The 72,089-nt window shown below is 43.0% G+C and overlaps 3 protein-coding genes across 3 annotated transcripts; 2 read left to right on the top strand and 1 right to left on the bottom strand.

Moving 5' to 3' along the window:
• Nucleotides 1–6,724: 6,724 nt before the first annotated feature.
• LOC121642124 (G2/M phase-specific E3 ubiquitin-protein ligase-like) lies at nucleotides 6,725–14,494 on the bottom strand. The gene is made up of 4 exons (XM_041988618.1): nucleotides 14,234–14,494; nucleotides 13,926–14,080; nucleotides 7,145–7,383; nucleotides 6,725–6,975 (listed from the first exon to the last, which is right to left on the bottom strand). The coding sequence occupies exons 1-4, from the start codon at nucleotides 14,492–14,494 to the stop codon at nucleotides 6,725–6,727; spliced, it is 906 nt and encodes a 301-aa protein (XP_041844552.1).
• An 8,562-nt stretch (nucleotides 14,495–23,056) lies between these two features.
• calhm6 (calcium homeostasis modulator family member 6) lies at nucleotides 23,057–27,126 on the top strand. The gene is made up of 2 exons (XM_041988192.1): nucleotides 23,057–23,638; nucleotides 26,074–27,126. The coding sequence occupies exons 1-2, from the start codon at nucleotides 23,099–23,101 to the stop codon at nucleotides 26,446–26,448; spliced, it is 915 nt and encodes a 304-aa protein (XP_041844126.1). The 5' UTR covers nucleotides 23,057–23,098; the 3' UTR covers nucleotides 26,449–27,126.
• An 11,073-nt stretch (nucleotides 27,127–38,199) lies between these two features.
• On the top strand, nucleotides 38,200–57,251 carry calhm5.1 (calcium homeostasis modulator family member 5, tandem duplicate 1). The gene is made up of 2 exons (XM_041988191.1): nucleotides 38,200–38,899; nucleotides 56,105–57,251. The coding sequence occupies exons 1-2, from the start codon at nucleotides 38,357–38,359 to the stop codon at nucleotides 56,492–56,494; spliced, it is 933 nt and encodes a 310-aa protein (XP_041844125.1). The 5' UTR covers nucleotides 38,200–38,356; the 3' UTR covers nucleotides 56,495–57,251.
• Nucleotides 57,252–72,089: the final 14,838 nt, after the last annotated feature.

Raw genomic sequence — 72,089 nt, 5'->3', positions numbered from 1 at the left:
CATGACATTCCAGCGCTCATTAACTTTACGTGGAAATGAGGGTATTAGTCCAGAAAACTGGGGATTTTTTTTTTGTTTTGAGGGCGCTCGTGCGCCCCCAAATAGACTGCGTCCTGAGCGGTCGCCCACCTTGCCCATAGCAAAAACCGTCCCTGGATGGGATCACCACTGGCTGCACAATCTCCACATTTGTCTGCACTGAGATACATTGAGAACAGAACTGAGCCCTGCCCTAGACTGTATGGCAAGCCGTTTGAGCATTTATTCCATATCCTTGATATCAAACATCAGTTTCCTATACTAGTTTGCATTATGCACAAACTAGTTAACATGTGCTCACATTTTATGGGTATTTTTAATAGACTAGTGGAACTCAAAATCTGACAAGTAACGATTTTTCAACAACTAGTGACACGTTGTTCAACTAGTTACAACAGAAGCTGTACTAGTAAAACAAAGCTCCATACATGCACCTTAAAAAAACAAACTAGTTGCCTTTTTTACGCACTAGTGGCCCCATGAGCTGAACTATTTACTTTGTGTGCCATACTTGTTAACTAGTGAGATACAAAAACTCTTAACATGTGCACAGGTCAAGAAAAAAATTTTGTTTACTTGTTAACTACTAACTTATAATTTCCTGGGATAGTTAACTAGTGAGCATGACAATGCCTACTAGTTAACAAGTAGAGGCATAAGTGCTTACTTGTCAACTAGTAGATGTTAAAATGTTTACTAGTTAACTAGATAAAGCCTATTTGGTCTAGCTAGTTATTTGTTGTGACAAAAATGCTTACTTGTTAACTAGTAAATCCAAAATGTCTACTTGTTAGACAAGCTAAATAAAAATCTAACATTACTAGTCAACTAGACAGGTCCAACATGTTTACTAGTTATCTAGTTAAAGCATGGTTTGATCTTACTAGTTATTTGAATGTACCATAAATGCTTACTAGTTGACAAGTAAAGATCTAAGCTGTCACTAGTTACACTAGTTGCACTGAATGCTAATCAGGAGGCGGGAAGAAGTGTAAGCAGAATGATCTGATTGGATCTCCAGCTGGAGCTCCACCCAGTGGATATTTAACCCGTTAAAGCCCGACACATTTTCACTGTGTTTGCAGAGGAAAGTCTGACAGAGCATGTAGAACAAAAAAAACGTTATTTTATTCAGCACAGCCAAATAAAACATGTTACATGGTTTTTGGCTTTAAAAGAGTTACTGTTGTCTTGTTATTTTTAGTTGTTTTTAACACTGAAACACAAAGACGTTTTATCGTTTTCTGATATAAGCAGAAAAAACACAACAGCTCACCATCTGTGAAAGTTTCCCTTTGTTCCTTTTTAACTTTTCAAAACACATGTTGTCAATGAAAATATCTAGAAAGGAAATAATGATAGTCTAATTCAAAGTAAGAACAGAAATAACAATAACCACATACTACTTACAAAGTTTGTGAAGTAATGATGGCTTGCTGTGCTTTTTTGTTCATAATGTACAACAAAGACTGTGTTCACATCATTTAAATTTCTAATGACAAATCTACAAATTTGCTGCAGAAAAAGCTGTTTTACTGGAGATGTTTATTGGTGTTGTCTTTTAGTAGGACTTTTACTCTGCTACCTGCAGTGTTGCCCCTTAATTCATCATTACCTGAAAACATACTGTATCCACTTACAAACAGTATTAATGGTCTTCAATTAGCTGGTTTGGTCACTTTAAAATGTATTTCAGACTTTATATTTACCTATTAATTTATTCATTAATTTTGTCAAACATAATTAGCAGGAACTATCATGTGACAATCCAAATCTTTAAACCCTTTTTCTTAAAATGAATTCTTTTCTCATGCTATATATCAAAAGTTCAGTTTTACTTACACACATAAAACTTTCTAGTTTTAATTTATTGTCTATATTCTAGTAGCTTTTGGAAAGGAGCTTGGTCATTTCTCACTCACAATGTGATTAATAACTAAAAAAAAAAAGATGGTAACATGTTATGTTTGTGTTGCTGTTTTCTCTGTAAAACAGAATAAACATAAATTAGACTAACACTGACAAAAAAAAAACAAAAAAAAAAAACCTTTGACTCTAGCATGTTAACAAGAAATAAAATCTTTGAACCTGACCATCTCTGGTGTTTAGATTTCTGTACTAGAAAAATATTAGCAAAGTAATACCATCCATGCATACATCCATCCACAGGGATGATGGGGCTATCACTAGCCCAGCTGTCACTGAGCAAGAGATTCACCCTTAACAGATCACCAGGAAAAGGCAAAGTAATATCTTATTTAACAAAACATAAAAAAGGAAAAAAAAAAAAAAAAAAAACTGCAAAATTCACATCATTCTGATGGATCAAGATATTTTTTTTGATAGATTTATATTTTGGTTTTGTGAATACTGTTGATTTTGCATTTTTATACTACCAAAAAAGTTTATCAAACACATGTTTGGTATCCTTTTCTTTCCTAACATATTAGTCCCAAAATGTAGAAAATCATCAGATCTGAATTAAAAATAAATGTACTACTTATTACAATAAAAATAACCAAACATAATTTTATTTTGTTTAGTTAAATAGCAAAAATTACTAATATAGAGAGAAATGCAACACTGGTCCATCATATCTCTAGTTTAACAAAAAACTGAAAAAAAAATGTTTCATATTTGAACTTTGTTGTGCAGCTGAGAGCAGCTTCAAGGTGACCAATTTTTCTTTTTTTTGATTTCTTTTTTTTCCTTATTCTTCACTGTAAAGATGCCACGTGATCTGATCAACCCGGCCATGATCACAGACCTTTGCAGGGTTCAACTGTGTGTTTCGACGTGATGTTCCAATCCGGACAGGCTGTTGTTCTTTATTATGATGTCTAAGCAATATGTTATCAAACATATTGCTTCAGTCTTGACCAACTGTTAAAAGCAGGTTCTCAGAAAACTGTTAAATAATTGTGTTTTGACCAATCAAAACACTTGTTACGGCAACATACGTCATTCAACTGCAGTCCTCAAGTAACATTAGTGAAGTTTTTGTCATGTTTTTGTGTGTCTGAGTTTGCAGGTCAGGGTGAGCAGGTTACCATGGGGACTGAGGGCGGTGTCTGGAGCCACAATTGCTGCCACCTGCAGCTCATCAGCAGGCTCGTTATCTGGCTCTTCTCCCTGCTATTTAGGGGCAAGCAGGAGCTCCAGCCATCGCCAGATTGTCACTGCGTGGTAACCAGGCCTCATTCTAAGTTTTACCTTGTGCCTTGTTCTCAGTAAAACTTATCTTGTCGTCTTTATTCCTCAGCCTTAGACCGTGTTTCCTTGGATCACCACAGCACCTTGGATAAGGACTGTCCCCATGCCAAGCCGACTGCTTGCCTGCTCGCCCTGCCTGCAACCAAACTCATTCCACCTCCACCAGAAACCATCTCCTGGCTTACTCCTCCACCGTCAGTCTTCCTCTGGACTACAGTAAGCCGCTGCCATTGCAGACAAAACCCAGCACCCTCTCAGACCCACATTAATGCTCTGCCCTCTCATAGGACGTGCTTCCCGGACCTGGACCAAGCCATTAACATTCATTATAAATAAACATTGTTTGCATCTCCCTCGCCTCACTGAGTGTTCTGCATTTGGGTCCACTTCTTTGTACCGCAGTCCCCGATCGTGTCAGTTTTAACATTTTACTAGTTTACAAGTGAATAATTCACTTTAATTTAAACTAGTATACTAGTAACACTAGTGCAACTAGTCACACTAGTATGACTAGTAACACCAGTGCAGTTTCACATTTCATGCACTTGTTCATCAAGAGGTGGGAATAGCGGAGTTCAAGGAAGCGGAGTTTTTGCAGCAAGTGTTTTTCTTAAGTTGAAGGCAGACATGGCTGATGCCGTACTGAGACACATTAGAAGATGTTGTACTGCAATTGAAAGAGCATATATTCAAGGTTCTGCGGGTCGAAGAGAATTGCACGCCATAGACACTTCTATCGCAAATTTGAGAAGAGTCGAGGAAAGTATTAGCTCTGAAGTTGCGCGCAATTTATTTCAAAGTCTCGTGGACCTCCGATCTTTTATTAATGAGTCATCAGCACCTGTCAGTTTCCACAGAGCACATCGTTTGCATTCAGGTAAAAAGTTGTATGAACTATATGTTATGCTCGTATTATACTTGCTACTATTATTTGTTGTTATAGATTTTAGGTTTTCATTTTCTTTCTTTTCCTCGTGGTGACCATTCATCCTAGGGACTATGCATGCTAGGTCTGAGAGGTTATTGTCATGGTGACCGCCCTTTGTTAAGCCTTCAAAGTTTATGCTAAGAAAAACAAAAAGCCAGAGAAGAATGTTTCTTTGCATTTCTTCTTTTCCTTCAGACAATAATAATATGAAACGCTATTTTTTTTAAGCAAATGGTTTTAGCTGACAGTTAATGATATAGTATCAATAGTAAAATGGTACAAATTTGAAACTGGAACTGAATAACAAACACTTAGAAATGGCTCAATCAAGTTTGTTGTAGTTTCCACAAATTTGTAGTAAAATTAATTATAAAGTAATTTTCAAATGTGCTCTATCCAATGTTAGAGTGGCTTGTTAAAAGGTGTGTGTGGGGGGGCTTCACTACATTCCTATGGTGTGGACCCCATCCTGCCCTAATCTGTACAGTTTTTGTGGAGACGTTTTCTATGGTCAATGGGCAGAGTGGTTTCAAGTGTGAATGCAAAAGTTAACTGTCATATCACAACATAGATACGATACGATAGAGATGAAATTAATTTATTGTTGGTATCTTAATATTTCATAACTGACTCATTTGCCTATTGCAGGACGACGAGGGAGACCCCATCTTGAGATAACAAGGGAGCAAATTGAGCTGCTTCTTAATCGAGGTTTTACAGTCAGAGCCATGGCAAGGATGCTTGGCTGTTCTTCCTCATATCTACATAAAAAAATGAGGTCTTTTCAGATTTCAGCAAGAAAGAGATTCACTTCCATTAGTGATGCAAACTTAGAAGATCACGTAAGGAGACTCCACAACCAGTTTCCAAGATCAGGTTCTGAAGTGAGAATGTTACAGCATTTTTATTTTTATTTTACTCTATGCAAGCTGTACTTTAATCTTACAGAAATGTTCTATCAATCTATCCTTTCAGATGATGAGAGCATATCTCCACACTGAAGGGATAGTAGTAACAAGAAGAAGAGTTAGAGAGACCCTTACACGCATTGACCCAGCTGCTGCTGCTCAAAGATGGAGCCAGGCTGTGGCCAGGAGGACATATTATGTGCCATTTCCCAATAGTTTATGGCACATTGATGGTCATATGCGTCTCATTCGGTAATCACACCTTTTTTTGCATACTAACAGGAGTATACACTAAAGGTTCATTCATATTTTTTTTTCTGATAGAATTCCTTATTCAGAATTAATGTTGTACTTTTATGAAAAAAATTATGAGTTTACAAATAATCTTTTATTCTTTTTAATGTTTAAAATTTTTACAGGTGGGGATTTGTGACACATGCTGGGATTGATGGGAATTCCAGACTAGTAACTTACCTCAACTGTAGCACAGACAACACAGCTCATACAGTGTTGACTCAGTTTGTTCGAGCAACCTGTATGTATGGATTACCTGCCAGAGTCAGATCGGATCATGGAGGGGAAAACACCCTGGTTGCTCTTTTAATGAACTTGCTGCAAGGACAAGGACATCCAAGGCACATTGCAGGCCAGTCTGTACACAACCAGCGCATTGAACGTCTTTGGAGAGATGTTTTCCAACAGGTTGTGAATTACTTCTATGGGGTTTTCTACTCATTTGAAGATGAACAAATACTCAACCCAGACAATTTAATTCAGAAAATGGCCATTCAAATAGTTTATAAGCCAGAAATTCAGAAGAAACTTGACTTGTTCAAACATGCTTGGAACAATCATAAAATCAGATCAGAAAACAACCGTACACCAATACAAATTTGGACAGAGGGCATGCTAGCCAACAGTGAACAGGAGTGAGCAGCTATAAACAACATCTTTGGAAATGATCCATACACCGAAGAAAATCTGGAAGCTGCGCTGGAAAGACATGGCATACAGCTGACTCAGTTACAGGCAAACAATGATGATTTGGAACGAGCTGTCATTGTGGTGCAACCTATCAACCTAAGTGCTGAACAACTGCAGGCACTTCAAAATGCAATGGAAGGGACAACAGAGTTGAAGGACAAGTATCTGGTGTGTGCTCGAGAGATCCAAAATATTCTTCAGACAATACAACACACTTAATGTGCTAAACTGTGGACTGAAGCAGTCTAAACTCAAAACAAATGCACACAAAATTCTATCTCTTATTGTATGTGTAACTGTTTCATTTTTCAATGAGAAACAAACAACTGGAAGAACAGGAGTAAATTTGTTTATCAAATGTTCTGACTATTTAAAAAAAAAATTAATAAAATTTAAGTTTTAACTGGTCAATGTTCCAACAAGTAAAGATTGAATGTTTGGATTAAACTCCCTCATATTCAAAGTAGTTTGTTTGTAAACAGAAAATGAAACTAAGTGAAACAAGGATGCCAAACTGTTTCAGGGGAGAAAATCATTGTTTTAGAAATAATTTAAGAGAACTTAATGTAAGTGAACATATTTGGTTGATTCAGTCTGTTTGTGTGATAATTAAATAATAACAGTGCCAAAATGCAAGCGGAGGATGAAAGGATTAAACTTTTCCAAATCCCAAGGATTCCTTTATGGCCATTGAAAGCATCTGGTGTAGATCCTCTTCCTGTGTGACACCCCGTGGCAAGTATATTGTCATACTGCAGGTTGAAGCATACGGCAAACGGTGCTGGCCTGCCTCCTGTTCAAAGAAGTCAATGCACGGTTTACTTGGAAAGCCAAGGGCAGGGACTTCATCTGCTCCAGTGATGAAAATGAGGAGATCTTCAAATCTTAAATTGGTCACTTTGTCTGCAAGAAAAAAGCAGAACTGAGATTTTCACTTAATTTAATTCTTAATATGTAAATGTCTAGTTTTGCATTCAAGACCACATTGTTTCATGCCAGACACAGATTAGAAGTTTTAAATCAAGGACATCTATGACTGACTTTACTGTAAACTTGGACCAAAATGATCTACCTTCAATCATGTTCAGGACCATCTCCCAGCAGTAGATGGTGTCCTCCTCTGCTTCACGATGATTGCTCCCTCTCCTGCTGTAGCTGAAAGTAAAGATGGCTTTGAAGGCCGCCTTTGACAGAGGTTCTTGCATGTTTGTGAACAACGGTAGGAAGGCAATCCAGTTGCTTCTCACCAGGTCCCACAGCTTTCCAAATGCATTCATTCCATCAGTGAATTGATTGATCATCTTGGCTGTTCTAAAAAAAAAAAATAATAATAATATAATTAAATAAATAAATAAGAAATTTGGGACCACTACTATAAGACATATTTTGGGTGTCAATTTCTTAGATTGTCAATAACTTTTAAAATGACATAAAAATCTATGTTTTTACAATGTGATTTCAAAGATTTTTTAGCATGTTGTGCAGTGGGGCATTACATAACAATGAAAAAAGGGAACAAATGACAAAAGATGGGAAGTCATCATTAATTGGTAGTCAGACTGCTGTGAGTCCAGCTGGACCCAGGTGCTGTAATGTAGTGGTAGAGGCAGTGCATATAATTTTTTTTTTTTGTCATTTTGTTTAAATACATCAATTGATCAATATCAACTTGGGCATAAATGCACGCAGCTTATTCAGTACTTGGTTGTGCCAAAGAGCTGGACAAATCTTTCTAACTCATTCGTTGAGTAGAAGAGTTAAGCTAAGTGCAGAAATGCTCCATAAACAACTGAGCTTGCTCCTTTTTTTGTTTTTTATTACCCTGTCCTGTCCAGCATCCTAACATACAGAACGGTGGTCTGTGTGCCATATTTTGCTTGACAGATTTGCTCTACCAAGGGAGACATGTTATATACATGGCTGCCCTTGATATTTTTATTATTTTTATTGTAATCTTATTTTCTATGGTCTTTATATGTCAGTGCCGAACCTGACAGGGAGATAGAAGAAGAGGGAAAAAAGGGAGAAAAGGACAGGATTAAAATGTGGAAATAACAGTTGTCTAGGCTGCCTAAAACTCACCCCAAAAAAACAATATAAACTACCACAGTACTACATGATACATAAAGAAAATAGGATAATGATGATATGAAAAACTACAGTAGCCATCAAACGTACCTGCAGAGAAACGTACCAACACACAAACATCAGCAACATCAAGTCAGAAGCAGAGGGAGAGACGAGCATGTTCATGAGCATGAACGTGTGAACGTTCGTGTGTGGCCATGCAACAAGGAAGAAATGTATGCTTGCAAGGGGGCCGTGATCATGCCGCACCCCAAAGCATCAGCGGGGTACGGGGGGAGCCCAAAGCCCCAAAGGCTCAGCAGGTCCACAGAGCACCAAGCCCAGGACAGCCAAAGCAGACAGAGCAGGGGCCCACTCAGACCGGAGCCTGATATGGGAATATCTAATTTGTGTCCTAAAATGACCATCTGTATACTATTGGTGTTATATAACTGCTTGTTCCCAAGTGACCACCTGCATGTTATATTATTCTGCTTGTTTTGGGAACTGTGTAACTGCCTATCTTTGGAAGGGTGAGAAAAGGGTGTCTTGTAAATATGTTTACAAGACAGGATCTCAGGACTCATCCTCGCCTGTGGGAAAGGACCGGCCATCCTCTCTCTCATGCGATGTTGTGTTTTTTCTAAATAAGTATAAAGACGGGGAAATCCCACATCTCGGTAGAGTCTGCTGCGGGTTACGTATACGAACGCCCAGCCGGGGTTTTCTAAGCCACTCTACCGGGATTGTTGGCTCTCCAGTCCGTGTCAAAGGTAGGGCAAGCTATGCTATGCTATGCTTATAAGGCTGAACCCATTGAGATGTAATGATGAGTGTCATGAGCTGCGGGGAATAAACCTGACACATTTATTCTAGCACTCTGACTTTGTGTGTTTCATCTGCCGACCACCACGAACCTCTAAAAATCACACATTACATTATTGGCGTCACGAACAGGATTAATAAATTAATAAATTGTAATTGATATTATTTGGTGGCTGCAGAAATGTTTAAGAAACAGAATAAGAAGTCTCCCGCCGTGGAGCAATCTGATGTGCCAGGTTGGACTGGCGAATGGAGCGAAGTTGCGCTCTGTCTACGGGACGGCGGTGGTCGTCCCGAGCCGTGGGGGGAGGCTGTAAATGACGGCTCTCTAGCGGCTGGCGAATGGAGTGAAGTTGCTCTCTGTCTTCGGGACGGCGGTGGTCGTCCCGAGCCGTGGGGAGATGCTGTAAAGGACGGCTCTCTAGCGGCTGCATTGCCTGCGCTAAAAGAAATTGTTGTTCCTCTGAAATCCCCGTTGGGGGGGGTTCAGAGGCGTGCGTGGTTAACTGATGAAAAAGAACAGTTGGAAACACAGCTGTCTTTAGCCAGGCAAGAAGTAATGAAAATACAGGCAGAGAAAGAAGCACTGAATCCATGTTTGAACAAAGCTTTGGTGGGATTGGCTCAGACTCGGCGGCAAATGCGGAGGAGACCGCCACGCCGTACTGACCCTGCCGAAGTCCGTACCGTGGCTGCACGGGTACGGGAGGATGCTAGTTGGGATCCCATGAAATGGGATGAGGATGTCTGGGACGAGGCTGAAGGGTTAGACTGGTATCGGGCAAATCCAGTGACCCGTCGTCGCCAGACTGAGAATATGGGTCCTGCAGCCCCTGTTCAGGCTGTAGACGGGCTGGGTGACCTCATGTTCGATGAAGATGGGCAGCCCATTATGGTGCAACCACGACCCCCTGCAGCTCTGTTTCAGAGAATTACAGAGGATTATACTGCAGAGGAGGTGTCACATCTGGGGAGAAAATTCAGGCAGGGGGTGGAGGAGCCCCTGGATTCATGGCTGGTAAGATTGTTGGATGAAGGGGCCCATCAAACTGATGTGGATCAGGGGGATGCACATAAATTTGTCAGTTTATCCAGAAACCCTGATGTTAATGCCGCATACAGGGATGCAATGACAGATTTGCGTGGAGCCACGGCATCTGTGTTTTCTTTGTACGCCCTTGCAACCGGAACTGTGTTCCGCCTGCCCGGTGATTGGGCACCAATTACCCGGCCCTGGTATACTATCAGAGATGCTGTGCAACGGGTGGCTCAGTTAATGATGAGGGAAGGAGTGTTTCTGGGAACGGCCGATGCATGTGCCCAAATCAGTACGGGATCATCTGATAAAAACCAGTCCTCCACATTACAGACCCCTGGTGTTAACGTTAATGTTAAATGCTGTAGACAGACCTGCTTCTGCTGTACAAGGGATGATAAGAGAATTAGAAAATCTGGCAGATGGATTTTATTGGACCATTGCCAGTCTCACAGAACTGTAAATATGCATGTACTGCTGTAGATACTTATTCTGGAGTATTGATAGTTCACCCCTGTAAATTTAGTAATCAAAAGGCAACGTTAAGGTGTTTAGACATGATTGAACAATATTATGGCATGCCTGTGCAAATTCAAACTGATAATGGATCACATTTCACAGGTCACATGGTAAGGAAATGGGCGGATGAAAACCATGTAGAATGGATTTATCACATTCCATATCACCCACAAGCAGCAGGGTTAATTGAAAGACTAAATGGATTATTAAAATCCTCACTGAGGAAAGCCTCAGGTGATAATAGTTTAGATAATTGGAAGTGCAATTTACCAGAGGTGGTTAAACAAATTAATAACAGACCCCTTGCAGAAGGAGTGACACCACTCACTCAAATGGTCATGGTGCGAAAGTGTTAAAATGTGGAAAAAACAAAATGATGCTAAATTCCACTGCGAGCCACGGCTCAGCAGGTTTTGGACCTGACAAGTAAATATAGCTGCTGAACCGTTTGTGGTCACTAAAGGTGACAAAATAGCTCAGCTGGTAATAAAACCATGTAATATGACAATGGTGCAAGAAATAACAACACCACAGGTGTTTACTACTAGAGGTCAAGGGGGATTTGGATTTAAAAGACTAATGCTGTGTGCTATATTCTTCTGAAGTCATGTGTCTCTTTCAGCCTGGTGTGCCTGGTGGATGTCTGAGTGGGAGTGGAGGAGGTTGATCGGAAGATCCAATAAGGAGGGGACGCAGAAGGATCCTCGCTAGGGCCCGCCTGAGACCTTGTGGTGCTGCCTGCTGGGGCATGCTGCTAGCTGCCCTCACTGTCACTGCGATGACCCCCCACCAGTCGATGGAGGAAGTGGTTCAGTTTCGAATGGTCTGGAGGAACGCAACAACAATGAGGCCTGTTACATTGCCAATTTATCAGTTAAGAAATGCTACAACCATAGATAATCGGACTAACCCTTTTATTTACCCAGTGGACGCATTGCCAAAGGAACTAGTAATTAAAAATCATACAGCTCCACTGGTGACGACCTGCCAGGAAAAAGCACACGCTGTGGTTCGAACAGGAGAAATCACTTGGACAATGTTGTCCAACACTGGAAATAAAGCTAGCCAGGCCGTTCATCGCCTGGGGAACTGGATGCCGGTCCGTATAGGACCACAAAAAGAGACTGCAATCATTTTACAACAACAGTTGAAATGGCAAACTAGATTGTTTAATGACACTGCCGATGTTTTAATAAATGTAACCAAAGCTATTGATGCAACTGTGTGTGGTTTACAGGTGATATATTCCCGCCTACAGGAGGAGAGGTTTGTACGGGTAATAACTACACCTAACCCAAATGAATGGAGACGATTGTTTGATATATCTGATGCTTTATGGTTACAAATAAAACCTGAACAGACTCGATGTAATATGACCATGTGTACAGTAAGTTGGATACAGTGGAATGTTACTCAAGTAATCACCATCTGTAAGTTTCAGGTATTACCATTGATCGTACATAATAAGTATATGTTTTTGAGAACTCACGGTGAATGGTTTAGTCCCCAAACCAATCACACGTATGACCTGACGGACTGTGAAACTACTGATCGAGGCCAAGCCTGCCTCTTATCTAAAGGGTATAGAGATCCATGCTTTACAGGAGACACGGCACTGTGTGAATGGTATATAGAACCAGCTAGCGACATGCTATGGCAAGTGGGCCCCAACACCCTTTGCGTAGCTACTACTCACAACCATACTCAGTTGCCTACTGTACCGTTCTCAGGTTGTTTAAAAGGTTTACACCTATGGAATTGGCACAATGTAACTTACAGGTTGACTAACTTTACCACAGAATCTCATCTGACGGCTGTCCAGTGGAAAGTGTTACACCTACCATGGCGAATTTCTCTGGAGCGTTTCCAAAGTGCACTGTCTCGCTCCCGTGATCTTAAAGATATTATGTCTAGCCATTCTCAGAATGTTACCCGTGCCTTAGTAACAACTCTAGTTAACCGGGAACAGGTTTTGCATGCAGCAAAGATGGTGGAGATGGACAGTGCTCATCACTGGTGGGACATTTTTTCAGGAATGTCTGTCACCGCTAGAACATATGTAGCTCCACCATTATTGATTCTTGTGGCTATTTTATGTGTGTTGACGCTATGCAATGTATTAACATGTCTTTATATACGCCGGATTAAACAACGATTGTCTAGGACCATATATCACACTGCCTTAAGATGATGCACATACATATGTTAGCAGAAGATGGACCTTATGGAACGATGTGTTATCATGTAACTGTGGATACAGATACTGACGTAGATCAGTTCACTTATATGCACTGGAGTAATCAAGATCGATGGATGCACAATGATGTATATGCCACGCGAATGGAGTTGTTAGATTTCGTGTGTCATTGGGTCAATACTATCTGCCAGGAGTATCAACATGCTCCTGGCCATACTGAAGATGATGATGTTATCTGGGAAGGTGAAGGTTTTATGAATTAAGGCCATTTTAGGCCAGAGGTGGAATGATATGGGAATATCTAATTTGTGTCCTAAAATGACCATCTGTATACTATTGGTGTTATATAACTGCTTGTTCCCAAGTGACCACCTGCATGTTATATTATTCTGCTTGTTTTGGGAACTGTGTAACTGCCTATCTTTGGAAGGGTGAGAAAAGGGTGTCTTGTAAATATGTTTACAAGACAGGATCTCAGGACTCATCCTCGCCTGTGGGAAGGACCGGCCATCCTCTCTCTCATGCGATGTTGTGTTTTTTCTAAATAAGTATAAAGACGGGGAAATCCCACATCTCGGTAGAGTCTGCTGCGGGTTACGTATACGAACGCCCAGCCGGGGTTTTCTAAGCCACTCTACCGGGACTGTTGGCTCTCCAGTCCGTGCCAAAGGTAGGGCAAGCTATGCTATGCTTATAAGGCTGAACCCATTGAGATGTAATGATGAGTGTCATGAGCTGCGGGGAATAAACCTGACACATTTATTCTAGCACTCTGACTTTGTGTGTTTCATCTGCCGACCACCACGAACCTCTAAAAATCACACATTACAGAGTCCCCCGGCGTGACGGGGCAGGGGCAGGGGCACCGGGCAGCACAGGGCGATGGTAAGCAGACCCAGCGGGCACCACGGCGAGGTTCACACGGAGGGCAGGCGCTTCAGCACACCATGTGTGGTAAAGTACCCGGAGATGACAAAGCTGCGCTCCCTGTGCTTGATTGCAACCGGTTGATACAGCCTCTATCTGCTTTGCCCTGAGCAGTACACAGTGGGAGTGACCCGCGTCACGGCCTAAACTGGTTGTAGAGCCCCATACTAGCAATGTAAACAATAATCCGAAACCAAGACAGAAACTCAAGCAGTAAACTCACCTAACTGACTGTACCAACCCTGATTGAAATCAGTGCTTGTTGTCCAAAAAAATATATACCTGAGAAAGATGTAGTGCTTCACAACGTATGCATAGATTTTTGGTACATCTTCAATAGTGGCTGTAAATATGCCTGGAACGCCACATTCAGCAATCCAGTCCCCAAGGTCTTGCTGGAGTGCTGCAAGGTCCCCTGTAGTCTTGACCTGTAAGATCTTGCAAGAGAAATCTTACTTAAGTGTAACTTCATTCCAAGAGTGAGAGTATATGCCATATTTTGATTTAATGTAAGTTAAATACTCTTAAATCTTTTAATAATCTCTTGTGGAAAAAATAAATAAATAAATAAAGTGATAGTAAGGATGCACCTTTTTGACATTGCTTTGCACATCTTGGTCAGGCAGCACACTCCAGTCAAACTCCTCCAATGGAGGGTCCTGGCCACACATCAGCTGGAAGAGGCTGGGATCCAGGGCTTTGATACATGGACCTCCATGTGCAATCGACCAAGCAATTAGGTTGCCGCCTTTATAATATTTACGTTGGTCTAATGCTGTTTGGTCATAACTAAGAAAGACCTGGCCAGTCTTTCCCTCAAAAATCCCCAGTGAGGTCTGGACCTCTATCATCAATAGTCTAGAATAACAAAAGAGAAATACAGTAGCTTGTATTTATGTCAAAACATGAAGTTATTTGTCAGGAAATATTTAAGAAATTTCCTGAGGTATTCAAACCTTAAAAACTCTCGCTGTGGTCCTCCCATATCATCTGCATCTTCTCCTAAAAACTCAATGCTGTCACGTACCAGCAAGGAGGACTCATAAATTATCAGAAAACCCAGGGATAGGTAATGGAGGTTTATTTAACAGACTGACGAATAGCAAGGTAATATTGAAACTGACGGTGATCAGAGAGTCCGGGTGGTGGAAGACAGCGGCAGGTGCATCCGTGTCTTCCGATGAGCAGCAAAAACCAAGCCCGTGATCTAAAGGGAGATTCCAGAGAGCAGTCCAGGGGTCAAACATACAGGGGGTCCAAATATTAGCGGAGGCAGAGTTACCAGTGAGGGAACGAGCAGAGGCGAATATCCAGGTTCCGGAACGCAGGGTCGTCAACAGGCAGGCAGGCAGACAGGTAATACGGGAAACAGACAGGTAACAGAGGCTGGATACGTGCAGGGTGAAACCACGACGATCTGGCGCTGGAGGAATGTCACAGAGCTGTATAAATAGGGCTTGGTACAGGTGTAGCGCATCAGCCCTAATCAAGAGCTGGCGGAGATGAGGCGTTCAGGGCAGCTGAAAAAACTGAGCCCCACACCACAGATCATGACAAATGCTTGGTGAATGGGCCCAACAGAAACTAACCCTTGATATTGCTTTAAGGGCACACTCCAGAAGCTTTTTCCTCCGAATGCAGATGATGACAGCGTGGTCATCAACCACGTGCTCCTTTTGAAAGTTCTTCAAAATGGTGGCAAGATCCACATCTTCCTAAAATATATAATATATGGTAAACATCAAAGGACTAGAAATATGCACCTTGATTGCTGATATCCAGAACTTTTGTCTTTAACAAATCAGGATGCTCAGAAATGCTCCAAATAATCTTTTGTAAAAAAAAATACATCTACCAGTGCAGTACTGTAACTTTGAAATGGATCAGCTATGATGTCCTCTTCCTCATTCTCTGAATCATCAATGAGGAAGTCATTTACATCACTCCTAAAAAAAGAAGAAAAAAAAACATTACTGTGATCAGCTAATTGTGTATTCATTCTGTTAAATGTCTAACTCACCAGTTATATTTAATATCATATGGCTACAGTTTGTAATACAGTAAAATACCTGTTTGTTGGTTCTATTCTTGCTCTTCTGTAAAATACCTTAAAAGTACAGATATTACATGTAATTATAATGCCATGTTTCAATCTTTTAAACCATAACAATTGGAACACAGTACAAAAACTTTGTAAAAAAGGTTCACCTCTGGAGTCCCAGCATTCAGCCACTCTTCAGGATCAAAATTTGTCTCCTATCAAGTGATATGAGGTACTATATTTATCTGTGCTTTTGTTTAATTGCACACATGAGTTTATTACATTTTCTGACTTTATTATTTCTGAATTATTGTGTGATTTGCATATCACAGAAAGGTAAATGGATGGATAGCTTCAAAATAAACAAGCATCTTATTTTTTTGTCCAACAGTAGCTTTTCCTCAATTTGTCAGCTTGTCAATGTACCGTGTTTATTTACAGATATAAATTTCCAACAAATCAATGTTCATATTATCACAACTATTTAGGAAATAAGGCAATAGCAATACAAATCATGTTACATTACTCACCTGCGCAATGTTTAAGCTGGTTCCTGATGAACTTAAATCACTGTCTGGTGTTGATGAACAGGCCATGGTGTTGTGGGAAAGGGGCTGGGATCCTGTGTGAGAATGAGATAAGACTACTGGCATCTGTATAGCAACTGTGGGAGCATTGGGTGTGACTTGTAGGAGAGCAGATGAGGTTGCAGGCCTGATAGCTGATGGTACAGGCGCTTGGGCTGGACACTCGGAAGCAGCTGAAGGGGCAGCAACTGAGGCTGCCATCAGTTGCATGGATGATGAAGAGCAAGTGCAGGCTCTGAAACTGTTTGAAGCTCAGCTGCTGGAGATGTTTCTGGTAGGGGCGTTTGGGTTTCTGATATCTTTAGGTACAATACAAAAAACAGTGATTACAATGTATTATAAAAAGTAAATGTTAGCCGAAACAAAAACTCACCTCTAATGGCAGTGTAATGTTGGTGTGGGGAATAACATAAACCCTGCTTCTGCGAAATGCTGACTTCAACTCCTTCAGTGTGTTTGCCTGAACTTTAATCAGGACCCTTGATTTATCAGCTCTTGCAAGATTAAACCCAATGACATTAAGGCTAACTGCAGGAAAGCTTTGACAGATGAAGTTATTGAATTCTTGAAGTGACCAAGACAGTTGTACGTAATTTCCTTGCAAGACTCCTCCTGGTACATTCTGATCTGGAGACCCTGGAGTAAAAAAATCATATAAATTGAAATGAGTAATAAGACACTTAAAGCAGCAATGACTTGTTGAAGAGTACAGAGACACAAATCTCCCAACTGTTTGTGTGACAGAAAATGATGGGGACAAATCAGGACTTCATGGACATTGACAGGGACACATCCCCATGGTAACTGCCGAAATATATGCCCACGCCATGATGAACAGAAATTTCTGAAATTGTTCATTTTTGACCAGATGTGTCAATATTTCTTTTTGTAAAATAAATAGTTGTTGATAATGAATTTTGTCTGTAGTTTTAGGGTTGTGTGACTTTGTTCTAGATTTCAAATTAAATAAAGGGCTGTTGCTACCAATGGACATAAGCACATTACACAAATTCTACCTTGTCCATAGACACATTATGTCCAACAACTGCAAGTGTTGTTGGGCAATATATGCCCCTCATGTCTTGATTGGATGACTCAAGGTGCAAGGCCTGGTTTTCAAAATCAATAGTGGGAACATTACCTAAACCAATTCTAGTTAGTCTGCAGCATTCTGTATGAGGTGGAAGAGCAACTAGATCTGCAGTTGGCAACAGGAAGAGCCTCACTTTCCAAACTCCTGACACAGCATTTGAAGGCGCTTGTGTCCCTGTAAAGAAAGAGAATATAGCCAGTTACATGGATAGAAATGGGTGCCAACCGCATCTCCAATGAAGCAAGGGAATTTTAATTTAATTCTTTCATTACTGAGGACAGGAGGGAAAAAATAAAATGGCTATTTATTTTCACTTTCTGTATATATGATACTCTCAAGTTATTACAATATGAAAACATATCACCATCACATCACTTAACTTGTAAGAACAGATTAAGTGATTCCACTGCCAGTTTTCTTAACCCAAAGATGCTTGCATCCATGAAGCTTTAACGGCCCCGCTTTTGATGGTAAATGAAAACTTATTCAACATCAAGTGGTTCAAGGTTCAAGGTGCTTTATTGTCATTCCAGCATAAACATGACAGAACGAAATTAAGAACTTGAGGGCCTGTGAAACCCAATAAAAATAATAAATTAAACAGTAATAAATATGTAAAAACAGTAATAAATATATAAAACAGTAAAATAGAAGTATTGTGTTCTGTTCATCAGTCTAACAGCCTCAGGGAAGAAGCTGGACCTCAGCCGTGAGGTTCTGGTTTTAATGCTCCTCAGATTCACCATGTGTGTACACTTACAATATTAAAACACCATGTTCAATAACAGCATGATTTTAACTATCTCCAGTTATTTGGCACAAGAGGAATCATGATCCAGTGCCAAATAACTGGAAATAGTTATCTGGCACTGTTGATCCTGATGATCACTTTTGGTGGGACAATTACCTCAACATCCAGCGCTCATTCTTCACAGCAGAATTGTTATTTAAAGACAATGGATTTTTATCATTAGGCTGTATTTTATAAAAATGTCTTTTATTAGAATAACATTTTTCCTGATTTGCTCTTATTAGTAAAAGTTATTCTATTATTCACTGTCGGTATCGCTAGTGTATGAATGTGTTGTAATGTTCAGTGGTGATCAGAGATGCGGTCAGTCTGGCATAGGGCAGCTGTGGCTACACATGCAGCTTACCATCACCAAGTATGAGTGAGGAATGAATAATTGAGCAGTTGTAAAGTGCTTTGGTGCTTGCGTCATATAATCAATAATAATAATAATAATAATAATAATAATAATAATAATAATAATAATAATTATTATTATTATTATTATTATTATTATTATTATTATTAGTAGTAGTAGTAGTAGTAGTAGTAGTAGTAGTAGTAGTAGTATTTTTATTATATAGCTTATAATAAACTCAATAATCAGATGGGTTTTCTTTTATCGCTGTATACCAAACTTCCTCATATTTATTATCATAAATATAACTGATCAGAGTCATCTATGAAAAAAACAACCAATGTTAGAATATCATATAAGCTGTAAACATGGGACACAGATTGTAGTAAAATGAAAAGGCTGCCTCCAACATTGCTTTCTTAACAGCATCTTTGTAACTGACATCATGAAAGACATAACGACAAAATATTGTTAAATGATTATTAAAACTGTGATTTTGTAAGGAAATAATTCAGGCTATAATGTGATTGTTTTACTGTTTTGTGGATGATCTGAATTATTTTAAATACATACAGATCTGAGATAAGTAGCCTATAAGATCAGCGGATAGACACAGTTAAATAGCGTACCTACGGAATAATCGAAAAATGTGCTATATGCTACTAGAAACGTAGCAAAACCTCACTGACTCAACTACAACCATCAAAAAAATATTTAAACAACTTGCAGGATGTTGTTTTTCTGTTTGCAAGAGGGCGCGCTCCCGCAGCAGGGAATACAATGTCTCTAGCTGGTTAATAATAGTTTTACAGTATGAAAAGAAATAATAAAAAACGAAAACACACACCATGAACAGAATTTGCAAACCACTTGAGTCTAAGCAGCGAGGGAAAAAAAACTAATCTGCCAATAAGTCTATAAAATCAGTGTTCAATCTTAAGCTAAGGCTATTTTTTACATATGCTAGGTAACGTACCTGTCATTGGATCTGGTCGTCTTCGCCTACGAAATGTTCTCCTCGTGGCTCTAAGGATATTATTCTCTTCACTGCGTGATGAAAGTTCTCTTCTTGCAAGATCAAGTGCATTCCAAACTCGACTTATAACTTATGAAAACCACTTTCAGTGGCTACTTCTTGATCAGTCCGACTCATTGCACGTTTGTTACGGCCCCTGCTTGTTGCAGGCAGCTGTGGCCGTTTATGCGCTGATTAGGGACTGCAGAGTGCTGCCCGGAGTGGCCAAGGCCAGCGACTCTGCCCCCGCCCCGTTTTGACTGGCACCCCTCTAGACCAGTCAGGCTGCAGCCCGAAGGAAAGCTGAGGCTGAAAAGGCTGCAGTCGAGGCAGGTCTGGAGGGGGAGATGCCAGAATGGCTTCGGTCTCTCTCCCCCTCATGTTGTGCACCGGGTGTGTGTGTGTCGCGACCACCTCCTTTTCCACAATGGGTGCCTTAAGTGTTTAGTTGAGTTAAGTTTACTTTGTGTTTGTGGTAGAGCTGGGCTAGGTTAGCGTTTTATTGTGTTGTGACGACGGTCACTTTAGTTTATGGGCCTGTTGCTTTTGTTTGGTTTTAGTTTCCTCACCGAGTTGCGGTTGTGTCTGTGTGTGCACTCGGTGAGTGTTTGGTATAGGTTTTGGTTTGTTTCTTTCTGCAGGTCCGCTAACCCCAGCTCATCTTTTGTTTTACAGGTTGTCCATCACTTATCACGGGAGTTGTAAATAAATGTGCTTTTATTTTGAAATTACATCTGTCCTCACCGTGTTTTTTGTTACGCCCGTACCTACCCCTTAAGTCGGGTCGTAACAACGTTTCGAAAATGAATTGAACAAACTCTAAGGTAGCGCCACCTCCTGGTCAAATTTATGTAAAAGCAAAAGATGGACAGAAGAACAGAAATCCCATTTATTTTTTCAATGTGTGGTCCTGTAATCAAATCAAATCAAATCAAAGCTCTATAAAGTGCTTTTCACAGCGAAGGCAACACAGAGTGCTTCACAGATAAAAAAGCAATTCATGCATATTAAAATAAAACAAACCTTCACACAAATACATACATAGCCATTTAAAATATAAATTCCTTATAGTCTCCCTCACACACTGTCACTGTGCACACAAACAGCAACTGGTGATGATGATGATGATTATTGTTATTATTATTATTATTATTATTATTATTATTATTATTATTATATCACATTATTAGAAAAGGGCCCTTTAAGGTTCTGAAGCACACAGTTTGATCCCTGACCAATCAGAATCCTTCTCCCACCTCTTTAATTTACATACAATATACACGTGAACCTGCTGACATTAAGATTATGCAAGTTAACTAGGGGCAGCTTATTTCAGTTTACATGTTAACTATAAGTCCAAATCCTTACTAGTTGCACTAGCTACGGTCTTTTCTTACTGATCTAGCATTATGATAAGGTTTTAAGACATTACATGCCAACTTATCAAGACAAAAATGCCAACTAGATGACTAGCTAAGGTTTACTTTTTATTTTACAAGTTAACAAGTAAGACATAAAGATTTACTTGTTAGCTTGTGAGGCACAAATTGTTTATGAGTTCCACTTTTGTTATTTCACTCTTTAACAAGTAACACAATTACAATATTGCTAGTGAACTGGTAAGCTACCAAAACAGTTACTAGTAAGCTAGTAACACCTATTCTATTTTGTACAAGTAAACAAGTGGAGAGTGTTGTCTCCTACCAGCCAGACTATTTGTCAAACATGTAAAGCCTTTGGCATGACATGTTGGCCATTTTTCTTACATGTTAGATCTGTGCATTAACTAGTTATTCATTTCTTGTTACATGTGGATAAGTATATGCTACTAGTAAGACATTTCTTTTACATGTTAGCATTTTTTTTGCACTTGTTAAAATTTCCTTTGCACTAGTTTACATTCAAATCTTCTCGGTCAAAGAAAAGTGCACACTAGTCAACATGTGCTGCAACCAGTTAACTAGTTTAAGTAATATCATTTCACTTGTTAACATGTGCAACACGTGCAGCACTTTGCTAGTGGACTAGTTGTTGGTGCATGCTGACTAGTTAGCAGTTTTATTGAAGTAGTAAGGTATGCATGTTAACCAGTTCATCTATAATATCAACTAGTGAGACAAAAAACCCACATGTTGAAAACAAACTCTCACTAGTCGTTATTCTTGTGTACTAGTGCTTAATTAGAAGCAACAAGTTAAAGTAAAAGTCCAACATGTCAGAACAATTAGCAACATGTTCAGCCTAAGGCCCTACATTTTTGAAAATAATCAGACTAGTGAAAAAATGCCCTGCACTAGTTAACAAGTAAGACACACATTAGGTTCACTGGTAAAGTAGATACTTTTTTTCCACTGAACTAGTTTACAAGTAAAAGACAGTTTGTGTTACTTGTTAACAAGTAATATCAAACAAGATACCACCTTGTTTAACTAGTAACCATTTAGATCCTCACTTGTTAATTAGTTCATGGTTTTTAGTCTCACTAGTGAGCATGTAACATTAAACTATACTTCAACTAGTCAACTAGTTGGCACTTTGTCTTTACAAGTTTACATGTAAGCTGCAACTTGCAGCCACTAGGTGGCTACTTGCTGTTCACTGGACCACATGTTAGCTAGTATCTCAAATGGTAATGAACTGCGTGGGCTGTTATGAAATCTTGGAGATATGATTCGTAGGCGTTTTAAATTTTGAATTGGAGAGCCAATAGGATGCCTCAATAAGCCTCTCCCCCACCCATTTATTTGCATAAAATCAACTAGTTGAACTAGGGAGTGCTATGTTTTAACTAGTCCACTAGTGATGATTTCGTCAGTCAGGTGTGCACAAGCTGAGAAGATATGTCACTCACTAGTATTGCTAGAGGGTATTTTGGCTTCACTAGTTAACTAGTAATCCATCTTTAGTCACACTTGTTCTCTAGTAAGATCAAAATTGGCATTTACTAATTAAATAGTAAGCTTTTTTAATATTTACTAGATAATTAGTTAAACATTTGGTCTTCACCTGGTTATTTAGTGCAGATTATTGCTGGCCACTAGTGAACTAGAGGAGAAGACCAAATGTTGACTAGTTAACATGCTGATATTGTGCAGTTCACTAGTTAACTAGTAAAACATACTAGTCAACTAGTTTGGTCCAAAGTCCTACTAGTGCATTAAAACGCTGACTAGATATTAATTTTATCCGACTATTATAGCAAGTGGCCTCACTTGTACAACTTCTGTTCAAACTACTTGCACAAAAGTGTCACTAGTTGTTAAAAAACTGTTACTTGTCAGATTTTGAGTTCCACTAGACTATAAAAAATATCCATAAAACGTGAGCACATGTTAACTAGTTTGTGCATAATGCAAACTAGTGAAGGAAACTGATGTTTGATATCAAGGATATGGAATAAATGCTCAAACGGCTTGCCATAAGACTGTGACACCTGATCAGGGCTGGTCTGCGGAGAGGCGCGTGCAGGTGTAAAGTGACTCTGTCACTCCGCAGTGACTGACAGCTCAGACTGGGGAAGTTGGGGGTGTGGGGTGGAAGTGAAACTGTGTCAGCCAGCACGCAGCCAGTCATGGACAAGTTTAAGACGGTTCTGAACATAGCAAACAAACAGGGTCGATTCGGGCCCGGGTTAGTGGCTCTGGTGACAGCTGGGGGCGAGCAGATCTTCTCCTCGGTGGCCTTCAGGTGTCCCTGCAACGAGCTAAACTTCTTCTATGGCATGGTGTTCCTGCTCGTGCCGGCCCTGGCCCTGCTGCTGCTGGGCTTTATTCTGAGTAAGAGGACCTGGAAGCTGGTCACGGGTCTGTGGCACCGCGGGGGTAAGCTGTGTCGCTGGAAGACCCTGATGTCCGCCTGCATGGCGCTGTTCCACATCACCGCAACGGCGCTGGTTGCGCCGAGCAGTTGGGTCGCTGTGGCCCTACTTAACGGAAACTACTATGAGTGCGCCATGACAGGCGCCAACCTGAGCGCTTACAACCTGCACGTGTGCCAAGGAAAGCTCCCCGAGGAGCAGTGTAAGCAGGAGCTGTTCATGTTACCTTGCGAGAAAAGCGCACAACAGAGCGGGAAAGAGGAGGTTCTGCGCACAATGAGAGCGCATTCTCAGGTAAGAAGCCCACTGTTGTGCGCCACTGTGACGGTGTGAACTATGAAGAGAACAGAGAAGTTCTTCCTGTGTTTGGCTCTCTGGATGTATTTTATTGAACCTTCTATTTGTTTCTTTTAAAGGACGGATGAAGGTGCATATGGAATATTTGGGATTAATAAAGTTTCTGAATCTGGCTGAACAAAAACGGCCTGAAATATTTCCAGTAACAGAATGATTCATGGTTTAATAACCAAAGCAGAGAGTTGTGATTAGAGCTGACGGCAGCTTCCTTTTTTCTAATCTTTGATGGAGGCTGGAGGAGATGTGCAGAGTTGAACTTCTTCCAACTGAAAGCTGCATGCAGTAATTTATAAATCTCATCATTTCATCTTTTACTCTCAGTAGAAGATCAGTAATGAATAAAAAGTAGTTCCAGGGTGAAGTTCGGCTCGGTTTAAAAAGTAGTTCCAGGGTGAAGTTCGGCACGGTGTAAAAAGTAGTTCCAGGGTGATGTTCGGCACGGTGTAAAAAGTAGTTCTGAACATCAGTTCAGCATGGTGTAGCATCTCTTCTTCTAACAAGTCTGGAAACGTCTGGGAAGTGAGGAGACCAGTTGCTGGAGTTTTAGGAGAGGAATGTTGTCCCATTGTGGTCTGATGCAGGATTCTAGCTGCTCTACAGTCCTGGAGCCTTATTTATCAAGCTTGCATAGGAACAAAAACTGGCATACACCAAATTGACTATCAGCTTTTGGGATTTATAAAAAACAAACTTGGAGGGAAAATGTTCCTACCTCCACGGCTACTCTGACCCGGGCGTACATACAGAATCTAGAGAAACAGGAAAGGGCGACACCTGAATAAAATCAAGTCCAGAATAAAACTAAGGAAATGATGTGAAACGTGAGACATTTGTACACAATCCACTCTTACCTTCCACACCACATGTTAGATATTAAAGCTGTTTGCAGACATGAATAAAGACACATTCCATATTAATCCTCCTAAGAGCCACACTCGGGGAAAACAGGATTTCCAGGAAAAAGGGAGATGATGTTAATAAGAACCTCAACCACTAAAACATGTTCTGTTATTGTGGAACAGAACTTCATGTTATAAAACCCATCCAGATAAATAAGGAGCCAGTCTGCTGCCAGCATGTAGCAGTCAGTGTGGAAAGTAGCTTTGGTCCTTCATTCCAGCAGAGCGGGACCAGACTGGAGGCTGGAGGTCTAGAAGTGATGCTACGCTAATGAAACACACAAGAGGAGGATTTCCTTTATTTATTCTTATACAATGTTTTTTTTTTTTATTGTTGTCCTTTTCTGTCTAGACGTCTTTATTTATTAAACTCCTTGTCCACCTGGTTAACAGCGGTGATGGTGTCCCTCTGCACCGCCCACCCAGCTGGAGCCCCGCCCACGCAGCTCGAACACCACCCACCCAGCAACTTTAAAGAAATATTATTTAACACTAAATAAACTGCTACCAGTCTCAGATGTATCTGTACACATTTATTTTATAAATTAAAACAAATTACCGACATCATTACCTTCATTTAGCAGACGCTTTTCTCCAAAGTGATTTACTCCTGTGGGATTCGAACTTCTATCTCCTGCATGGCAGACGGATGTTCTACCGACTGAGATATCCAACCGTACGTTCCGATGTTTCTGGCGTTTCTTCCCTTCTGACACTGCGATGACAGCGTCTCCACCTGCTGCCTCTATTCTGTCTTTCTGACACCAGTAATACCCACGCTGTGCCCACCAGTTAAACATTTTTACATTTTTAACGTGGTCCATCAGGATCTCTGTCTCTCACCCTGAAAAATTCCACTTTTTCCCTCCTGAGCCATCATGGAAATGACGTGATGAATATGTATTACAGGCATCCATCTAACCATTTATAGCCACCATGTGGGCGGAGCAAGGCGTTCCCTCACTGCGCCGCTTTAGAGTTGATTCTGATTTATAAACAGAAACAGGCGTAGGACGTGCTTGTGCACGCTTTGATCATCTGGAAGTAAAAGTGCACTGCAGATGCTGGCTGTAGTTTGCTTTGCTACACTCAGGTTGATAAATGAGGATCCTGGACCTTGGTTGCTGCCAGCATGTCTCAGATTGGTGAAGCTCTGTCCATCTTTCCATCTGAGAGACTCTGACTCTCTGAAATGCTCCTTTTATACCCAGTCATGTTATTGACCTGATGTTATTTATTTGTTCTTTTTACCTGGGGGTTTAGGGTTAGCGGTTAGTGGGTTCAGTGGGTTCTTTCTGTGCAGAGTTTTCCCTCACAGCCCTACACCTTCATGTTAGATTAGCTGGTGTGAGAGGTAGTTTGTCTCTGTAATGGTCAGGTTAGCCTGCTTCTCCAGCCCTGGATAGGATAAAGTGGAGGATGGATGAGTGAGTGATGTTGATGTTAAAGCTGCTGTGTTTGTGGTGACCACAGATTCTGGGTTGGCTCCTTATCGCCGTCATCATGCTGTCCAACCTCCTGCTGATCTGCATGGCTCGCTGCATGTCGCCTATGAGCTACCAGCAGCAGAGGTTCTGGAAGGCCTACGCCGAGGAGGAGAATGACCTCATGGATTCATACACCACCAAACATGCCAAGGAGTTTGCTGAGAGGAACCTAGAGAGCTTCTTCAAACAGACACCGCCTGAAGACATAGTCACCCCCTCCAATAAGGACTGGGAGAGGATCTCTACTCTGTACAAGTTTAGCACCAGAGACCACTACTACAGCACTCTGCACCAGCATGTTGAGACCAAGGACCAGGAGGCCGACTTTGGAGTGAGGATGACTTCAGTTCACTCAACGTGATCTACTGAGAACCCTGATGTTCTTCGCTTTGTGGATGATGGCTTGGTGTCACTGCAGGGACAGTGATGGTCTAATGGAGTCCACTCTGATGTACAGACAGTGGCAGAGCTAGTCTTTTATCCTTGGGGTGGCCAGAGGGTGGCCAGTGCTATTTCAGGGGTTCCACAGATTATGCCAATGAATTTGTTTCTTGACCAATCAATCTCAATTGGATGTAAATAAATGTTAAAATGTACATACTAAGCACACAGGAGATGAGATTTGTGAATATAATTTGCAGTTTATTAACTATGTACAAATGTAAAACAACTTGGCAACAATTTTTCCAAGAAAAAATGCACGCATACACACACAAACAGTGTGTAACACACACACACACACACACACACATCAATAATAAAATAATTTGACACCATAATAATGCATGACACATGCATCTAATCGTTTTTGAATAAACTGGCCATGCTTCGCTATTTTGTCTAGTATGGCCAAAAAGTTCCCCTTATTCTGAGAGTCTGAGGACTCTCGATGGCCCCTCTGTGCTATGTTTTGTGTTGCAGTCAAAAGAAGCATTTGCTATTGTTTTCACGTAATGGCGATTTTCTTCCACTTTTTTTTGTTGGTTCCTGCTTAAAGTGTTTAACATGGATGTGTTCATCTCAGTATTTTTTTTATACTCATTCCATGCAAACATTGCATTGATATGCATCTCTGATTTCGAGTGAAGTTTAAACCCAGCCTCCTTAGACAATGCCTTTTTCCAATTGGAGAAGCCTGACTCTGAGGCAAAGACAGAGTCTGGTGCATTAGGCAGGGAAAATGTCTACAGGCAAAGCAGTAGGAAGAGTCTTTAAGGATGGAGTATTCAAGCCATGAATTGGCTCTGTACCAGGCCCTGCAGAATGCTCTCTTCCTTGATCCATGCTGAGTTCTGGGGAACTGTGTCAGACACGGCTGAACTGGACCCTCCTCTTTGCATCTTGAAATATCTGGAATACAAATAAAATGGTCATGGAAACACAGTTAAGGGATCCAGAAGATTATTAGACAATAACTGCAGCTAACGCGCAAGTTTCAGGTAAGTAGACCTACCACTGGGTCCTCTTGGATGAGCTAAAGCAGTGCTGAACACAGCTGGCTCTGGGTGTGGCTCTTCTGGCTCACCAACATCCTTGTCAGAATCAGACGTCTCCGTGTCCTCCTTCAATAGAACTACATTGCATAAAATATTAGTGTAATCAAAATAAAAATGCAACCACCATTAAAAAAAACAACACACATCAATAACCAACATTACAAAATAGCTCAAACTAAACTTAATTACTGAACTGAGCATGTTTTGTCGATGCTCTGACCTGCTGATGATGGGCTGTGTTGTGCTTCACATCCTTTCTCCTGACTAGTCCCAGGACAGGAGCTGCCAGGACTGCTGATGCTAGAGCTGAGTTCTGTCTGTCTGTCTGCCTTATCTTTGCATGACTTGCTTCTCTTTAAAAAGAAGTCATGTATCCTGTCCCCCTGTCTTTTCATTCTTAACTGACCCTATGAAAAAAATGAGCCAGTCTTGTTACTCCTGGCATCACTTAGAATCACACAATGTTATTAAATCCACTTCAAGCCTAAAACATGTCAGGGCAAATATACCACTGTAGATAGCTGACAGGCTAGCTACCATCTTCACATTACATTTCATTTAAGCCAACAGAGCATGAAACACTAGCTGGCTAATTGCCTGCTACTCTCATTCCTTTAAAATATTGGAGAAATATGTAAATATAAACAGCAACCCGAATTAAATGTAGACGTTAACGTGGAGCGTCTGGTGGAAGCTTACACTGGTCATCTGTAGACGCCACTCCATGAGATGTAACGTTAGCGTTAGCTTTATAGCAAAACTATCCCCTATCTGAACACAAAAGAGTTAAACATTAGGACACCACCGTGAAACTTACTTTAGAATGAGGATTTCACTGTCCAAGAAGGTTATTATCCTTCTTCTCGCCTTCTTTTGCGTCTTCCTTTCAAATATAGCTCAAGGCACAGGAACGATGACCGTCCTCGACTCTAGTTTAAATCTTCCTCTTTTTCCGTGGCGATTCTTCTTCTTCTCCTAATAAAGGTGGATTACAACTCTTTGTGATACATAGCATCAACTACTGTCCAGGAGGGACTTAGCAGGCGTCGCTGATTTCAACCGGCTCCTTTCGGCGGAGCGGAGACGTGCGGTGCCGTGATATGTCAATCATCTGGGGTGGCACTTGGGGGGTTCAGTCAGATTTCAGGGGGGTGCAGTGCTACCCCGGCCTCCCCTCTAGCTCGCCAATGCGTACAGGCCCTGGTTTGTCACAGGAACATGTCAGATAATCTGCTTCATCATGCAGAGATGGGGACTCTGACTCGAATCACACTTAGATCACGTTTCCAGTTACTTCAGGCTTGACTCAGACTCACAATCCAAAGACTACAGACTAGACTCTGACCCCTGACTTGAGGCATGAACTTTTTTTCATGCATCTCTGCATGATCTCCTGTCTGCTGTCATTTCTCACACACAGAGCAGCCAATCATAACAACAGCACCAGTGAACACAGCAGATGCTGCAGCATCACAGGGACTGTTGGAGATTAAAAACTTAAGAAAAATGGACCAATATTAGAGCAGCAAGCGTGGAACATCAGTTGTATAAAAATCCAGGATGCTGGATACACCACATCCACCTTCATCCACCACATCCACCATCATCCACCTTACAACACACCTGGAGAAGGTTGTTACTGCAATATGAAGCTGATGTTAACATCTATGTTAGCACAGTGGTGTAAACGTTAGCTTGTTGCTACTTTTGTATTAAAACAATGTCAACTCCAACAGAATGGCTCCATTGGATGTGTTCAGAAGATGACGTTAAACTGGGACCAGACCCGCTGTAAACACCATGATGACGTTAATCTGGGACCAAACCCGCTGTAAACAACGTGATGACGTTAATCTGGGAGCAAACCCGCTGTAAACAACGTGATGACGTTAAACTGGGACCAAACCCGCTGTAAACACCGTGATGACGTTAATCTGGGACCAAACCCGCTGTAAACACCGTGACGACGTTAACCTGGGACCAAACCCGCTGTAAACACCGTGACGACGTTAATCTGGGACCAAACCCGCTGTAAACAACGTGATGACGTTAAACTGGGACCAGACCTGCTGTAAACACCGTGATGACGTTAAACTGGGACCAGACCCGCTGTAAACGACGTGATGCTGTTAAACTGGGACCAAACCCGCTGTAAACAACGTGATGACGTTAAACTGGGACCAGACCCGCTGTAAACACCGTGATGACATTAAACTGGGACCAGACCCGCTGTAAACGACGTGATGACGTTAAACTGGGACCAAACCCGCTGTAAACGACGTGATGACGTTAAACTGGGACCAAACCCGCTGTAAACGACGTGATGACGTTAAACTGGGACCAAACCCGCTGTAAACAACGTGATGACGTTAAACTGGAACCAGACCCGCTGTAAACAACGTGATGACGTTAATCTGGGAGCAAACCCGCTGTAAACAACGTGATGACGTTAAACTGGGACCAAACCCGCTGTAAACACCGTGATGACGTTAATCTGGGACCAGACCCGCTGTAAACAACGTGATGACGTTAATCTAGGAGCAAACCCGCTGTAAACAACGTGATGACGTTAAACTGGGACCAAACCCGCTGTAAACTCCGTGACGACGTTAAACTGGGACCAAACCCGCTGTTAACATCGTGATGACATTAAACTGGGACCAGACCCGCTGTAAACGACGTGATGACGTTAAACTGGGACCAAACCCGCTGTGAACGACGTGATGACGTTAAACTGGGACCAAACCCGCTGTAAACGACCTGATGACGTTAAACTGGGACCAAATCCGCTGTAAACACCGTGATGACGTTAAACTGGGACCAAACCCGCTGTTTAACACCGTGATGACGTTAATCTGGGACCAGACCCGCTGTAAATAACGTGATAACGTTAATCTGGGACCAAACCCGCTGTAAACAACGTGATGACGTTAAACTGGGACCAGACCTGCTGTAAACACCGTGATGACGTTAAACTGGGACCAGACCCGCTCTAAACAACGTGATGACGTTAAACTGGGACCAAACCCGCTGTAAACACCGTGATGACGTTAATCTGGGACCACACCCGCTGTAAACAACGTGATGACGTTAAACTGGGACCAAACCCACTGTAAACACCGTGATGACGTTAAACTGCGACCAAACCCGCTATAAACACCGTGAAGACGTTAACCTGGGACCAAACCCGCTGTTTAACACCGTGATGACGTTAAACTGGGACCAGACCCGCTGTAAACAACGTGATAACGTTGAACTGGGACCAGACCCGCTGTAAACAACGTGATGACGTTAAACTGGGACCAGACCCGCTGTAAACATCGTGATGACATTAAACTGGGACCAGACCCGCTGTAAACGACGTGATGACGTTAATTTGGGACCAAACCCGCTGTAAACGACGTGATGACGTTAAACTGGAACCAGACCCGCTGTAAACGACGTGATGACGTTAAAGTGGGACCAAACCCGCTGTAAACAACGTGATGACGTTAATCTGGGACCAGACCCGCTGTAAACGACGTGATGACGTTAAACTGGGACCAGACCCGCTGTAAACATCGTGATGACATTAAACTGGGACCAGACCCGCTGTAAACGACGTGATGACGTTAAACTGGGACCAAACCCGCTGTAAACGACGTGATGACGTTAAACTGGGACCAAACCCGCTGTAAACGACGTGATGACGTTAAAGTGGGACCAAACCCGCTGTAAACAACGTGATGACGTTAATCTGGGACCAGACCCGCTGTAAACAACGTGATGACGTTAAACTGGGACAAAACCCGCTATAAACACCGTGATGACGTTAAAGTGGGACCAAACCCGCTGTTTAACACCGTGATGACGTTAAACTGGGACCAGACCCGCTGTAAACACCATGATGACGTTAATCTGGGACCAAACCCGCTATAAACACCGTGATGACGTTAAACTGGGACCAAACCCGCTGTTTAACACCGTGATGACGTTAAACTGGGACCAAACCCGCTGTTAACATTGTGATGACATTAAACTGGGACCAGACCCGCTGTAAACGACGTGATGACGTTAAACTGGGACCAAACCCGCTGTGAACGACGTGATGACGTTAAACTGGGACCAAACCCGCTGTAAACGACCTGATGACGTTAAACTGGGACCAAATCCGCTGTAAACACCGTGATGACGTTAAACTGGGACCAAACCCGCTGTTTAACACCGTGATGACGTTAATCTGGGACCAGACCCGCTGTAAATAACGTGATAACGTTAATCTGGGACCAAACCCGCTGTAAACAACGTGATGACGTTAAACTGGGACCAGACCTGCTGTAAACACCGTGATGACGTTAAACTGGGACCAGACCCGCTGTAAACAACGTGATGACGTTAAACTGGGACCAAACCCGCTATAAACAACGTGATGACGTTAAACTGGGACCAAACCCGCTGTAAACAACGTGATGACGTTAATCTGGGACCAAACCCGCTGTAAACAACGTGATGACGTTAATCTGGGACCAAACCCGCTGTAAACACCGTGATGACGTTAATCTGGGACCAGACCCGCTGTAAACGACGTGATGACGTTAATCTGGGACCAGACCCGCTGTGAACATCGTGATGACATTAAACTGGGACCAGACCCGCTGTAAACGACGTGATGACGTTAATCTGGGACCAAACCCGCTGTAAACGACGTGATGACGTTAACCTGGGACCAAACCCGCTGTAAACGACGTGATGACGTTAAAGTGGGACCAAACCCGCTGTAAACAACGTGATGACGTTAATCTGGGACCAGACCCGCTGTAAACAACGTGATGACGTTAAACTGGGACCAAACCCACTGTAAACACCGTGATGACGTTAATCTGGGACCAAACCCACTGTAAACACCGTGATGACGTTAAACTGGGACCAAACCCGCTATAAACACCGTGATGACGTTAATCTGGGACCAAACCCGCTGTTTAACACCGTGATGACGTTAAACTGGGACCAGACCCGCTGTAAACAACGTGATAACGTTGAACTGGGACCAGACCCGCTGTAAACAACGTGATGACGTTAAACTGGGACCAGACCTGCTGTAAACAACGTGATGTCGTTAAACTGGGACCAGACCCGCTGTAAACGACGTGATGACGTTAAACTGGGACCAAACCCGCTATAAACAACGTGATGACGTTAAACTGGGACCAAACCCGCTGTAAACAACGTGATGACGTTAATCTGGGACCAAACCCGCTGTAAACACCGTGATGACGTTAAACTGGGACCACACCCGCTGTAAACAACGTGATGACGTTAAACTGGGACCAAACCCACTGTAAACACCGTGATGACGTTAAACTGGGACCAAACCCGCTATAAACACCGTGATGACGTTAAACTGGGACCAAACCCGCTGTTTAACACCGTGATGACGTTAAACTGGGACCAGACCCGCTGTAAACAACGTGATAACGTTGAACTGGGACCAGACCCGCTGTAAACAACGTGATGACGTTAAACTGGGACCAGACCCGCTGTAAACATCGTGATGACATTAATCTGGGACCAGACCCGCTGTAAATGACGTGAGGACGTTAAACTGGGACCAAACCCGCTGTAAACGACGTGATGACGTTAATCTGGGACCAAACCCGCTGTTTAACACCGTGATGACGTTAATCTGGGACCAAACCCGCTGTAAACGACGTGATGACGTTAAACTGGGACCAAACCCGCTGTAAACAACGTGATGACGTTAATCTGGGACCAGACCCGCTGTAAACGACGTGATGACGTTAAAGTGGGACCAAACCCGCTTTACACGACGTGATGACGTTAACCTGGGACCAAACCCGCTATAAACAACGTGATGACGTTAAACTGGGACCAAACCCACTGTAAACACCGTGATGACGTTAAACTGGGACCAAACCCGCTGTAAACACCGTGATGACGTTAATTTGGGACCAAACCCGCTGTAAACAACGTGATGACGATAAACTGGGACCAAACCCACTGTAAACACCGTGATGACGTTAAAGTGGGACCAAACCCGCTATAAACACCGTGATGACGTTAAACTGGGACCAAACCCGCTGTTTAACACCGTGATGACGTTAAACTGGGACCAGACCCGCTGTAAACAACGTGATAACGTTGAACTGGGACCAGACCCGCTGTAAACAACGTGATGACGTTAAACTGGGACCAGACCCGCTGTAAACATCGTGATGACATTAATCTGGGACCAGACCCGCTGTAAACGACGTGAGGACGTTAATCTGGGACCAAACCCGCTGTAAACGACGTGATGACGTTAATCTGGGACCAAACCCGCTGTAAACGACGTGATGACGTTAAACTGGGACCAAACCCGCTGTAAACGACGTGATGACGTTAATCTGGGACCAGACCCGCTGTAAACGACGTGATGACGTTAAACTGGGAGCAAACCCGCTGTAAACAACGTGATGACGTTAACCTGGGACCAGACCCGCTGTAAACACCGTGATGACGTTAAACTGGGACCAAACCCGCTGTAAACACCGTGATGACGTTAACCTGGGACGAAACCCGCTGTAAACACCGTGATGACGTTAAACTGGGACCAAACCCGCTATAAACACCGTGATGACGTTAAACTGGGACCAAACCCGCTGTTTAACACCGTGATGTCGTTAAACTGGGACCAAACCCGCTGTACACGACGTGATGACGTTAACCTGGGACCAAACCCGCTATAAACAACGTGATGACGTTAAACTGGGACCAAACCCACTGTAAACACCGTGATGACGTTAAACTGGGACCAAACCCGCTGTAAACACCGTGATGACGTTAATCTGGGACCAAACCCGCTGTAAACAACGTGATGACGATAAACTGGGACCAAACCCACTGTAAACACCGTGATGACGTTAAAGTGGGACCAAACCCGCTATAAACACCGTGATGACGTTAAACTGGGACCAAACCCGCTGTTTAACACCGTGATGACGTTAAACTGGGACCAGACCCGCTGTAAACAACGTGATAACGTTGAACTGGGACCAGACCCGCTGTAAACAACGTGATGACGTTAAACTGGGACCAGACCCGCTGTAAACATCGTGATGACATTAATCTGGGACCAGACCCGCTGTAAACGACGTGAGGACGTTAAACTGGGACCAAACCCGCTGTAAACGACGTGATGACGTTAATCTGGGACCAAACCCGCTGTAAACGACGTGATGACGTTAAACTGGGACCAAACCCGCTGTAAACAACGTGATGACGTTAATCTGGGACCAGACCCGCTGTAAACGACGTGATGACGTTAAACTGGGACCAAACCCGCTGTAAACAACGTGATGACGTTAACCTGGGACCAGACCCGCTGTAAACACCGTGATGACGTTAAACTGGGACCAAACCCGCTGTAAACACCGTGATGACGTTAACCTGGGACGAAACCCGCTGTAAACACCATGATGACGTTAAACTGGGACCAAACCCGCTATAAACACCGTGATGACGTTAAACTGGGACCAAACCCGCTGTTTAACACCGTGATGACGTTAAACTGGGACCAGACCCGCTGTAAACAACGTGATAACGTTGAACTGGGACCAGACCCGCTGTAAACAACGTGATGACGTTAAACTGGGACCAGACCTGCTGTAAACACCGTGATGACGTTAAACTTGGACCAGAGCCGCTGTAAACGACGTGATGACGTTAAACTGGGACCAAACCCGCTGTAAACAACGTCATGACGTTAAACTGGGACCAGACCCGCTGTAAACATCGTGATGACATTAAACTGGGACCAGACCCGCTGTAAACAACGTGATGACGTTAAAGTGGGACCAAACCCGCTGTAAACGACATGATGACGTTAAACTGGGACCAAACCCGCTGTAAACGACGTGATGACGTTAAACTGGGACCAAACCCGCTGTAAACAACGTGATGACGTTAATCTGGGACCAGACCCGCTGTAAACGACGTGATGACTTTAAAGTGGGACCAAACCCGCTGTAAACGACGTGATGACGTTAAACTGGGACCAAACCCGCTATAAACAACGTGATGACGTTAAACTGGGACCAAACCCGCTGTAAACGACGTGATGACGTTAAAGTGGGACCAAACCCACTGTAAACACCGTGATGACGTTAAACTGGGACCAAACCCGCTATAAACACCGTGATGACGTTAAACTGGGACCAAACCCGCTGTTTAACACCGTGATGACGTTAAACTGGGACCAGACCCGCTGTAAACAACGTGATAACGTTGAACTGGGACCAGACCCGCTGTAAACAACGTGATGACGTTAAACTGGGACCAGACCCGCTGTAAACATCGTGATGACATTAATCTGGGTCCAGACCCGCTGTAAACGACGTGAGGACGTTAAACTGGGACCAAACCCGCTGTAAACGACGTGATGACGTTAATCTGGGACCAAACCCGCTGTAAACGACGTGATGACGTTAAACTGGGACCAAACCCGCTGTAAACAACGTGATGACGTTAATCTGGGACCAGACCCGCTGTAAACGACGTGATGACGTTAAACTGGGACCAAACCCGCTGTAAACAACGTGATGACGTTAACCTGGGACCAGACCCGCTGTAAACACCGTGATGACGTTAAACTGGGACCAAACCCGCTGTAAACACCGTGATGACGTTAACCTGGGACGAAACCCGCTGTAAACACCATGATGATGTTAAACTGGAACCAAACCCGCTGTAAACGACGTGATGACGTTAAACTGGGACCAAACCTATTTATTAAACCTGCAAATTTTTATATAAAGTCCTTGAATATTGAGTTTTTTTAACTCAGTTTTAAAAATAATATTTTCTGTTCTTATCTTGCAGTTTTTTTCAGCTCTTTATATAAAAGAATATTAAGATGTTTCTGATGCACTATTGCAGGGTCACCACCGTCGCGTCACTGCAGTGTCGTGGCAGCTGTTCACAAACTGGTCATAGATCAGTCTGACACAGTGATGAGGAGAGATATTTCAGGTTCACAAACAGCAACGATGCACAGTCATTTTTTTTTCTAATTTATTTTAATAAAATGGTACTAACTGGTTGTTTTACCGGGTTTCCCTGTCTGTGCTCCATGTTTAATATTTTTTAAAGATATTTTTTGAAGGGCAGTTTTGTTTGTAGAACAGAGACTTTATTTTCTATCATTCCTAATGTTTTTGGTTGTGTTTGCTTTACATTCATTGTTAATGAGGTTGAGAGTCCGTTCAATTTATTGTTTTTGTTTTGTTTAAAATTTCTTCTAGTTCCAGTGTAAAATGTTCTTTAGAAATGAAAGTTTATTGATCTTTGAAAAGGTGTATTTGCATTAATATGGCATTGTCATTATATTATTTGAAAATGGTTTCAAGATGACATTATCGCTTTGTGCAATATCATAGCTTATTGCAATAATTTCAGAGAAAATTTATCGCACATCAAAATTTATTATCGCGACAGGCCTACCTGAGACTTAAGGTCAAAGACTTGACACTTGACTTTGACTTGAATAATTTGTGAACGTCTCTGTCCTGATGTGACAGCAGGTGGTCTGAACAGACCACACATGATCATTTCAATGTAAAACTGCTGAAATAAATTCACTTGATCTTTTTTTTATTATTGAAGTCACTCAAACACTCGTTTGTTTCAGTTTCTTTGTTTTTCACCAGAACACATCACTTCCAACTAAACAACCAACAACGGTAAAGCACACAAAAGCAACCTACCTACCTACCCAACCACTAATCCAGAACCACTAATTCAGAACCAGAACTATGGTGCACCTGCTTGACTCCACAGGATGCAGAGCAGTCTGTGTGTGATGTAAACAGACCTAACATGAAGTCTGGTCTTCTTTCTGAGATCATGAAGGTTAACCACTTCCTGAGCTTTGCTACCAGGTTTTCTTTTCAGAGAGGTGCACATCATGCATGAGGGCAAGAGATGGAAACATATCTGCTGTAGGGGAGGGTGTGAATGTGTGGTTACGTGAGGTGGAAATTGGAGTAGGTGAAGGGTGAGGGAGGGGGGTCGATGGCGGGGGGGCTCCTGGAGCCTTCTTTCTGTGGTGTTTTTGTCTCCTCTTTCTTCTTCTTTCCCTTTTGCTTTTTTTGCTGTCTTCCTTCTTTTTCTGTCCCCTCTGGTCAGGTCCAGCAAGATTACATAGATTCCATAATTTAAGGTAAATAAATGAATCAGATTATCAAGAGGAGCCTTATACCCATAAACCTCCCCTTGGCAAAGCAAATTTGTTCAGCACAACACAGCAACCAGACCATCAATCTGCTGCTATGATGCAGAACAGGACAGGTTAAAAAAATGGAAACATATCTGCTGTTTTCCTCTAAGAGCTAAGTGCATGAGGATGAAGTTAGATAATGGTCTGTTCCGCTTGTAAAGAGGAACCGCAGATTGCTCATTCCTGTGGGACTGGAAAAGAGGATCTGAGGATCTGCTAGACTGGTTTGTTCAGCATGTCCTGTCATGTCTGACAGACAGAGGCGTGTTGGTATGACGACAAACAGAAACAAACATCAGACAGATGATCTCTACAGGCTGAGCTGAAAGTTTTTCTCTTCTCTTTCTCTCGTTTTAGTGACAGGCGGAGAAATGAAAGCAGGAAGTAGCGCATGATTGGCTGAAGGAGGAGCCAGAGGACAAACATCCACAGGGAGGAGCTGAGATAAGTTTGCTGGAACTAACAGCTGACAGGGAATCACTGCAGACTCTTCTCCTGTCTTTGTGCTCCAGACCAACGCCATGGACAACGCCCAGACTGTTTTGCAGTTTTTCATGAACCAGAAAGCCACCATCGGTTACAGCTTCATGGCACTGCTGACCATAGGAGGGGAGAGGATCTTCTCCATGGTCTCCTTTCAGTGTCCATGCAACCACAATCAGAACTTTGCTTATGGGCTGACCTTCCTGCTGGGTCCAGCTGCAGTTCTCCTGGTCCTGAGCCTGTTCCTGAGCCCCAGGCTGTGGAGGCTGTACACCGGCTGCTGCCTGGATCCCATGAAGCTTTGTCCTCGTGGGAACTGCTGCGGGTGCTTCAGGGTGTTGCTCAGCATCTTTACTGGGGCCTGTGTGGCCCCTGTGATGTGGCTCTCCGTGGCCCTGCTCAATGGAACCTTTTACGAGTGTGCCATCAGTGGTGTGGACGACAACCTGGTGGTGGATTTGTTCTGTAGAAACAATACCGTGAAGTGTCGGGAAGAGCTGGCCCGAGTTCCCTGTCAGCGATCCGGACTGTCCAAAGACCAGCAGATGGACCTACTGCAGATGTTCAGAGCTCAGTCACAAGTAAGAAAACACACCACGTACCCTTACTCACATAAAATCCAAGCAGCTTGGTAGACTAGTTCTGTGTTAGTTAGTGAAGCCGGTTCTGGTCCATGTTCTGTGGTGAAGTGTAGCCGGTTCTAGTCCAGGCCCTGTGGTTTAGGGAGGTCTGTTCTGGTCCATGTTCTGTGGTTTAGGGAGGTCAGTTCTGGTCGAGGCCCTGTGGTTTAGGGAGGGCTGTTCTGGTCCATGTTCTGTGGTTTAGGGAGGTCAGTTCTGGTCCAGGCCCTGTGGTTTAGGGAGGTCTGTTCTGGTCCATGTTCTGTGGTTTGAGGAGGTCAGTTCTGGTCCATGTCCTGTGGTTTAATGAAGCCGGTTCTGGTCCAGGCCCTGTGGTTTAGTGAAGCCGGTTCTGGTCCATGTTCTGTGGTTTAGGGAGGTCAGTTCTGGTCCAGGCCCTGTGGTTTAGGCAGGTCTGTTCTGGCCCATGTCCTGTGGTTTAATGAAGCCGGTTCTGGTCCAGGCCCTGTGGTTTAGTGAAGCCGGTTCTGGTCCATGTTCCGTGGTTTGGTGAGGTTAATTCTGGTCTAGGCCCCTTTGGTTTAATGAAGTTGGTTCTGGTCCATGTTGTGTGGTCAAATGAAGCGAGTTCCAGTTTAGGCCTTGTGGTTTAGTGAGGTCGGTTCTGGTCCATGTTCTGTGGTTTAGTGAGATCGGTTCTGGTCCATGTTCTGTGGTTTAGTGAAGCCGGTTCTGGTCTATGGTCTGTGGTTTAGTGAAGCGGATTCTGGTCCATGTTCTGTGGTTTAGTGAAGCCGGTTCTGGTCCATGCTCTGTGGTTTAGTGAAGCTGATTCTGGTCCAGGTCATGTGGTTAAGTAAGGTTGGTTCTGGTCCAGGCCCTGTGGTTTAGGGAGGTCAGGTCTGGTCCATGTTCTGAGTTTTAGTGAGGTCAGTTTTGGTCCACGTTCTGTGGTTTAGGGAGGTCGGTTCTGGTCCATGTTCTGTGGTTTACTGAATCTGGTTCTTTTCTAGGCCCTGTGGTTTAGTGAAGCCGGTTCTGGTCCATGTTCTGTGGTTTAGGGAGGTCGGTTCTGGTCCATGTTCTGTGGTTTACTGAAGCCGGTTCTTTTCCAGGCCCTGTGGTTTAGTGAAGCTGGTTCTGGTCCAGGCCCTGTGGTTTAGGGAGGTCAGTTTTGGTCCACGTTCTGTGGTTTAGGGAAGTCGGTTCTGGTCCATGTTCTGTGGTTTACTGAAGCCGGTTCTTTTCCAGGCCCTGTGGTTTAGTGAAGCCGGTTCTGGTCCAGGCCCTGTTGTTTAGGGAGGTCAGTTTTGGTCCACGTTCTGTGGTTTAGGGAGGTCGGTTCTGGTCCATGTTCTGTGGTTTACTGAAGCCGGTTCTTTTCCAGGCCCTGTGGTTTAGTGAAGCCGGTTCTGGTCCAGGCCCTGTGGTTTAGTGAAGCTGGTTCTGGTCCATGTTCTGTGGTTTAGGGACGTCGGTTCTGGTCCATGTTCTGTGGCTTAGGGAGGTCAGTTCTGGTCCATGTTCTGTGGTTTACTGAAGCCGGTTCTTTTCCATGCCCTTTGGTTTAGTGAAGCCGGTTCTGGTCCAGGCCCTGTGGTTTAGTGAAGCTGGTTCTGGTCCATGTTCTGTGGTTTAGGGACGTCGGTTCTGGTCCATGTTCTGTGGCTTAGGGAGGTCAGTTCTGGTCCATGTTCAGTGGTTTACTGAAGCCGGTTCTTTTCCAGGCCCTTTGGTTTAGTGAAGCCGGTTCTGGTCCATGTTCTGTGGTTTAGTGAGACCATTTCTCATCTAGGTCCTGTGGTTTAGCAAAAATGGTTCTGGTACATGTTCTGTTGTTTAATGAGGTTGATTATGGTCCATGTTCAGTGGTTTAGTGAGGTTAGTTCAGGTCTAAGGGATAGAAGATGACGGAAAATTGTACTAAGAAGGATGGGTTTTTTAGGGCAGACGATGAGGTAGAACTTCTGCTACGCGTTACCATCATCTACAAGATGGACAAAGCGGGGAGAGTGCTCCATGGGAGAGAGTGTTCACTCTAGGAGACTGTTCAGTGAGGGAGTGTGTTTACTGGGCAAGAGTAATCACTAGGAGAGTATTTCCTGTAGGAGAGTGTTCACTAGGAGAGTGTTTACTGTGGGAGAGTGTGAGATGTGCAGTAAGAAATATCAGCCACATTGCTGACAGCTGTTTTTATTCTGAATCTATTTGTTGAACCTGAAAAAAAGATTTTCGTAATCAACAAGTTATGCCGACAGAGACTGTGAGAGCAGGGGCATTGCTACACACAGGGCTCCACAGGGGCCCAGGCCCCCCATTACTTTGATTTTTTTTTCTTTATAAAGACCTGCTTTGTTTATAAAATGAGTAGCATAATGTTTAATCTGCTTCCCTTTGCTAAGCCGTCTGTTACTGCTGCTTCCAAACCACTGCAGCTGTAAATGGAACAATAAAAATAAATAAATAAATAAATAATAATAATAATAATAATAATATGATTCTAATAGACTTTCTAAAAAAAATCCTCTTTTTTTGTGTGTTGTCAAACAAAAGTGAAACATAAAAATAGAGAATTTATAATCTTATCAAATGTAGGAATTCCTATGGATTTATGTTATAAAAAACTTCCAAGTGAATATCAGATTACTGTGGTAAACGCAGTCAGCTAATGTTATTTTGACGTCACACGAATTTGGAGGTTTGTTTTAAACATCCAGCATAATAAAATTCATATAATCAGACTTAAGTCACATTTATTTATATTTACAGAAAGACATTAATATAAGTGATTCTTGGAAATGTGCAAATATGTTAAAAAAATGATGTTGAAATTTATTCTCCAGTAAAATGTTGCTGAGTTATGTTTTGTATTGAAACTGCTGTCTGCCTGGGAACTGCCTTACTGGGAACTGTGTGCTGGTTCAAACAAAATGATCTCAATAACACTGACATTAACTTTTATTCTATTGTATGTTCTGCTTTTAGCAGGTTCAGATAATCTTATCTTATTTTCAACATGCTGTATTCATTTTCATAAGTTCTCACCACCATTAGCTGATAATTAAGGCTCCCCAAAAAAGGCCAAAAGCCAGTCCAGCAAGGCACACAGATCTAGAGAAATTACTATTATTGTGAAATTCCCTCTGTGTTGTCTTATTATTCCTTCTTTTTTGTAGTTGAGTTGGTTCTTGTTTTATTTTGAAGTTTCTGTTGGTACTTTGAAGACCTATTTATTTTTTTTCCAAACTTTGTTTATTTGGTTTTTTAATATGGAAATTGTACAATGTCACAATACCATGTTACAAAAATAAAAACCTTGTACAATCTCTAACAGTTATATATAAAAAAAAAAAAAAAAAACACATACAACAACCTCCAACCATGTGAAAAAGATTATAGTATAATACAGTCTCAAAAAGAGAAAGGGATTCAATCCTGTGCCCAGAAGAGTGTCAGCGATATACACAAAAGTATTCACAATGTATCAAGCAGCCAGAGAAATATAAAAAAAAGAAGAGAAAGAAAGCAGAGAGGACCTCCAGAAGAGTTACCCTGAGAAGCTAGTTTGGGGCAGAGGGGAAGTCAATTTGTGCAATTAACTGGAACAGTGGATTCCATATATGCCAAAATTTATCCGATGAGCCATAGAGTGACATCCTAATCTTTTCAAGTTTAAGAAAATATACAACCTCCCTGAGCCAATGTGTGAAGGAGGGAGACTGAGGTGATTTCCACTTCAACAAAATTACCCTTCTTGCAAGAAGGGTCATAAAGGCCAGAGAGTGACTTTGAGAAGGAGACAGGGAAGGTGGCCCTGGAAAAACCCCAAATAGAGCAGACCAGGGATTGGGCTCAAGTCTCCTACCAAACATTTTTGAAATAATAGAAAACACCTCAGTCCAATAACTTAACAGTCCTGGACAATGCCAAAACATGTGAATAAGGTTTGCTGGAGACTGTTGGCATCGGTCACATGCTGAAGAGACACCGTCATATATCCTGGATAAACGAGCTTTGATATAATAAACACGATGTACAAGTTTACATTGTATAAGACAGTGCCTCGCACATATAGAGGACTTATAGAATAGAATAGAATAGAATAGAAGTACTTTATTCATCCCAAGCTGGGAAATTTAGGTGTTGCAGCGGTACAGTCATTTAGCAGTTGTGCTTCTTAAGGTAGCAAAAAAAAAAATGAAAAACAGTATAAAAATTTCAATATTTACAAGACTTATACAATTAGGTATTTAGCTATACACAGTAAGAGTGTACCCAGCTTAATATTCGTGACCACAGCTCATCAGGTACAACCTCACCCAAATCCTCCTCCCAGAGAGCTTTGATTGTGCTCAGAGTGTCCAACCGTATAGACATCATCTGATCATAAATAGCGGAGATGGACCCTTTTAAGTTGGAGATGGGCGAGAGCAAGGAGTCTAAGGTAGAGTCCTCTGGCAGGTTTGGGAAAGTGGGAAAGTTGCTACTTACAAAACTGCGAACTTGTAAGTACCTGAAAAAGTGTTGCTTTGGAAGGGCAAACTTAACTGAGAGTTGTTGGAAGGTGGCAAAAATATTTTCAATAAAAAGGTCTTTAAATGTCTGAATACCCAGGCTTGACCATATCAAAAAAGATCCATCAGTGAGAGAGGGAGGAAAGGTGTGATTAGCTGCCAAGGGAGCGTTAGGAGAAAGGAGTTGTAATCCAAAATAGCACCTAAATTGGTTCCAAATTTTAAGGGATGTTCTAACAATGCAGTTCTTAGTATATGGTGTGGTTGAACTTTGAATAGGTGAATATAATAAAGCTGTGAGAGACACAGGCCTTGTGGACTTTCTCTCCATGACCAGCCAGTCTGGGGAAGAGGGTGTTCCCGATTGAAGCCAGTATTTAAAAATTCTAATATTGGAGGCCCAGTAATAATATCTAAGATTTGGTAAGGCCATCCCTCCCAGTGATTTAGGTCTTTGTAAGTAATTCCTAGATAACCTTGGAACCTTTTTATCCCAAAGAAAATCTGAAATAAGAGTATCCACCTGACGGAAGAAAGAGCTGGGCAAGAAAAGTGGGACAGATTGGAATAAATACAAAAAGCGAGGGAGAACATTCATCTTGACACAATTAATGCGCGCTACTAAGGATAACTTAAGCAGTGACCAGCGTTCAAAATCCTCTTTCACTTTTAACAATAAAGAAGAAAAGTTAGCTTTAAATAGATCCTCCGGTTTATGTGGAACTTGGATTCCAAGATGTATAAAACTGCCATGCGCTATTTTAAAAGGTAGACCATGCAGGGGGGGAGCTGTGGGATTAATGGGGAACAACTCACTTTTGCTTAAATTAAGCTTATACCCCGACAACCGGCCGAAGTCTGAAAGCAGGCGCAAAGCCGCCAGGACAGATGTGTTTAGATCAGAGACGTACAAAAGTACATCGTCGGCATACAGAGAAACCTTTGCCTCTAGACCCTGTCTATGTATGCCTATAATAGATGGATTAGAACGGATCGCAACAGCCAGTGGCTCAATAGCTAAAGCAAATAAAAGGGGACTTAGCGGGCATCCTTGTCTTGTTGAGCGATGGAGGCAGAAGTAGTCTGAGCAAGTATTGTTGGTCCTCACCGAGGCCTGTGGATTAGAGTAGAGCAATTTAATCCAAGTTAAAAAAGTATCACTAAAGCCAAACTTTTTAATTGTGTAAAACAGGTAGGACCACTCTACTCGGTCAAAAGCCTTTTCGGCATCTAAGGATATTAAGGCTTCCTGTGTATTGTGTGAGGAGTTATTATAAATAATGTTGAACAGTCTTCTAAGATTAGAGAAGGAGTGTCTATTTTTTATAAACCCAGTTTGGTCCGAATTAATTATATTAGGCAGGACAGACTCAAGACGCAAAGCTAGAAGTTTAGACAACAGTTTAAAGTCTACATTCAAAAGACTTATAGGGCGGTATGATGAACAACAGAGGGGGTCTTTCCCTTTTTTTAAAAGAAGTGAAATTGTGGCTTGATTAAGTGTTTGAGGTAATACTCCCAAGGTAAACGATTCATTATACATATCTAATAGTAATGGTGCAAGTCTGTCTTTAAATTTTTTATAAAATTCTGATGGGTACCCATCAGGGCCTGGACATTTTCCACTCTGAAGGCTCAGAATAGCTGAATTGAGCTCCAGTAAAGTAATAGGTCGTCCCAAACTGGCAGAAATTTCCTGGTCAATAGTGGGAATAGTTAAGTTGGCAAAGAATGTGTCAAAATCATTGTCTGAGGGTGTGAATTCGGACTAATAAAGTGACTTATAGAATTCTTTAAACACCTGATTAATTTGAGAGGGATCTGTTGTTACACCTTGATCAGTTTGCGTCTTGGATATTTGGCGAGAAACGGATACCTGTTGAATTTGGTGTGCCAGCAATTTACTGGCCTTATCACCATGTTCAAAAAACTGGGAGCCAGACTGTAGCATGAGTTCTGTAGCGCGATGGGTCATGAGAGTATCAAATTCTGCTTGTAGTGAGAGTCGCTCTTTATATATATTTGGGGAGACCGAAATTGCATACATATTATCAAGTTGAGAAATTTGCCGTCTTAAATTCTGTAGTTTTTCTTGCCTTAGTTTGTTTTCATAGTAAATGTATGAAATGATTTCACCTCTAATGAAAGCCTTCAGTGACTCCCAAAGGAGGGAAGCAGACACCTCCGGGGTTCTATTGACACTCAAGAAAAAGTCAATCTGCTTTGAGATAAAGGTAACAAAACTATCACTAGAAAGTAGGCGTGTGTTTAGCTGCCAGAGTGGACGTTCAGGTAGTGAAGTACCCAATTTAATGTTCATTAAAAGCGGAGCATGATCAGAAAGAACAATTGCATCATACTTGCACAGGGACACAGCCGATAGTAATCTGTTATCAATTAAGAAAAGATCAATGCGGGTGAATGTGCGGTGTACCGGCGAAAAAAAAGAATATTCTCTTTTTGATGGGTAAACAAAATGCCACACATCTGACACTGAAAACTCCTCCATAAAGGACTGAATTATTTTGGCTGACCGTAAGGGTACAGCAGACTTTGGTGAAGATCGGTCCAATTTGGGGTCCAGCCAACAATTAAAATCTCCCCCTAATATTAAATGATGTGTTGACATATCTGGGAGGAGTGAAAGAAATCGTTTAAAAAAAGATTCATCATCACAGTTGGGGGCATACACATTAGCTAACGTAATGCGGAAACCTTGAATTGCACCAGTAACAATAACGTATCTGCCGTTTAGGTCAGAAATAACCTGATCAGAGACAAAAGGGACAGATTTATGCAGGAGAATGGCTGTACTTGTGGCCCTACCAGGAAAGGAGGAGTGATGAACTTGTCCCACCCAGCCCCTGCTAATTTCAGTCCTTTCTATGCAGGGAACAACAGAGGCAGTTTTACAAAAGCTTCGTAAAAATAATAAAATAATAATAATAATAGAAGAAAAAAAAAAAGAACCAACAAATGCAAAGAATTAACCAGGGTAGTAGCTAAAGTGCCTCACAAACCTATCAGTAATTTTAAGCCGAAATGAAGCAGTATGAATATAACCTCGGGAAAATAAAAGTACAGGCAACAGTAGTCCCTGTTTACGCAGCTACTAAATTAACCTAAACAGAGTCCGGAGCCACTACATTCTTGATACGTTTCTCCACAAAGTCTGAAGCAAGTGATGGGTCTTCAAATCTGTGGACTTGTCCACTAGGGAGAGTGACCCGCAGCACAGCAGGGTAAAAGAGACCAAACTTTACACCTGGGCAGGAGTGAAGTTCCTTTTTAACTTTGGCAAAGGCAGTACGTTTTTGGCCACTGTAGCAGTAAAATCTGGGAAAATGGAAATTCTCTTTCCTTGGTAAAGAAGAGGGGCGGATGCTGCAGCCTTACGCAGAATTTCGTTGCGTTGTTGAAACTGATTAACCCTCACAACAAACGGACGGGGAGGTTCTCCATCCTTCGGTTTGGGACGGAGTGTCTGGTGGGCTCGATCCAGTGCGGGCTTGTCATCCAGGCCTAATAATTCTCGTAGTAATGTGGCCACAAAATCCGTCGGGCGGGGTCCTTCGGATTCCTCTGGTACACCCACGAGACGTATGTTATTTAGTCTCGAGCGTCCCTCCAGGTCCTCACATTTTTTCGATAAAGAGTCCACCAGATCCGTCAGCGTTGCTATAGTGTCTTGTAAGTTAGTTAGCTTGTTGTCGTGGTCATTAGCAGAGCGCTTGAGGTCCGCAATAGTTTCCCCGTGAGATATTATCTTAACTTCCAGTGGCCCAAGAGCAGTTGTAATTTCTCTCGTGACTGCTTCTGACACAATTTCTTCAAACTTGTCAATGATGTCTGAGCGCATGTCGTCCATCATTACCTTCATCTGGATTAGTAGACGCTCGTTAGCATCGGGCTCCGGAGCGGCCTCAGGCTCAGGCGACAGACGTTGCTTGTTGCGGCCTACTTTGGTGGTATCTGTCTTCCCCCAGTTCGCCCTGCTTACAAAAAAAAACTCTCCCAGCAGACCAGTCACAGTCATAGTATAAACTTCACTTACTGTTAGCAATTTCGGATATAGCTTTATAAAATTGTGCAAAAAACACGTTTAAGCAGTCACATTCCGGCGGAGCTCCCGCAGACACGTCTCACATGATGAAAGTTCCCGGAAGTCCCCGAAGACCTATTTATATACATTTTTTAAATATTTTGTTAGTCCTGGGTGCTGTATTTTATTATTAAACCTGCACAAAATTAGTTAAAATGAGTCTTATGTCTTGCTGCCATGTTTGTGACAAAATTTTGGTTGGCTCCACCAAATCTAGCTCCAAGGATTAATGAAAAGTTGGCAGCCCTGCGATTTTGCTGCAGGAGTCCATAATACCTGATTTACTGAATGTAAGTAAACAGCTTCAAGTTCAAAATATGGAACCCGGCAAGAAAATTGATAATCTGGAGAATCATGTGTCAGATTTGGAGCAATATTCACAAATAAATGATGTAATCAAAGGACTAGTGATCCGACCCAGAAGCTGCATACAAGCAGTAAAAGGCAGAAACTCAGAAGATTCCAGTGAGCAAGAAGAGACATCTGAAGGGCAGGTAGCAGCCTTTCTGCAGAGTAAACATATTCCTCTAAATATAGAACATACTAAAGCCAAATAAGAAGAAATGTCCTGTACCTGCTGTCATCGTTTGTTTAGCTAATAGGAAACATAAAGTTGATTTACTCACACAAGGAAAGAAAGCAAAAGCTTCCAATATTTCCATCAGTGAACACCTCACAAAGGAAAATGCAGACATTGCAAGGAAAGCTAGGCTACGTATAGACCAGGGCAAGACCCTGTCAACCTGGATGGTCTACGGTTTTATTAAACCAAGAGGTGCAACAGAAAATGCAAAAAAGATATACATTAGGAACCCAGAACTAGAAAAATATGACAATTTGTAGAAATTTAGTGTTAGAGATGATGATGATGTAAGTCTACTACAATCAGTTTCCTTCATAATAAGCCACATGTCTGCCTCTAAGGATTGCTCACATTAATATTAATTGCAATCGAAACAAAATAAAGGATATTTCTGCCTTAGCAATCATAATCTTTAAGTCTTGGCTGTGTTTGAAACTCATTGGGACTTTTGATGGTGGTGAAATGTGCATTACTGGATAGAGGATATTAGAAGAGACAGAAATGCACATGGAGGGGGGAAAGCTTTAATATAAAAGATCATATATCTGTACTAATCAGAACAGGCTAAATAAGGTGTGACATTGAGGCACCATTCACATAATTTAAAACCTGTCTTAATCGGATGTTGTTGTAGACCGCCCTCTGCAAGCAGCTGTTATCTGGACCCTTCAACGGTTAACGGTAACACTCATTATATTATATACACATCCGCACTTTTCATGATTCACAGGAACACACACAGAACAGCACAAGCGCATATACATCCCTGTCAGATACAGATACACATGCACGTGGAGAAGCAGTGGGATGCACACACACACGCTTCAGTAATATGCATATAGCCTCATCTCCTTGAAAAGCCTGTTGCTTCTCAACTTCATAACCATCTTATCAAAAACAATATTTATGAGCAATTTCAATCCGGTTTCTGTTCCCTCCACAGTACCGAAACAGCACTCCTCAAAATCTCCAACAACCTTCTCATAGCTTCAGATTCAGGTTTATTATCCATTCTCCTCCTTCTTGACCTCACTGCAGCATTCGACACCATCTCTCACAGCATTCTCCTTGACAGACTATCATCCATCGGCATCACTCACACCCCGCTCGCCTGGTTCACTTCTTACCTTTCTGGCCGCACACAATTCATTCGAATAAAATCCCAACAATCAAACTCTTTCCTGTCTCTGCTGGTGTGCCCCAGGGCTCAGTCCTGGGACCCCTCCTCTTCATTATCTACATTCTTCCACTTGGTTACATCCTTCGCAGACACAATATTAATTTTCATTGTTACGCGGACGACACTCAGCTCTACCACTCTACCAAACCATCCTCTTCACTTCCACCAACCTCCCTCACCACCTGTTTACAAGAAATTCATTCTTGGTTTTCATCCAACTTCCTCAGACTCAACAGTTGTAAAACAGAAGTCCTCTTGGTAGGCACGCCCCCCACTCTCTCCAAATCTAACAGCTATCCAATTTCCATAAACAATTCAACTGTCCTTCCCTCCCCTCAGGTAAAGAGTCTGGGTGTCGTCCTCAACAGCACACTCTCTTTTCACTCCCACATTAACAGTATCACCCGGTCTGCATATTTTCACTTGAGAAACATTTCTTGTCTCCACCCCTCTCTCACCCCCCACACCACTGCCATCCTCGTCCACAGTCTTGTTACTTCCCGGATTGACTATTGCAACTCACTTCTCTTTGGTCTCCCCAATAAATCCCTCCAGAAACTGCATCATTACACGGACCCCTACTACTCACCACATCACCCCCATCTTACAACAACTTCACTGGCTCCCCGTAAAACAAAGAATTAACTATAAAATTCTCCTCATTACATTCAAAGCACTCCACAATCTGGCCAGAAACTTCAGCGTGTGTTCTTTGGGAAGCAGGAAAAGCAGTAATGAGAAGGAAAATAATTTCCTTTTCTTCTCATAAGAAAAAGAAGGAAACTTTGAGAATCTCAGAGTTAGAACTCAGAATTAAATCCTTAGAGGACCTTACCATGTCTCCCCAGAAGAACACATACTAAATGCTATAAGGAAAGCTAAACTTGAACTTAATGAAATAATAGATAAAAAGACGCAATTCTTGGTGCAAAGACTTTGTTTGGAGAATTTTGAGCATGGCAACAAATCTGGAAGGTTCCTGGCTAATCAGTTAAAAACAAACAAGGAGAAAACAACCATCTCCTCTGTCAGAGATCCAGAAGGAAACATCAGCCACGACCCTGACAAGATAAATAACACTTTCAAAGAATTCTATAAAACATTATATACATCACAACTAACTACAACAGATGACAATATTGATAAATTTCTTAGCAACATCAATCTTCCAAAATTAAAACATGAAAATAAAATGGTCTTGGATTCCCCTCTTTCAGTCAGTGAACTCCAAGAAGCTCTCCAGCATATGCCCAACAATAAAGCTCCAGGTCCAGATGGTCGAGGCCCAGATGGTCCTGGTCAGGGGCGTTTCCTGGACCTGGGAACATTGGGGGCTGAGCCCACACCCTCGTAAAGAACCAACACAGTAAAACCGCTTTTTATTTAAGTTTTCTTGAGCATTGTGTCACCTTGTTTAAAGCCAAATACTGTAATATGTGCTTCCATATGTATTATTTTCAATCTTAAACGTGACAATGTAAACAAGATCTCTAAAATCAGTATTAAACTTTTACTTTTCCAGACATCTGCTGTTTATCTCCACAACCTGCTCTTTAGTGCACATCTTCTGCAACAAAAGGATGAACGTGAACTGTTTTCAGTCACTTATAATTTTCAGAATAAAGACCATGCTGTAGTATTTACTAACTCTCTATCATCTCATCTCTTCCTTCTTTCCCTACAGGCTTCATCACTTGTTTTCCTTCCATCATTTCCCTTTTTTCCTTCTTTCACTTGCTGTTTTCCATCTTTACCATTACTACTTTTTCAGTAGTATAGCCGAGTTTAAACTAGTCTGATTTTTCCTCCCAGTCTCGAACATCCCTATCCTGGATCAACACACACATACAAGAACCACCAACCTCATTAATACATAAACACCCACACAAAGGTGAGACCATGGAAGACTGGTTTTGTATTACAAATATAAATGTAGTGCGAGCAACATAAAATGTAAAACACTCTTTAAAACTCTTTAACTATGACCAGCCAGTGACCTGGAGGTGAACAAAAACATCAGTAAATAAATTTATAAAAAAGCTGTTCTTTATTTATCTATATTTAAACTAAAACAGCATCTAGAAACCAAACATCCAACACTGGGAAAGCCGTTTGCATCCACTACAACACAAACGCATGCGCACACACACACACACACACACACACACCAGCGGGTAAACCAGCGAAATCCGTAGACTTCACTGGATTTAATGTGTAGAACAGAAAAGGGCAGGGCTAACGGTTTAGTACAGTTAGCTTAACCTTCGAAGTATCAAGTACTGTCACGAATGATCTGCCTAATGTTCATTTCATTTTAAGACATACAGGGTTTTAATTATTTGTGGTTTACCTGTTTCGTGTGTTGGCCAGAGTCTTGCTGCCCATTGGCAGCGACCACAACTGAAGAGTTTCTCTCATCTTTAATTAAAAACTGTCTGATGTCTATTTTTGACCGCTAACAATGGCCGCTCGAAATAACACCAGAGTTCAGATTAGGGATAAAACGCTGGGCTGTTAGCCAACATGGAGGATACCCGCTTCCATAAAATTCCTCTGTGATTGGTCATATTGTACCTGTGTTGCATTCACATAAGCCAGGAAATTACAAAACTACCATCTTCTTTAATGTCAAAAGGCGGCTGAGAGAATGTAAACTTATTCCTTCTGGGATGAAAAAACATTTGGAGCTTGATGTGAAATGTTCGGGGCTAGAGCCGGGAATGCCCAGGCCAGGCGATGCCCCTGGTCCAGGTCCAGATGGTCTAAGTCCAGATAGTTATCCAACAGAATTCTACAAAGACTTCTGGACAACGCTGGCACCCACCTTCTACAACATGATATTAGAAACAAGGGAAAAACAAAAAATACCTTCAAATATGAACCTAGCCAATATTACTCTACTATTAAAACCAGGTAAAGACCCGACACTTCCATCCAGTTACCGTCCAATTTCACTAATAAATGTAGATCTCAAAATAATTAGCAAAGCTTTGGCCAGAAGGATAGAAAAAATAACCCCTCTAATAATACATCCTGACCAAACAGGCTTTATTAAAGGTAGACATTCCTCTACTAACATGCGTAGATTAATTAACATCATAGATTATTCTATTCTACATGATCTGGAATCCACAGTCATTTCTTTAGACACAGAAAAAGCATTTGACCGAGTAAACTGGAAATTTTTATTTGCAACGTTAAACAAATTTGGGTTTGGGTCATCTTTCATAGATTGGATAAAAATATTATATAACAACCCAAATGCATGTGTGAAGACCAATGATCAAACTTCTCCAAGCTTCTGTTTGCAGAGAGGCACCAGACAGGGCTACCCGCTTTCTCCATCACTCTTTGCTATTTTTATTGAACCCCTAGCTGCTGCCATAAGACAAAATAAAGAGATTAAAGGAATCCATGCCAAAAATATAGAACACAAGATAAGTCTTTATGCTGATGACGTATTACTTTTCCTCCAGAACTCACCGACATCTCTCCCCCAGACAATCACACTTATTAACACATTCTCATCAATATCTGACTACTCTATTAACTGGTCTAAAACTATTATTATGCTCATCAACTGTGACCTACAGAACATACCCAATACTACAATACAGTCTGGAAACATTAGATATCTAGGCATAAACATTTCCCCCAGGTTATCAGAACTAACAAAGCTAAATTATGTCAAGCTACTTAAAGCAATAGAGGATGATCTCTCACGGTGGAGGCGCTTACCCATATCACTCATGGGGAGGGTTGCCACAGTTAAAATGATGGTTCTATCTAAAGTAAACTACCTGTTTTCAATGATACCCACTAAACCATCCTCCAGCTGGTTTAAGTCACTGGACTCACATATATCTAAATTTTTATGGAAAAATAAGCCTTCACGTATCAGTCTAAAAACTTTACAACAGACTAAAGATAGAGGCGGATTGGAGCTACCCAACTTTAATCATATTTTCTTAGCTAACAAGCTGCAGTATATCTCCAAATAGCTTAAACCTAGCAGTCTGGATGAATCATGGTTAGATGTAGAGCAAGCATTGTGTGAGGATCTGGTTATCTCTGAACTGCCATTCATCAACTCAACCATCAAAACACATAAGTGTTTTAAAAGCATCAATATCAGTTCCTCCTTAGTGGCTTGGTGGGAATTTCTAAAAATAACCAAATCCTCACTTTTTCCATGTAAGTTTACACCCCTCTGGAACAACCCTGACATCCTGCAAAACAAAAAGCTGATTAATTTTACTCAATGGAAAAATAAAGGAATAAAACAGTTAGAACATATAATAGAAAATGGAAACTTCTTGTCATTTAATGTTCTCACTTCACAATATGGAATCAGTAGCAAAACATTTTTAGAATATCACCAGCTTAAATCTATTATATGTAAAAATATACCATTAATCAATTAAACTTACAGCTACCTATTAGGGTGGCAGAATTCATGAATCTCAATGCCCCAAAGCTATTATCAAAAACATATAGACTATTATCCAAACTAGAAGACTCAATCTGTCTTCCAACTTCAAAATGGGAGGGTGACTTATCCGGTAACTTTAATAAATATAATTGGTCACAAATATGTTTAAACACCTTTAAAATGACTAAAAATTCAAATATGCAACTAATACAATTAAAAATTCTGCATAGAACTCATTATACAGGACAAAGGATGTTCAGGATGGGTCTGTCACAATCAAACATCTGCCCACACTGCAATGAAAACACACCTGATAACTATCTCCATGTCTTGTGGTCCTGCACACCTGTCCGCAGGTTCTGGCTTCAGGTATGTGTGGACATGTCAACATGGTTTAAATGTAATATTCCTACAATCCCCGCACTATGTCTACTAGGTGACTTGGGTGACATTAATATGGCAATTAACTCTGCACACATGATACGCACAGCATTATGCATCGCAAAGAAAACTATCGTTGTGAACTGGAAAAACAAAAATAATCTGTGTATTCAGCAGTTTAGGAATCTCTTAGTTGACCACATCAGTAGTGAGACAATGTCTGCCTCCTCAAAGAACCAGAATCTCATTCCCTCTGGACTTACATCCCCAGACCCCTCTTATTTCCCACTGTCTCTGTCTCTCTCACACTCACACACACACGCACACACACGCACACGTAGGGAGTTGGGAGGATTGGAGCCATGCAGGGTGGAGCAGAGGGGGCCATTCAGTGGTCTCCTTGGATGCACCCCGTGGCCACTCACCTCTCAGTTTTAATTGCACTTAGACACCAAAACACAAGAAACACAACACACAAACAACACCTGGGGGGCCCGGCTCCCGGCTCATTGCGGTCACTGCCCCTCAATTTTAATTGCAAACAACACACACTACATAAACAGTCAGGAGCAGGGAGGGAGAGGGTAATTGGGACCTCTCACACCCCTGTTCCCCCTGGGTGAGGCCGGGTGCAAGCGGGGGGAGGTGGTTGCCCCAGGGGCCGGGACCCAGATTGGCTGCACTAGTGGGTTGCTGGTTCTGTGGGTGTTATGTCAGGTGTGGGTGCTGGGTTGGGAGGGGGGCCCTTCGCTTGGGCTGCCCTGGGTGGCCGGTCCCTGGTGGGGCCGGTGGCTGCGGATCTTGGCCCACTGGGACCTGTGCCCCAAGACCATGGGGGGCTCTTGCTGGGGCTCTCCTCTGCTGCCCTTCGGGTGGGGCTGGAGTCGTCTTCGTGGTGGGGTAGCTTGGGTTGGTGCTCCGGGGCTGCTGCTGAGGGCCCGGGTCTCTGGGCTGCCCTGGTCTGCCTCTGACCTCCGTGGAGGCGTGGTCGCATTTGCATGATCTCACTCACCACTCTTCATCATTGATCACTCCTCTTCCTCATGCTCTGCATGCTGACACAGTCACTGAGTTGTCCAGTGGGTTTTTATACTAAGAGATAATTCTTTTTTTTTTTTTTTTCCTGTGAGTTAGTATCTGGTCGCTGTTATGTCTTTTTGATTTGGTTATTATTTAAAAACTCTTAATGACTGGCAGCTCTGTTTTTTCTGTGTGTGTGTTTCTGCTTTTGTAAAAGTTGTAGGAAATTTTCTGGTGTGTTCATGTACAGGTGTAACAGTTTGTTGTCTGGTGATGGTGTGGATTGAAGGGTCGTTTCCTTCTGTCTGTGATCTTTTTGTCTCCTTTCTTCTTTCCCTTTTGTTTCATTTTTCTATTTTCCATCTTTTTCTGTCCCCTCCGGTCAGGTCCAGCAAGATTACATAGATTCCGTGATTCAAAGTAAATAAATAAATAAATGAATCACATTATCAAGAGGAGCCTTACCCATAGGCCTCCCCTTGGCAGAGCAAATTTGTTCAGCACGATACAGCAACCAGATTATCATTTTGCTGCTATGATGCTGGACAGGACAAGTTAAAAAAAACAAAGAAACAAAAAATGTTGTTGACCTCTGAGACCCGTATGAAGTTGTTGACAAAATGTATAATATGGGACCTTTAATATAAGAGGTCACGTGCTCGGGCAGGAGGCTCTGGAACTGCTACAGCACAATCAGCTCACACAACTCATCAGATGTGCGCTCCAGAGTGGACCTTAAAGATGCTATTTTCCTACTTTTGTATTTTGAAAAGACTGGCAAAAATACAACTGAATGAATGTTTGAGCAGCATGGTTTGAATCTGCCCTCTCACCACAACTGTCATCTGCAACATTAGTGTCACTTACCTAACTCTGATGACCTCTGTAAACTTTATTAAGATCTTTAAAATGACCACAGCACAAACATCTGACAGCATTTCAAAGAATAAAGGACCACCTTGCTCAGCTTTTCTTCTCTGATTGAACCTGCAGATCCTGGGCTGGGCCATCATCATCACTGCTTCCATCTGTGGCCTCCTGGGCACCTGCTACAGACGCTGTCGCTCCAAGGTCAGCTACCTGCAGCTCACCTTCTGGAAACGCTACATGGAGAAGGAAAAGGAGCGCTTTGACACTTTCGCTGTGGACTATGCCACCAAGCTGGCCGAGAGGAATCTGAAGAGCTTCTTTGAGAACAAAGGACCAGATCCTTTCCCTCTGCCCAGCCACAAGGCATGGGAGGAGATCTCAGAGTACTACACCTTCTCCAGGAGTGAGCAGTGTTACAGCATCTTGCAACGCTTTGTGGAGAGGTCTGACAGGGACTTCAACCCAGAGAAGAGGCCAGTCCTGGACATGGAGCATGCTATAGAGATGACATAACCTCCTTCACAGCTGGTATTTACTCTGCCTGCATGACTTTCGGAGCTCAGGACCAAGCAGAAATCTAGCTTACCGAGCATTGTCTGCTGCAATGTGCTCCCAGTTATCACTGCCACATTTCCACATTTCAGCCCAACTTTAAACTGGATCTAGTCTGAGTCATTCTTCCTCTAGATGTGGTCAGAACTTTCTGCACAACTTAAAACAGAAGTAACATTAGAGTCCAGAAGTTTGAATAAATAAATTAATGCTCTGAAGTTGAATTGTCACATCTTCTTTAACATGGTTTTTATTCATTATTTCTGTTGAGGATGTTGTTAATCTGTAATTAATGTTTAGTAATTGTAATAATGAAATTAAATTATATAAAGAGACGTCATAGTTACTACAGAAGAGTCTGGTATTAGCTCATACGGATTCTGATGGATTAGTTTTTTGTTGCTGTTGTGGTCTCATGCTTTATATTTGTGTTTTCCCAGCCATCTTTGAAGGCATCTGGCTCCTCACTAGTTTTTTTTTTATTTACAAACTTTATTGACAGCTTAAACACAGTACAAAACATCCCAATAATAATCATACATGTCAACATATGGAAGTTTGCATGTCAGCAAATAAACCTAAAAGAAAAATGAAAGAAAAAGATGTGACCCTTATAACACGCTTTTCATCCAGTTTATTTTACTAAATTATTTCATTTAATTCTTTTTTTTCCATAAATGTAAGAGTTGAAAATAAAAACAGCTCTATGTGGAAAATGTAGAAATTTGTTCTGGTCTCATTTATTTTTGTGAATGAAAAACTTCCCAAACGTCAGTAAAACATTAACGACCAGATCTAAACACACATTATCTTTGTCCAAACGAAGTGGGGAAAGAAAAGATGAAAACACGTCATCATTCACAGAGGTTCCAGAAATTCTTTTCAGAAACGTGAGATGAGATCCGGATCTGTGACCAACAGACCAGGGCCGTTTCCACTCAGTATGCTTACAAGGTTCTTGTGTACTTGCTAGTATGGACTTGTCAGAAGTACAAACTTTAGAGGATGGAAGGACACAAGCTACTTGAAGACGTCAAAGACACTGCAAAAAAACAAACAACAAAACCAAAAAATTTGCTGAAAATAGTAAAAATGGAGCGAGCAAATCTCACAGCTGCTGCTGGCATGAAGACGCAGCGAGGATGAAGAGGGAGGAGTGGAAAGCCAAACCTGATTCAAACCTGTCAGCCTTAGTAGGTAATTACACATAAAGGTTTGGGAGAAGACGAGACAATTGAACTTATCTGTATTTCTGTCAAGGACAACTAAAATAACTACGGCTTGTGACTTCCTGCCAACAACAATGGATGGCGGTTTCATTGGGTTGGCGGAGAGGAGCCTCACTAAAATAAATCAAGTATCCGAAGGGGTCTGTGGCAGCTCATTGGCTGTGGTCCCGGTATGGCCCGGTCATGGGGCGCGGCCTCTCCTGGCCTGTCTTGCCCTGGGGGACCTCCTGGGGAGCGGGGGTGCCTAATGCCACTAGAGGTATTTTGTTGGATTTTGGATTTTGTTGGCGCCTCCGTCCTGGTCGGACGCCTGTTGCAGCAGCTCCAGTTCTGCGGGTGCTTTTAGTGTTATTTAGTATTTATTTAGTATTTATTTTATCTTTCCTTTGGCTTTTCGCTGTGTTTATTATTTATTGCAATGGAACAGCAATGGTTTTTGTATGCTCCAAGTTCTTCTTTTTACTTTTATTGCTGCTCTTGTTACTCCTCGTAACCCAGAGCAACGCTCACAGTGGCAGGCCCATTGTTTACTCTCACGACCAGCTGTTAGCGCTGAGTAAACCTGTGCTGTCGCCGGGGGTCAGGCACAATATCCCGAAGGAGCTACGGAGGAGACGCCAGGGATGCAGAGCCAGAGTGAGGGTGAAGGCAAGGAAGGGGAGATACAAGCCTGCTGTTCCTGCCATCATAATGTGGAATGTGCGCTCTCTGGCGAACAAGATGGACGAGCTTAACACCTTTTTCAACAGGTTTAGCTCTCAGACTGCCCCTGTCTCCTCTGCCCCTACCCCAGCCATCCCACACCTCCCCCCTCCTCTTCCAACTGCTCCACTGCTCTCCCCTCCCCCCCGTATAGTGAGCCCACTGGATCAGACTGGACTTCAACCCATAACACCTCCCCCTGCCCCAACCCCTTCCCCTGGCTTGATTGCAACAGCCTGGCAGGTGAGGAGACAGCTGGAGAGACTGAACAGACACAAGGCTGCTGGCCCGGACGGTATCAGCCCCAGGATACTGAGGACCTGTGCCAGCCAGCTGTCTGTAGTTCTCCAGCACCTCTTCAATCTGAGCCTCAGCCTGGAGAAGGTGCCACAACTTTGGAAGACCTCCTGCCTGGTTCCTGTTCCTAAGAAGTCATCTCCATCTGGCCTCAGTGATTACTGTCCAGTTGCCCTTACATCACATGTGATGAAGGTGCTGGAGAGGCTGGTGTTGGCCCACCTGAGGCCGCTGGTGAAACCTTCTCTCGACCCTCTGCAGTTTGCCTACCGGCCACGTGTGGGGGTGGATGTTGCTGTCATCTATCTGCTGCAGCGAGCTCACTCACACCTGGATGGTAGTGGAGGCATTGTGAGAGTCACATTCTTTGACTTCTCCAGTGCCTTCAACACCATCCAGCCTTCTTTACTGAGTGGGAAGCTGCGGCTGATGGGTGTCGGCGGGTCCTCTGTCTCCTGGATCGCTGATTACCTGACAGACAGGCCGCAGTTTGTCCGGCTGGGCGGTGTCCTGTCTGATGTGGTGATGAGTGATGTAGGAGCCCCGCAGGGCACTGTGCTCTCTCCATTCCTGTTCACCTTATACACCACAGACTTTCAGTACAACTCAGAGTCATGTCACCTTCAGAAATTTTCTGACGACTCTGCAGTTGTTGTGTGTATAAGTGGTGGACGGGAGGAGGAGTACAGGGGGCTGGTGGATGGATTTGTGGAGTGGGCGGGTAAGAATCACCTGCTGCTTAATGTGGACAAGACCAAAGAGATGGTGTTAGACTTCAGGAAGAAGGGATCAGCTCCACAGCCCCTCTGCATCCTGGGTAGTGATGTGGACACGGTTGAGGAATATAAATACCTGGGAGTGACTATCGATAACAGACTGAGTTGGAAGACCAACAGCACAGCTGTGTACAAGAAGGCCTGCAGCAGACTCTACTTCCTGAGGAAGCTGCGGTCATTCCAACGTGTGCAGCAAGATGCTGGAAATCTTTTACCAGTCTGTGGTGGCCGGTGCCCTGTTTTCATCTGTGGTCTGCTGGGGGGGCAGCATTGCAGCCAGTGACACCAACAGACTGAACAAACTGATCAGGAAGGCTGGCTCTGTCATTGGCTGCAGACAGGACACTTTAGAAGCAGTGGTGGAGAGGAGGACACTGAACAAACTGTTATCTATCTTAGATAACCCGGACCACCCTCTCCACCCTGTGCTGGACAGACAGCGGAGCTCCTTTTCCAAAAGGCTCAGACAGCTTCGCTGTCTCAAGGACCGCTTCAGGAAATCTTTCCTGCCACACGCAATAAGACTGTTTAACTCATCATCACTGTGTCAGAGATAACAATATGAGTGACTGTTGTAACTGGTGAATTTTTCCACTGACTGGATCAACCTTGCACAGTTAAACTACTCATCTTGTGTCACTTAAAACAACTGTCAAGTATGTAACTGGGTAATTTTGTGTGTAATTTTGCTAGCTAGCAAAGCTAGTGCCAAATTTACAGACAGCGCGGCCACCATGACGGGAACCAGCAAAGACAAGTTCAACAGCACAGATGTCCTGGCTGCCATGCAACAGTCTCTGGAGAAAGCCGTCAGTGGATAAAAGTGCTAAAAAGTGTGAGGAACTACATCGTGCCGTTGAAGATGCTGCCAATAGAGACAGACACCAAAACTTGCGGCTTGTCGGCCTGAGAGAGAAGCTCGAAGGTAGAAACCCCTCAGACGGCGTGAAGAAAATAATATCTGAGACCCTGGGGATTGACTTAGTTAGCTCACAGCTGCAAAGAGTGCACCGTGCCCTGATACCGATGTCCGAGGCAGGCCGACCACCCAGACCGATTATCATGCGTTTTCTTAGTTTTGTAGAGAGGGAACTAGTGTTGGCTCCTGCAAGGGAGAAATTCAGAAATAAGGAGGACGTGACCTGGGGAGGCTGCAGACTTTCATTTTTTCCCCGACATGACCAAAGAGACAACGGAGAAGAGGAGAAAGTTCACAGATGCCAGGAACTGGCTGCACAATCTGGATGTGCATTTCACCCTCGCGTACAACACTGAACTACGCTCTATATGGAAGGGGAAAAGGATGAAGTTCGTAGATCACCGTGAGGCAATGGACTTTCTTAACCAGGAGTTGATGGAGCGGCGGAACATCGGAGGGTGGAACTTTCTCCCGGCTGATCAACAGTCTGACAGACTGACCGGCACGCTATACAAAGATATGGACTTACACTGATGGGACGAAATAGCTCAACAAAAACAGGACTTAGTTACTTTCACATCTGACTCTGTCATTTTCAAATCACAGTGAGTATGGACTCTGTCCAACTGATTAAGCTTTGGGCATGATGCGGATCAGAACTGAATTAACCTGAATGATCCACCTTTTTTTTTTTTTTTTTTTTTTTTTTTTAAGATGAAGGTAACACAGTGTTTCATAATTTATTTTGAAGGTATATTTAGAGCTAGCAAAATCAAACAATAGAAATAGATGTTTTTGCACATTTTCTGTCCAAGTTTCCAATCCTGCTGTCAGGGAGCTCAGCCTCCTGCAGTCTCCTGCAGTTCCCTGATCTGCCACAGCTGGTCCTGATCAGTTCATCTTCATCAGGACCTATTGGATTCACCTGATCCACAAGGTATATAAGGAGCCTTCCTGCCCTTATTCCTTGTCGGATCTTAACCAACGCACTCTATGGACTCACCCCTTCTCTGATCCACAATCCTCTTCTCCTTAACCAGGCTCATTCAGGTCTGTCTTGACTGACATTTGTATATTTATTTAAGAGGGGTTACGCTGCCCACGTCTCAGCTGAGTCTGCATTACAGAAGATCCGACCCAACAATAGGAGTCGTACCAGGAGAAAGGAGATCCTTCCAGTGGAGCCACCTTTTTCTGATGATGAACTGACTGCTTGGCTGAGCCATCTGGTAGACATTGGGAAGCTGACTCTTCGGAGGACTCCGGTTTCCAGGTTCACCTCCCCGGAGCCACCTCCAGTGGCTCGGTCAGCCCTGGTCCTGCAGCCTTCGACGACTGCTCCCCGGTCAACTCTGGCTCTACAGCGTCCGACGCCCCAGCAACAGTCCATTCCGGCTCTACAGCGTCCGACGCCACAGCCGCAGTCACAGGCAGCTCTGGTCCTGCAGCCTTCGACGCCTGCTCCCCGGTCAGCTCTTGCTCCACAGCGTCCGACGCCTCAGCAACTGTCCACTCCGGCTCTACAGCATCCGACATCACAGCCGCAGTCAGCCCCGGTTCAGCAGCCGGTCACGCCTGCCTCCCAGTCCTGTCCTGCTCCCCAGCCTCCGACAACTGCTCCCCGGTCAGTCCCGGCTCTACAGCGTCCGATGCCTCAGCAACGGTCAACTCCGGCTCTGCAGCCACCCGTGCTTGTTCTTCACCGGTTATCCCACGTCCTTCCACGGCTTTCTGCCGTCTCTCTGGGCCGTCTGGAATCTGGCCCTTAGAGGGGGGGCTCTGTCAGGGAGCTCAGCCTCCTGCAGTCTCCTGCAGTTCCCTGATCTGCCACAGCTGGTCCTGATCAGTTCATCTTCATCAGGACCTATTGGATTCACCTGATCCACAAGGTATATAAGGAGCTTTCCTGCCCTTATTCCTTGTCGGATCTTAACCAACGCACTCTATGGACTCACCCCTTCTCTGATCCACAGTCCTCTTCTCCTTAACCAGGCTCATTCAGGTCTGTCTTGACTGACCTTTGTATATTTATGTGTATTTCAATAAAGAGGGGTTACGCTGCCCACGTCTCAGCTGAGTCTGCGTTACACCTGCATGGAGTAAATAATATTTTAAGACTGAAAATACTGCTAATAGGCTTATGAGTGATAATGCATACTGCATTTGAAGGACATATTTATATATGGACATATTTTAAAAAAAAAAAAAAAAAAAAAAAAAGACTGTCAGGTAATTCTTCAAGGGGTGGTGGTGGGGAATTCAGTGGTGACCAATTCATTGTGACTCATGGACCGTGTTTGTGGTGGGTTTCTCAAGCGGGGGTACACTGTTTTGTGCATGGGGGTTTATTTAGTGTTCTGTGTTCCAAAGGGATTTTGCACAACATTTTTTTTTTTTTTTTTTGTATGTCATGTGTTGCCTGGGTTTTGACAGGCAATGGGGTGGCACCCCCTCTCAATTTTTATTTTACTTTATTTTATATTTTTTCTTCTCTTCCCGCCTTCCTCTATGTGAGTTATCTCATTAAGGACCATATATAAGGTGTATATATTAGATTACGGTTAGATCTGTAAGGATAGTATCTTGGAGTGGGCTACAAAAACCGGTGAAAAGGACAAAATGTCTATCACACCTCAAATCCCAACAAACCCAAATAGCTTTTTACTTTTTTTTTTTTTTTTTTTTTTTTTAACCCTGTACTGTCCAGCATCCTAACATACAGAACGGTGGTCTGTGTGCCATATTTTGCTTGACAGATTTGCTCTACCAAGGGAGACATGTTATATACATGGCTGCCCTTGATATTTTTATTATTTTTATTGTAATCTTATTTTCTTTAGTCTTATATGTCAGTGCCGAACCTGACAGGGAGATAGAGGGAGAGAGAGAGAAAAAAAAAAAAAGGGAGAAAAGGACAGGATTAAAATGTGGAAATAACAGTTGTCTATGCTGCCCAGAACATATCACTAGTGTTAATTTTGTCAGCCATTTTCTAATTTAGTCTTAGTCTTAGTCTTGTCACAAAAACAAAAAAAATATTTTTGTCAAATTTAGTCAGCCATACACCATTCTTTTTAGTCATGTTTTTGTTGACGAAAAGTGCTGGCATTTTAGTCTTATTTTAGTCTAACAACAACCACTTGTATTTTAGTCTAGTCTTAGTCTAGTTTTAGTCTTAGTGTAGTTTTAGTCTTTTATTCTTAGTCATCATTTTTTTCCTCTGGGGTTGAAGGGGGGGATTAAGCTCTGCCAATCCACCACACACACAACTCTGATGATGGTTTAAGAAATACACCAATATACTGAAAGGTTACCATTTTATTTTTAACACCTTACAGAAATCTGGCGCTTGAAACATTCTCTCAAACCTATGCAGACCAATGAGATCTTGACCTAACACATGACATCTTTAGATGACTTAAATGAGCTCTGGACTGAACAAATTACATCTTTAGCTGACTTAAATGAGCTGAGCTCTGGACTGAACACATGACATCTTTAGATGACTTAAATGAGCTCTGGACTTAACACATGACATCTTTAGATGACTTAAATGAGCTCTGGACTAAACAAATGAGATCTGGACAAAATAAATTACCAGTTAGCTGTTTGTTCTTTTTCAAAACAACAGAATCACATTGCATACAGATTTTTTATCAGATCCGATTAATCAAATAATAGTTATTACCTGAACAATAAAACAATACGTAAGAGGTAGAAATTTTTCAGTACGCTCGCACCACACGTCTTTCCATCTCGCAGAATTATACATTCACTTTTTCTTTCAACTGAATTGTACTTGAAATGTGTCCATACATCCAGTCTCCTCTTTCTCCCAAGCATGTTCGCGGTCGCTGCATTAGTAGGCTGAAAACACACAGAGACAGCGGAGCGAAACGGGTGCTTAGCTGCGGCAGGGTCGCACTGACTAAACAGGAAGTTAGCTATGCACACAGGGTTGCAATAGGACATGAAAGGACATGTGACATCTCGCAGTGTAGTTGGCTTTCCGGCTTGTTTACATTGTGAGAAAAAGTATCTGTGTGACAAAGGGAGACAGACACAGACTCAAAGTCTTCCCGATGTCTGTTTCACGGACGATTACAAAAAATATTTTTCTATTTTCGTTTTCGTCCAATTACCCAAAGTTTAGTCTCGTCTTTTTTCGTTGACGATATTTTGTGGCTCTATATTTTTTTGTCAGAGTTCCAGAACCATGACTTGGTGTCGTCATCGTCTCGTCTTAATCATTGAAAAATGCTTAGTAGACTAATATATTTCGTCTCGTCTCGTCTGACGAAATTAACACTGCATATCACAAAAAAAAAAACAACATAAACTACCACAGTACTACATGATACCGAAAGAAAGATAGAATGATGATAATATAAAAAATTACAATAGTCATCAAACGTACCTGCAGATGAACGTACCAACACACAAACATCAGCTACATCTAGTGAGAAGCGGATGGAGAGACGAGCACGTTTGTGAGCATGCACGTGTTAATATGCATGTGTGGCCATGCAACCAGGAGGAAATGTGTACCCGCAAGGGGGCCGCGATCACGCTGCACCCCAAAGCATCAGTGGGGGACGGGGGGAGCCCGAGGCCCCAAAGGCCAAGCAGATCCACAGAGTACCAAGCCCGGGACAGCCAAAGCAGACAGAGCAGCGGCCCACCCGGACCAGAGCAGAGGGGTCCCCAGACCGGAACCCCCGGCGCGACGGGGCAGGGGCACCGGGCAGCCCAGGGCAATGGCGAGCAGGCCCAGCGCGGGCCGCACGGAGGGCAGGCGCCCCACAGGCCCAAGGGCCACCCTTTCCCCCCAGCAAAGCCCCACCCAGGAACCCGACGGGGCCCGACCGCCCCAGGCAAAACCACCGTGGGCCACGCCAACCCAACACCAAGGCTAGGCGCCCCAGGGACAAGAACATGTCTGCAGGTCCCCCCCCCCCCCAAAAAAAAAACCCTCTTTACCCCAACCCTTACCCTTTCACCCCCCCCCACCAGGGGCAGCCCAGGGAGTCTAGGGCCTGGTGGGCCCCAGACCCGACCCTCTCCACATACACACACCCACACAACCACATACATTCTCCCTGGGGTCTCACCAGCCCCCCGATGCGGCACCGAGGGCAGCCCCCAGGGCAGATGGCGCCCAGCAGCACCCCACACAGGACCCCAGGCAGGCACCGAACCTCCACCCCCCGCAGCCCCGAGTGCATCCCGGGACACGAGGGCGTAGGAAGACCCGGCCCCCCTGCCCCCCAGCCTGAGTTGTGTGTGCATGAGTATGGGCTATTTATAATGCAATTACAAAATTGGAAGGAGCCATGAGATGGTGATGGGTCCCACTGCTGCCAGGCAGCAGGACCCCCTCAGGACTCCCTCAGTGTGTATGAGTGTGTGTTATGTGTGTAGTGCAGTACTGTTAAATGTGGTAGTGTCTAACATGTAAATAAAATCGGGGGGAGAGAGGTCACAAAGGGAGGGGATGGAGGAAGGGCCACCTCGGTGGCTCCTTTCCGCCCACCCATAGCCCATGTGCCCATCCCCCCGAGGCCCTAAATGTATATTGATGTCTAGGTTGTGATTAAAATCTAGTGGGGCGGGCAGTCACAGGGGTCCACCGGGGGATCCCGCAATGGGGACCCCCCCAGCCAAACCCACCACCTCCACCCGCCCCACAGTGCCCTATGTGTAGTGTGTGTGATGTGGGGTGGCGGGGGAGGAGAGGGGCTCGGGGAGGGGCACAACTGGGAGAGAGATCCCCGTCCCAGGCAGCCAACTCCCCAGCTGGCCGCTGTAGGCGCCCCCGCCCCCCCAAGACCACCCGAGGGAAGAGGGGCAAAGGCCCGGCCCCGCCAAGAGCCCAGCACACGAGCGCCCCGGACGCCCACCCACCCCCGGCAGCCCACGCCACCACACCAGGGGACCAGAGAGCCCCAGGCCGCACACACGCATCCTGGTCGGGTCCAAGGCACAGCGCCCCCATCCTCCCCGAAGGAGCCCCCGGCGGGAGGGGAGAGAGCGAGAAGGAGAGCAGACTCCATCCCCACTGCCCACCAGGACTCCCGCCGCCCCCCTTCCCCCTACCCCCTACCCCTCCCTTAGACCCAACGGACACATTGTAATCCCAAGGGTACCTGCCCGGCATCGGATCAGCCCGACCCCGATGGCATGCCCAGGGCGACCAAGCCCCCCGAGGCCCAGGAAGGGCCCACCGAGCTGGAGGGAGGCAGCCCCCAGACCCCGGGGCACCCGGCCCCCACCCCAGCAACCCGGCCGCCCAGCCCCAGGCCAGCCCCCCAACCGCCCCCAGTGAGCACCAGGCCCCAGGCCCCAAGGCCCCGGAGCCAGTCAGCCACACCGTCCCCTACTCAATGGCCCCCCCGACCACCGACCCAGAGAAACGGCCAGGGCCGATGGACCCCCAAGGCCCCCCAGCCAGCCCCACCCCTGACCCCCACAGAACGACTAGACCCCAGCACCCCTTCCCACTACGTGATGTGACTAATCAGCGGGGTCCAGGAAGACTGAGAGTTAACTGATTGGTGTTTAATGGATGCCGATACAGACTCTAGACTGATGTGATCCAACAGGAGATTTCTGTACTGGTTAATATTTAGATTGTTTTTAGACTTCCAGTTCACTAGAATAGTTTTTTTTGCGATACATAAGGCCGTGAGGACCATATGTGCTTTGTTAGTGTCTATATTAATGTCACTTAGGTCACCCAGTAAACAAAGTTTTGGACATGCAGGAATGTTACATCTAACCCATGTTGATAAATCCTCACAGACCTTATTCCAGAACTTCTGGACAGGTGCACAAAGCCATAAAGCGTGTAAGTAATCATCTGCTGTGTTACCTGTGCACTGTGTGCAGATATCGGAGTGATTAAGACCCATCTTGAACATCCTTTGTCCTGTATAATGCGTTCTATGGAGGACTTTGTATTGTATGAGTTGTAAATTTGGGCTGTCTGTCATATTAAAGGCATTAAGACATATTTGTAACCAAAATGGTTGACTAGGATTGATGGATAAATCTATCTCCCATTTTGAAGTAGGTAGGGAATTTGAGTCATCTATTTTTAACATTAATCTGTATATTTTTGAAAGGAATTTGGGGGTACAGAGGTCCATAAAATCTGCTACTATTGGAGGAAGTTCCAGATCTGTTCGGTGAAGGGGGAATTTTGTGTGTATTACGGTTTTGAGCTGTTGATATTCTAAGAATCTGTTGCTGTTAATCCCATATTGTGATGAGAGTGTATTAAAAGATAAAATGTTTCTATTATGGATAATATGTTCAAAGTATTTAATTCCTTTGTTAATCCATTGGTTAAAGTTTAGCATATTTTTGTTTAGTAGAATATCAGGATTGTTCCAGATGGGTGTGAGTTTACATGGTATTATTGAGGAGTTGGTTTTATTGAGAAATTCCCACCAGGCTGTCAGAGAAGTGCTGATGTTGACACTTTTAAAGCACTTTTGCTTTTTTATACTTAAGCTGAAAAAAGGAAGATCAGAAATTTCCAAATTGTCACAAAATGTTTGTTCTATGTCTATCCACAGGTCATCTAGTGGACTAGGTTTAAGCCATTTTAGGACATATTGCAATCTATTAGCTAGGAAGTAATGTTGAAAGTTAGGCAGGTCTAATCCTCCTCTATCTTTCGGCTTCTGTAAAGTTTTTAAACTGATCCGGGGTGGTTTATTTTTCCAGAGAAATCGGGAGATGTGTGATTCTAGCGATTTAAACCAGGTAGAGGGGGGTTTCATAGGAATCATAGAAAACAAATAGTTGATTTTGGGTAGAACCATCATTTTTATGGTGGCGACTCTCCCCATGAGTGAAATGGGTAGAGATATCCAGCGAGCAAGATCATCTTCTATAGTCTTAAGAAGGTGAGTGTGATTAAGTTTTGTTAGTTCTGAGAGCCTGGAGGGAATATTTACACCCAGGTATCTAATGTTACCTGATTTTAAGGTGATGCTGGGTAGATTTTGAAAGCTACACTTGATGGGTAGAACTGTACTCTTAGACCAGTTACAAATAGCTTTTTACAAGAGACCCATTTAACCAATTCAGAGGCTGCCAAATTGAAAAGAGACTGGATTGGTCAGATATTTCACAGTTCATATACGGGTCAAAAGCACAGAGTGGCTATTCTAGTTCACAAAAAGTTCAATTTTTTTACTATGAAAGAACAAAAGGACGACCAAGGAAGAATTATCTCTGTCAAAGCTGAGATTAATGGGAAAGGAGTTCATTTATGTAACATTTATGCACCAACTATAGAAGACCCAGCTTTTTTTCACAGATTAAATAACTTAATAGGGGGCATACATGATGGGCACACAATTCTAGCATGTGCCCATCATGTATCAAATCTCTCAGCTGGCCTGGGAACGCCTCGGGATCCCTCCGGATGAGCTGGTGAATGTGGCCGGGGAGAGGGAAGTCTGGGTTTCCCTGCTTAGGCAGCTGCCCCCACAACCCAACTCTGGATAAGCGGAAGAAAATGGATGGATGGATGGATGGATGGATGGATGGATGGGCTAAATGTATCTCTATTACAGAACCCAGTATTTAAAACTTTATTAGAAAATAAACTTGATCATTTCTTTTTAGTGAACACTGGGTCAACAGATAAAGTTGGGACAGTTTGGGAGGCATCTAAGGCTTTTATAAGGGGGAGAGTTATAGCCTTTTCAAGCAGAAAAAAAGGAGTAAATACTACTATTAAAATATATTGAATCTCAGCTTAAAGAATTAGAAAAGTCACTGTGTAAAAACACACTACGTATTAGTGAAGAAAGTTTGGGACTTGAAATTCCAAATAAATGAGATATACAATAAAAAAAAGCAGAGTATGTATGCATTTCAGTTGAAGAGTAATTCTATCAGAGTGGTGAAAAGTTAGGGAAACTATTGGCGAGACAGTTACATCAAAAGAAGACTACTTATGCCATACCAGCTGTTAAAAATGAGAACAGAGATTTGGTGACAAATGTAGGGAATATTAACAAAGTATTTGCTAATTTTTTAAACAACTCTATAAACCCGAGGCCAATCCAGGGGTGGGTGACAACGAGACATTTTTCTCAAGGATCAATTCTCCTGAAATATCAGGAGATCAGAAAGACTTTCTAAACAGCTCCATAATAGTAGAGGAGATTAAGAAGGCTATCTCATTAATGAAGGATGGTAAGTCCTCTGGTCTAGATGGTTTTCCCTCAGAATATTATAAGAAGTATGCCCCTAACTGGCCCCTATTCTTCAAACAGTGTATGATGAATCATTCTCATTGGGGAAATGACCAGAGACATTTAATGAAGCGCTGATTGCCCTAATTGTCAAAAGAGATAAAGATCCCACTGATCCAGGAAGTGTCAAACCTATCAGTCTGATCAATGTGGATTGCAAAATCCTAACAAAAGGTTCTCGCTATGAGGCTAGAGGGCATTTTGCCGCAGATAATACACACGGATCAGGTGGGATTGATAAAAGGAAGATCATCTTCAGATAATGTCAGACGCCTATTACACCTCATACGACTTAACCGAGATCAGAACACCCCGATAGCTGCTTTTTCCCTAGATGCCCATAAGGCGTTTGAGTGGAGTTGGGCTTTTTATGGCATACGCTTGGAACGTTTGGGTTTGGGCACAGGTTTATCAAATGGGTGGATGTGAATTATATAGATCCTAGGGCGACAGTAATAACGAATCGACTGACCTCGCCCTTCTTTGGTTTAACACATTGGACCAAACAAGGAGACCCTCTTAGTCCTCTACTTTTTATGCCATTCCTTGAACCCCTAGACATTGCAATTACGGCAGAAACTGGTATGAGGAACACAAAATATTCCTGTACGCAAATGACATTTTGTTGCTGGTCGAATGTTCCGAATGTTTTATCTACAATTGACTCCTCAAAATTATCAGGCCATAAAATAAATTGGCAAAAGTCTGAAGGCATGCCAATATTGAGAGGGTGTAACCATTCAGTTATTGCCACATTCCAGTTTGAAGTAATTCAATCTGGAATGTGGGATAAATATAAATATGGAATTATATAATATAGCTTTTGAAATGAACAAGCTAACAAATAACTGGACAGATCATGGGTCACATCCTTGTTGGGTTAAGATCAAGAAAGAACATTCAGCACCGTTTAATATTGTGGAATTGTTATCACAGAAAAAAAATGTTATTAAACATTAAAATATATTAAAATATATTAAAACACTCTCAGTGGGTGTGGGCAAGAGCACATAAGATACTGGGGGTCTCACATTACAAACAAAGTTATTCTTCCATATAGAATAATCCCTTAATATGTATAGGAAAAAGGACTTGCCTCTGGCATACATGGTTGACAAAAGGGGTTTGTGTTGTCAACAACCTCTACAGAAACCACTCATTTATATTGTTTTAGGACCTTTAGAAGAAGGGTATTTCTGGAGGTATTTACAGTTGAGAAGTAGTGTGAGTTCTATTTAGGCCCACGCACCGAAGGCGGTGCGAAGGCCTGTTGTAATTGTTCTGTTTTAGGTGCTGCAGGTAGGTGACGCTGGTGGCAGGTAAGTGACGCTAATGCTGTAGGTGACGTAGTTCCGGGTAGACGGCAGATTCAAACTCGGCACGCCCAAACATTTATACTTTCATTCAATTGTATTTTGTGCCAGCCTAATCAAAATATTCTTTAAAGTAGGAAAATAGTGTCTTTAAAAGGTACACTCTGGAGCACAGAGGGGAGGATTTGATTCACAGGAACACACACAGAACAGCACAAGCGCACATACATCCCTGTCACAACCAGCTGGCAGACACACATGCACGTGGAGAAGCAGTGGGATGCACGCACACAGGCTTCAGTAATATGCATATAGCCTCATTTCTGTGGTTGGTTCATGAACGAACTCACATTTTTCACTTGGAATGTGCGTGGAGCTGGCACAAGGGAAAAGAGGTTAAAATTTTTTAATCGTTTGCAAGAAATGAAAGCAGATATAATATTACTCCAAGAGACTCATTTATCAAACTCAACAATAGATCTTCTCTCAACAACCCAGTTTCCACACGTGTATTCAGCTTGTTATAATTCTAGGCAGAGAGGAGCAGCAACTCTTATTAATAGAAGGTTAAATTTTGACATAGATAATACAATCATAGATCCAGAAGGCAGATTTATAATAGTTACATTATCTATTAAAAATGTTAAGTTATGTATTGCAAATATATCTGGTCCAAATGTAGATGATCCTCCTTCTTTCACTCCCTCTTCGCCTCTATGGTCACTCAGATAACACATTAATTATAGGAGGTGATTTTAACATTATACTGGAGAAAAAAAGTACCACAGGAGCTCATCGAGTCTGGAAATCCTCAGAAACTGTAAAACAGTACATGAAGGATTTTGGTCTCTGTGATGCTTGGCGCTCTCACCATCCCACACTAAGAGAATACATCTTCTTCTCTTCAGTTCACCATTCCTATTCTAGATTAGATTATTTCTTAACTAGCAGCTCGCTGATGAATGACATGTCAGAAATCAGAATCCATCCTATTAGCATTAGTGATCACGCACCAGTATCATTCACTCTGAGAAGTAAGAGCAAT

Source organism: Melanotaenia boesemani, chromosome 6, assembly GCF_017639745.1.
Source record: "Melanotaenia boesemani isolate fMelBoe1 chromosome 6, fMelBoe1.pri, whole genome shotgun sequence".
NCBI lineage: Eukaryota > Metazoa > Chordata > Actinopteri > Atheriniformes > Melanotaeniidae > Melanotaenia > Melanotaenia boesemani.
Note: the sequence above shows the minus strand (reverse complement) of the source record. Positions and strands in the feature narration are given on the sequence as shown.

Coding starts and splice junctions, on each gene's coding strand:
- LOC121642124 (XM_041988618.1), bottom strand. CDS start 14,494: ATGATAGAGGTCCAGACCTCACTGGGGATTTTTGAGGGAAAGACTGGC. Junction 14,081..14,233: donor TGCAAAGCAATGTCAAAAAG/GTGCATCCTTAC, acceptor TTCTCTTGCAAG/ATCTTACAGGTCAAGACTAC. Junction 7,384..13,925: donor AAGCACTACATCTTTCTCAG/GTATATATTTTT, acceptor TTTTTTTTTTAG/AACAGCCAAGATGATCAATC.
- calhm6 (XM_041988192.1), top strand. CDS start 23,099: ATGGACAAGTTTAAGACGGTTCTGAACATAGCAAACAAACAGGGTCGA. Junction 23,639..26,073: donor CAATGAGAGCGCATTCTCAG/GTAAGAAGCCCA, acceptor TGGTGACCACAG/ATTCTGGGTTGGCTCCTTAT.
- calhm5.1 (XM_041988191.1), top strand. CDS start 38,357: ATGGACAACGCCCAGACTGTTTTGCAGTTTTTCATGAACCAGAAAGCC. Junction 38,900..56,104: donor TGTTCAGAGCTCAGTCACAA/GTAAGAAAACAC, acceptor TTGAACCTGCAG/ATCCTGGGCTGGGCCATCAT.